We start from the raw sequence: 72,089 nt of genomic DNA on the forward strand, positions 1-72,089 counted from the left end.
TTTTACTTTGATATGATGGGTAATCTCTCCAGCTTCGATCAAATCTTAGATTGGGATGCAACTGTTCTTCATGAATCGTTGGGTGTTGTACTATTGGATGCATCGGAAATACTACGTAAGCATCAACATATTCTTGATGCGGATCATAATAAGGTACGTGTTGATCAGGTTGTTGTTGTTGTTCCTGTTGTTGCTCCTGTTCAGGTTCATATTGCATTTTCGGTTCAGGTTCTGGAGCAGGTTGTCTAGATGATGATGATGCACCATCAGTATTAGTAAATCTCTGCAAAACACATTAAACACAAAATTTGTGCATCCAAATATGCATTAGTGTTAGCAAAATAACAAATTAACACAATTACAATAACATGTTTAATCAAAATTAAACTTATACACATTTTCACAATTTTAACAATTCTACAGTTTTTCAAATAAGCAATATGAAAATGTTTACAAAGTTCAATAACATTCAACTCAAATAACATGTTAAAATAACTATTACTAGCAATTAAACAAGTTTCAAATGGCATTTACATCAATTTAATCGAGTTCATGAATTTTATACCTAAAAAGTCCACTTTAATTCTCAAAAATCATGTTTAGGATTAAAGTTTGGATCATTTAGCTACCTAAACATGTTACACTACTTATTTTAGCAATAATTCATGACATAAATCGGCCATAACCTGTCTATATCAAAAAGCCCCAAATTGCTCAAGAACACAAACCCTAGATTCCTAAAAATTTTGAAGTTTTTGGTTTCAAATCATGTTAAATAGCATCAATCTAGGTTATACATGCATAATATACTAATAATTTAACTCTAATTACACTAGAAATTAACAAAATCAAATTAGGTAAAATATAGCTCAAGAACACTAAAAATCAAATTTAAAGAGGTTTAGGGGTGAAATTGTTACCCTTCTTGATAAACTTCTTATCAAATTCATGATTAGAGAGGATTATAGCAAGAAATTTGGTGAATTTTGGTGAAAAATTGATGAAATTTGAGAGAATTTTGGAGAGTGTTCGTGTGTATGTGTGTGTTGGAGTGGGAAGAGCAGAACTCGACTGCCTTTTTGTTCCTGACCAGTTTTTTGAGTCCATGCGATCGCATGGTAAATGAGGGTAAACCCCATGCGATCGCATGGGGTCCGGGTACTGTTTTTTTTTTTTAATGTTTTTGGCATACTTTAATTCAATAAGATTAAAAATAATGATAATAAAAATTCTCGTCTCTCCCTTGGGTAAAGCAATTTCGGTTCAACGACCTAGTTTTCAACTCACGACGAATTTTAAAAATCATATTTTTAACTTAGTAAAATAAAGTAAATTTTTGTTTTTTTTATTCACACCAAACTTTAATTTAAAATACATAAAATTAAAAATTCATTTTATTAAAATTAAAAATTCACACTAAATTTATATTATATTTTTGTTTTTATACATACAAACTTATCTTAAAAATATTAATTTTTTAAATATTTACAAACTTAAATATATTGATTTTAAAAAATTTATAATATTTATTTTAAAAACAAAGTAAAAATAAAAATTAAAAATCTTTTTGGTCTTTTATCCCACTTTAATCAATTAAATATTATCAAAAATATACGCCCCTCTTTTCGGTAAAGTAATTTCGGTTCAACGACCTAGTTTTACTCCTGACGAATTTCTGAAATATTTTGGGTTGATTGATTAAAGATATACCTTGAGAATAAACGGTAAATTTCGCAGTGATGTAATAAATTTTTGTATGATATCAATAATTTCGGTTACGCATACCTAATTTTATTGAATACCAATTTAATATTTTATACCGAATGATTTAGCGTTTATTATCAAAAGGTTAAAAGCAATAAAAAAAATAAAAACTGTACATACTTACCTGTGAGAAAGAATTCTCAGAGACCTGCTTTAGCCGACTCATAGGAGAGTCGTGTGATTTGGTTCTCCATAGCTACGTAAGCATAACCTCTAATCTTCAATATCTTTTCTTCTAAACATATAAACGGTCCTTCTCTACATAGAGTAACAAATTCGGTATTTGAATATGTTTGATTATTTGAACATTTACCTTCGTGTGACCATTTTCCGCATTTATAACATCTTTCAAGGTGTCATGCTCTTCTTTTTGTTGCGGATTTTGATTTTCCTTTACCAAAATGTATCTTATGATGATCTTTTCTAAGTTCTTTTCTTACTCCGTCCATTTTATCTCTTATGAATGATACCAGTTCACTCGGAAGTGTGTCATTATTACGTTTAGTAATCATAGCATGTAGCATTAGACCATGGTTCAGATCAAAGGAATTCTTCATCTCGTAAAACCTAAAAAAATAAAAATTCAGAATGGGGGGAGAAGACTAGTTCTTTAGGGTCTGCTAGGGAAAGACCATTCGGATTCCATTCTCAGAAACTACACGAAAACAGAATATCTGACTCTAACATAAATACATATTACCCTAAAAAGATTCGAACTCCCCACACTTAGTTAGATGTGGTGTTGAAATTGTGATTAACTTCGTTTTTAATTGGATCATCAACAACTTGTATATCTCTGACTTTTGCTTCAATTCATTTGTTGATTTTCTCCGTAACTTTCACAAATTCAACTAATATCGCCTTTTCTTTAAGCGATAAATTGGATACTAAACGGTTACATAACTTAAAGTTCCCCTTAATCCTAGCATCGTGAATTCGTTTATAAAGTTTCTTCGTTGAACTGTTAAAAACGGGTTCATCTAATTTCGTATCATCAACGGGGTTCTTTGTGATCGGATCATCATTAAGTGTTTCTTCATCTTCCCCGCACTTATGTGTTTTTATTGGTTTAACAGTTTTGGTTGGTGGAGATCTAAACTTTCTGTTCACAAAGGTGATCGATTTATCACCATCCCTAAGTGTCATTCTACCTTCTCTTACATCAATGAACGCCTCGGTGGTTGCTAAAAATGGGCGACCTAAAATTAGAGGAATATCAAGGTTTTCCTCCATATTAATAACTATGAAGTTTGCAACAAAGGTCAAACTTCCCACGTTAACAAGTAAATTATTTGCTATTCCAACCGGGTGTTTCATGGTTAGGTCAAATGATTTAACACCTATTTTGGTTGGTTTTAATTCTCCCATACCTAATCTTTTGTATAAGGAAAGAGGCATAATATTTGCACTTGCTCCTAAATTTGCGAGTCCATCATATATAGTACCATCATTAAGCAAGCAAGAAATGATAAATTTACCCGGGTCTCCTGCTTTAGTAAGTCGAGTTGGTTTGTAAACCTTTTTCGGGTGTTCTTTTCTTGGTTCTTTCACTTCTATTTGAACTTCTTGTTCACATTTTTCTTCGTTTCTTGGAATGGGAGGTTTTTATAAGAATTCTTCTTCATCACTCCAATTTGAATCCTCCCTATTTTCCAATTTTGATTTTTTATATGTTGTTGATAACATATTTATGTTTTCATTTTGAGGGTTTTCTTGAGTGGTGAAATTATGATTGACTTCATTGTCAACTTCCATCGGACCATGTATGTAATGTTTAATTCTGTGACCATTAACTTTAAATTCAATCCCATTTGAATTTATTAACTCTATTGTTCCGTATGGGAAAACTCTTTTGACTATAAATGGTCCAGACCATCTTGATTTCAATTTTCCAGGAAATAGCTTGAATCATGAATTGAAAAGAAGAACTTTATCTCCTTCCTTAAATTCTTTTGAACTTCTGATTCTTTTATCATGCCATTTCTTCATTCTTTCCTTATAGATTAAGGAATTTTCATATGCCTCAAGTCTTAATTCTTCTAATTCGTTTAGTTGACTTAATCGTAGACGGCCGGCTTCATGTAAATCAAGATTACATGTCTTCAAAGCCCAAAATGCTTTGTGTTCAATTTCTACTGGAAGAAGACATGCTTTTCCGTAAACGAGTTTGAAAGGTGTGGTTCCAATTGGAGTTTTGTAGGCTGTTCTAAAAGCTCAGAGTGCATCCTCCAATTTCATGGACCATTCCTTCGGATTTGATCCTACGGTTTTTTCTAGAATACGTTTTAAAGCTCGGTTGGTATTTTCAACTTGTCCACTTGTTTGTGGATGATAAGCGGTTGAGATTTTATGAGTTACTCCATATCTTTTGAGAACTTTCTCAAGTTGATTGTTACAAAAATGAGTACCATGATCACTTATTAAAGCTTTCGGTGTTCCGAACCTTGCAAAAAGACGTTTTAAAAAGTTGACTATAACTCGTGCATCGTTAGTCGGGAGAGCTTGTGCTTCCGCCCATTTAGATACATAATCAATGGCAACTAGAATGTAGAGATTATTATGAGATTTTGGAAATGGACCCATAAAGTCAATACCCCAAATGTCAAATACTTCACATATTTGAATGACATTTTGTGGCATTTCATCACGTTGACTTATTTTTCCAGCCCTTTGACAAGCATCACAGGATTTGCAAAGAAGGTGTGCGTCTTTGAAAATTGTAGGCCAATAGAATCCAGCATCGTAAACTTTTCTTGCCGTGAGCTGAGGCCCATAATTCCCTCATGTTGGTCCTATGTGACAATGGTTTAAGATTTGATTGGCTTCATCTCCAAATACACATCGGCGTATTATTCCATTGGGATAACTTTTAAACAAATGTGGATCTTCCCAGAAATAGTGTTTTATATCACTAAAGAATTTCTTTCGTTTTTTGTACGACAACCCTTTTTCAAGGAATCCACATACTAAGTAGTTTGCATAGTCTACAAACCATGGAATTTCATTATAATCTATCTTCAATAGATATTCATCAGGAAAGTTGTCTTGTATGGCCGATTCATTTAGAACTTCTAATTCAGGATTTTCAAGACGAGAAAGATGATCAGCGGCGAGATTTTCTGCTCCCTTTTTATCTCGGATTTCAATATCGAACTCTTGTAAGAGTAAGATCCAACGGATTAATCGTGATTTGGCATCTTGTTTCGAAAATAGGTATCTAAGAGTAGAATGGTCGGTATAGACCACCGTTTTAGCTAGAACGAGATATGAACGAAATTTGTCAAAAGCAAAGACAATAGCAAGGAGTTCTTTTTCAGTAGTTGTGTAGTTCGTTTGTGCTCCTTGTAAAGTCTTACTAGCATAATAAATAGGTTGAAATCATTTTTCAATCCTATGTCCTAAAACGGCTCCAATTGCAAAATCACTTGCATCGCACATTAGTTCAAACGGTAGATTCCAATTTGGAGTTATCATGATCGGTGCATTAGTGAGTTTTTCTTTAAGAATATTAAAAGATATGATGCATTCATCTGAAAAGATGAATGGTGCATCTTTTTCTAGGAGTTTATTCATAGGAGTGGCAATTTTAGAAAAATCTTTTATGAAACGTCGGTAAAAACCGGCATGCCCTAGAAAACTCCTAACTCCTCTAACATTAGTGGGATGTGGAAGTTTAGCAATTACATCTACTTTAGCTATATCCACTTCAATTCCTTCCTTTGAGATTTTATGACCAAGAACGATGCCTTCTTTAACCATGAAATGGCATTTTTCCCAATTAAGTACTAGATTAGATTGTTCGCATATAATAAGCATTCGTTCAAGATTAACTAGACATGTTTCAAAAGTATCACCAAAGACTGAAAAGTCATCCATGAAAACTTCCATGCATTCTTCTATCATGTCGTGAAAAATCGCCATCATACACCTTTGAAAGGTTGCAGGGGCATTGCAAAGTCCAAATGGCATGCGTTTGTAAGCAAAAGTACCATAAGGGCACGTGATTGTGGTTTTCTCTTGGTCCTCGGGTGCTATTGGAATTTGAAAATATCCGAAAAAACCATCAAGAAAACAATAGTAACTATTTCCTGCTAATCTTTCCAACATTTGATCAATGAAAGGTAAGGAAAAGTGATCTTTTCTGGTGGCTTCATTTAATTTTCTATAATCAATACAAACACGCCATCCTGTTACAGTCCTAGTAGGAATAAGCTCATTTTTCTCATTTGTGATGACAGTCATGCCACCCTTCTTAGGTACGCATTGAACTGGGCTTACCCATGGACTATCAGAGATTGGATAAATTAAACCTGCATCCAGCAGTTTAATAATTTCTTTCTTAACAACATCTTGCATATTAGGATTTAGTCTTCTTTGGCGTTGCACATACGTTTTATGACCTTCTTCCATAAGGATTTTATGTGTGCAATACGAAGGACTTATTCCTTTAATGTCATGAATCTTCCATGCAATAGCTGCTTTATGAGCTTTTAGCACAGTAATGAGTTGAGATTTTTGATTTTCATTAAGAGAAGACGATATTATTACAGGTAATTCAGATTCACCATGTAAATAAGCGTATTCCAAATGGTTTGGAAGTGGCTTTAACTCTAATGTCGGTGGTTCTTCTATCGATGATTTATATCGATATTGTAGCGACCCGACCAAAACATCATTGACGGCGCCGTCTACTTAGGTCTCGTTACGTGGTCATAAGTCTTTAAAATGACGTTTGACCAAAACATGTCGCATTCATTTCAAATGTAAGGATGGTTCAAGTTTACAAAAGTAGTTCTACAACGAGTTACGTTACAAAGTTTACAAGTACAAATGAAACCCACGCGACACAAGTAAAAGTAAGGTCAAAAGATGCTCCATGTATGCATGTATACTCGACATCCAAGCAAGTATCAAAAGTGAGCAGAAGGATGTATCATATATCATTCAAGAACCTGAGAAAACATATAGACTTAACCAAAAACGTTGGTGAAATCATAGGTGTAGTAATAAACGTTGTTTTTGAACCACAAGATTTTGTATTCCCATAACGTAGATTATCCAAAACATTTGCATTCCAAAAGTGTTGTTATACGCGAGCACTAAATTATCAAGACTTAACCAACATTACCCCATCACACAGTGTTAGAACCTACACTAAAACACGAAAATATATTTCATCCGCATAACAGTAGCGAACCGTCCGAATGAGGGTTTGTCAAATCCATATAGATCCATACAACATAAGTTCTCGCTTACACCCGGCAAGTGTAACTAATGATAATCGAATTGAGGCATTTCGTTCTAAACTCGCACGTGGAATGTTTGTTTTCGTACTTGTGTTCAAAGCATAAAAGTATGTAGTATAAAACTGTATATGTTTCTCATCCCATGATTTAAAAGTATAAAAGTTGTTGAAAGATGGGATTATGATCTCACCTCGAGTGCACGAGTAATAAAGGTACTTCACAAAGTAAACGTGTGCATGAAAGTTGTTTAGTCTTAACCTAAACAATTAGGGTTGTATCAATAACGGTAAACACGATCGGTCAAAGATGTTCAATTAGTCATATGGCTCGTTACGACTCGATTATATAGCATGCGAATCAAATTGTCAAGTTTCATGCAAGATACAAGTAAAGAATCATGTTAGAAAGATTGCATAATTATTTGGTTAAGTTTGACAAAAGTCAAACTTGAGTCGGGTCAAAGTCAACGAAAAAGTCAACACGTTCGGGTCGGGTCCCGAACTATTTTTCTGTGCTAGTTATTCATATATAAGCATGTTAGAACAAGTTATATATGAATCGGAGGTCCCTAGCATGCCACACATTTTTCATATAATGTACAATGGAAACAGAAATCTGGAGACGCCTAATGTCGCGCCGCGACATAGGCTGGCCGCGCCGCGGAACTTAACGTGTGCTGGTATCTGGTCAGTCTCAAATGGCTAAGTCCCAAATCAAAACTCAAACAAACACAAAACACAAACCGTAAACACTTAGAACGCGTATCTTATATCGTTGGAAAGCTATTTTGACAAGGGATACAACTAAACATGTCTCATCAAACAAAAACATCATTTTTAATAACTGATTTCTCGTCAAGTGGTCATTAAAAGTCTATTTTCAAAGTTTCAAGTTCTCAAAACTCATTTTAAGATTCGGGAATCCAATTCACACATATGGTATGCAGTTTTGAAGGTAATGAAACATACATTACAACTAAACACTTACTAATAACATTTCATGGCATTCAAAACATCAAAAGTTCGTTTTAGGCTTATCAAACCCTAACCAAAATTCACAAAAATCACTAATCATGTATTTGAAGTTTTCTTAATCAACCTACGCATCAAAAAGAAGCTAGTGATACTAGTAACACAATTAAAACATAAACTTAAACAATTTAACAACATTAACTCATCCAAAATCAAAGATTAAGCAAACCCATTTTCAAGTTCATGCTAGTTACTCCAAAACAACAAATCGAGCATACAAATCATATATTCATGTTAGACTTGCGCCATAGACACTAATTAACAACTTTATAATTCAAAAACATCAAGAACACAAAATCTAATGATTTTAGAAAGTTACCCAAATGAGATGAAATTGGTATCAAGTTGTAGAGGATGAAGAGAGGATTCCAAATATGTAATTTGTTTTATTGCTAGCCTCCTAATCCGAATTTAGATGATGAATTCTTGTTTTGAAGATTGAGAGAAAAATGGTGAAAGTATTTGAGAAAAGGGAAATGAAATGGAAAATGAAAGAAGGAGGTGGGTGTTGACCACTTTGACCTAGTCAAAGGTTTGGTCTTTTGGCAAGTCTAGTCCCTCTAGTTTATAAGCGGGTGCGTGAATTACCTAAACGAGATATTTTAGATACGCACATTAACGGGAGATGTTATAATCCAATAATGAAAATTATTAAGAATGTTAGCTAACGGAGGAAACGAATCTAGTCACGAAGGATATTATTTAAAATAAAAAGATGGGCGTTAAAATAATTTAACGGAAAAAAATGCGGGATGTTACATTACCCACACCTTAAAAGAAATTTTGTACCAAAATTTAGTTGTAAGTAATAGTCGATGTCTCTTACTCGAGACCTAGCGTTGTCAATCCCATGAATGAGTGAAGGTACTTCCTTGGGCGTTTCCACGATTCTGGATAGTCGGGGTTTACATCGTATTAAGGCTTGGTTTTACGATCCACAATTTCAACCGGTCTTTCTACGAAGAGAAGTTTGTCATCGATAGTAAGTTTATCTATAAGAGTAACACGTTCCTGTTCCGCAGGACACGTCTCTAAGTTTGTTACATGGAACGTAGGGTAAACGGAAACTTAATTGAGTCAGAAGTTCTAAACGGTAGGAAGCGGTTCCAATACGCCCCAAGATTTCAAAAGAATCAATATTGCGGATATGACTCTCCTCGATTTCCCGAAACGGATTACACCTTTCCAAGGTGCGGTTTTTCAATATTACACGGTTACTGACTTGGGATCCGAAAGGTTTACGTCTAACATAGGCATAGTCCTTTTGGCGACTACGGGCCGTCTTGAGCCCTTCTCAGACTTGAACTATCTCAACGGTTATTTCTTGGATGAATTTCGGATCTGATGATTTGCTTGTCACCTACTTCGGTCCAACGAATAAGAGAACAACAATTGTGGTGTTGTAAGGTTTCGAAAGGTGCGGCGTTAATATACGAGTGGTAACTACCGTTGTAAGGGGGATCAACTAAAGGCGACAATACAAGTTTGTAACATGTCTTTCCAAGATTTGAATTGTACGTTTGCTTGGTCCATTAGTTTGTCGATGATACACGGTACTCATGTTTAAACGTGTTCCTAAAGCTTCTTGTAACTAGAAATGAAATGAGTATTTCGATCCGAGATAAATGACAATGTTACACCGTGTTGCAAAAGAATCCTCTAAAATATGCTTGAACAAGTTAGTTAGGGCTCGAAAGCGTTTGTTGGAACAAGTTTCTTATCGGCTACTGAAAAAAAAACGTTCGTAAGGGCTAGTCTCCCTCGTGGTGAATACTAGTAATACATGAAGAGTCTCTCTCTTCGTTGAGGATTTAGATAAAAAGGTTTCCTCATACGAAAGTATGAGCGAAAAAGATGCGAGTGACGCGAGAACTTAGGATAGGATGATTTACACCTTGAGGTGGCCATGAGTTGAGGCTTAGAAGGGGGACGAGGTAGTACGCGTAGTTGTATAGTTCGGGGTTGAGTAGTAGTTAGCCGATTATCAGAAACACAAGGACGTTAAGTCAAAGAAGAAGGTGGTATCCTGGGATTGGGTGTTATCTTAAGTTCTAGTAATATCAGATGGAAATGGTGAAATAACAGAGCTATGTAATGTGGCACGTGATGACGAGAGGGTTGATCGGGTCCATAATTAAGTATTCAAATTTTTCGTGCAAAAATAGCGAATTTTAGTTTCGTTGATTTCGAGTCGAGAGAGTATGCCTTTCGAGCGTTTAAGTAGAAATATTTCCATGTTTGAATTCCATTGTGCTAAACGAATTTAGCTGGTAAGGTTTGTGTGAATAGTTACGTTCAAGGTTCAGACACGGAGAGATTTAAGTTTTCCGTTAGTGAGTTAACGAGGTTAAAGGACGAGTAACATGGGGAAAGTGGGGAATGACTTTTCGGTAATAACTGGCGAGATCCAAAATTTTACGAATACATGATAGAGTCGTGAGGGTTTCGCGATTACGTGTGGCTCTGATTGTGAGATTTATCATAATACCTTTACCACTAACAACATGGTCTAGAAATTTGAACTTTGTTTTACCAAAATCCACACTTGGAGAATTTGGCATAGAGTTGCTCTTTTCACAAGAGTTCGGGCGTAAGGCGGAGATGTTGTTCGTTTACTTGAATATATTTGGACATCATTTAAATACGGTAACGGATTTGTCTAGATAAGTTTGCGTACTCGGTTCAGGAGGTCTATGAGTACGGACGGTGCCTTGGATAAACTGAACGGTACTAAAAGAAATTTATAACTATCGTAGCGAGTCCGGAAAGCGGTTTCGGAGATGTCATCTCCCTTAACCCTCAAGTGATGATAACCAGAACGGAGGTCGATTTGGAATACACACGGGGTCCATGTAATTTATCATGAGGTCATTGATACGAGGAAAATGATATTGGTTCTCAACCGGAAATTACTTAGTTCACAATAATCTATACCTAATCGCAGGGAAACGTTTCTTCTTAACGAATAGGTTTTGATCTCTTTAGTTCTATAGGTAAGGTCAAAAGATGCTCCATGTATGCATGTATACTCGACATCCAAGCAAGTATCAAAAGTGAGCGGAAGCATGTATCATATATCATTCAAGAACCTGAGAAAACATATAGAAAACTGTCAACGAAAAACGTTGGTGAAATCATAGGTGTAGTAATAAACGTTGTTTTTGAACCACAAGATTTTGTATTCCCATAACGTAGATTATCCAAAACATTTGCATTCCAAAAGTGTTGTTATACGCGAGCACTCAATTATCAAGACTTAACCAACGTTACCCCATCACATAGTGTTAGAACCTACACTAAAACACAAAAATATATTTCATCTGCATAATGGTAGCGAGCCGTCCGAATGAGGGTTTGTCAAACCCATATGGATCCATACAACATAAGTTCTCGCTTACACCCGCAAGTGTAACTAATGATAATTGAATTGAGGCATTTCATTCTAAACTCGCACGTGGAATGTTTGTTTTCGTACTTGTGTTCAAAGCATAAAAGTATGTAGTATAAAACTGTATATGTTTCTCATCCCATGATTTAAAAGTATAAAAGTTGTTGAAAGATGGGACTATGATCTCACCTCGAGTGCACGAGTAATAAAGGTACTTCACAAAGTAAACGTGTGCATGAAAGTTGTTTAGTCTTGACCTAAAAAATTAGGGTTGTATCAATAACGGTAAACACGATCGGTCAAAGATGTTCAATTAGTCCTATGGCTCGTTACGACTCGATTATATAGCATGCGAATCAAATTGTCAAGTTTCATGCAAGATACAAGTAAAGAATCATGTTAGAAAGATTGCATAATCATTTGGTTAAGTTTGACAAAAAGTCAAACTTGAGTCGGGTCAAAGTCAACGAAAAAGTCAACACGTTCAGGTTGGGTCCCGAACTATTTTTCTGTGCTAGTTATTCATATATAAGCATGTTAGAACAAGTTACATGTGAATCGGATGTCCCTAGCATGCCACACATTTTTCGTATAATGTACAATGGAAACAAAAATCTGGAGACGCCTAATGTCGCGCCGAGACATAGGCTGGCCGCGCCGCGGCACTTAACGTGTGCTGGTACCTGGTCAGTCTCAAATGGCCAAGTCCCAAATCAAAACTCAAACAAACACAAAACACAAACCGTAAACACTTAGAACGCGTATCTTATATCGTTGGAAAGCTCTTTTGATAAGGGATACAACTAAACATGTTTCATCAAACAAAACATCATTTTCAATAACCGATTTCTCGTCAAGTGGTCATTAAAAGTCTATTTTCAAAGTTTCAAGTTCTCAAAACTCATTTTAAGATTCGAGAATCCAATTCACACATATGGTATGCCGTTTTGAAGGTAATGAAACATACATTACAACTAAACACTTACTAATAACAATTCATGGCATTCAAAACATCAAAAGTTCATTTTAGCTTATCAAACCCTAACTAAAATTCACAAAAATCACTAATCATGTATTTGAAGTTTTCTTAATCAACCTACGCATCAAAACGAAGCTAGTGATACTAGTAACACAATTAAAACATGAACTTAAACAATTTAACAATATTAACTCATCCAAAATCAAAGATTAAGCAAACCCATTTTCAAGTTCATGCTAGTTACTCCAAAACAACAAATCGAGCATACAAATCATATATTCATGTTAGACTTGAGCCATAGACACTAATTAACAACTTTATAATTCAAAAATATCAAGAACACAAAATCTAGTGATTTTAGAATCCTGGACGGCGTCCAGCTCAGAAAGGTGGGACGTCGTCTAAACATTCGGGACGGCGTCCAGCTCAAACAACTGGGACGGCGTCCAGGCAATTGGGACGGCGTCCCAATGGTCTTCCAACTACTGATCACGGGTCCAACTCACACGAGCGGAAAACCCGCTTCCCGACCCTTTCAAACGAAAACCTTTTTACCACAAGTCAATATAAGTGAAACTAAGAGATTTTCATCATCAAATCAAGTTTTACATCATCAGGCCCACATCGCCCATTTTACGAGTTTCGTTCAAAAATAAAAGTTTCGACCCAATATAAGTTTAAGTTCCAAACGACACTAGAGCATGGTGTTTGGGGTTAAACTACCCAATCTCGGTCGAACTCCAAAAGCTAACACCCAAAAGCATCCCCTAACAAAACAAGCAGGAGATCACTAATCCAATTGAACGCTCTTACCCTTGTCAACGCCCGAGCCTATAAAAAAAAGTAAACAATGAGAGGGTAAGCAAAGCTTAGTGAATGCAATAATTATACGAATACATATATAATTATACCTACTTGCATACACTTACACAACCGCAAACATGCTAGCAAACTACATTAGCTTATTGTCGCAATAACAAGCTATAATTCGTCAATACCCCCAAGCTAGCATAACAACCGCATATAAATATAACTCGGATAATATAACATGCTTACAACACAAATAACCATGGTTAACCAATAGTACAAGGGAACGGCGCTCGCGAAAACGCCATCGGTGTTCGTAACATCCGTTAGGGCACTTAACACCTCGCACCACTAACCCCTAGGGTGGCACCTTAACACCTCAGCACATCACCCCGAGTGGCATCTTAACACCTCGATGCATCACTCATTATTTTACGGAGTGGTGTCTTAACACCTCGACACTACACTCCTAGGTGGCATCTTAACACCTCGATGCTACACCCGAGTGACATCTTAACACCTCGATGCTACACTCTTCACGTGAAACGTGGTGTCTTAACACCTCGACACTACACCTTTCACGCTACAACAAATAGATACATTATATACATACGCATATAATTATTCCACTCACCTCAAAGTCTTCGTGTAAGATAACCGAACTTGCAACGTCAATGTAACGTACCTATTACATTTTAGCACATAATCAATTCACAACTCAAGTCGGTCAAGTAACTCATTCAACAATCTAGAGTCTTTTGACCATAAGTGCAATCCCGACCCATTTTGCACCTTTAACCCTAATAATGGTTAACTTCACCAAAAACCCTAACTTTAGCCAATTAAGGTATTAACACACTTTTAACCACAAAGTTAACTCGTTTTCATACATGCAAGACAACCTAGGTCATCAAAGACCCATTTGACTCATTTCTAGGTCAACACACCCATTTGGGTCACCCACAACCCAAATCACACCAACTAACATTAACTATAAGTGTATTAGTATTTACTTAGGTCTTTAAGACCCATTTACACCATTTACCCTTTCAAAACCCTAGGTTAGTCACCATTTGGGTCTTCATGACCCAAACTTACCCAAAACCCCAAATTACTCACAAATGGGTTTTATGTGCAATACTAACCCAAACCCTAACCCTTAAACACATTAAACTAAGGTAATCAAGTTTAGGGCTTACCACAACAATCAAAACGAAGCTAACGAGGAGATGAACAACTTTAATGCTCGAGCTAAAACCCGAAACAAGCTTCTTCTTCTCCGATTTGAGCTTTCGCATACTTGAATCACACTCTCTCACTAGGATTAAAGTAGATGATGTTTGGTGGTTGTTGAAAGGACCCGTCCTAATCCACTTGGACGAAGTCATCAACATTTGGTCCCATTGCGATGATCGGCTCCAAGTAATGTCCTTATATTGAGCAAATGCACAGCGGAAGACTTAATTCGTACCTGAGAATAAACATTCTTTAAAGTGTCAACCAAAAGGTTGGTGAGTTCATAGGTTTATCATAACAATCATTTCAATATGTTAATAGACCACAAGATTTCATAATCATAAACATAATACACTCGCAAGTGTATGTAAAGCATTCTAAGTGGTTGAGCACTTGGTAACCATACTTAACATTTAATCAACGTCGCATATTCCCTTTATTATGAAATCTCACTACACCGTACCAAGTGTAGTCACCAAAACGAAGTACTGTGCAACCGTTGAATACTGGTCGTCCAGTCCGGTTGGGGTTGTCAGGCCCGATAGATCTATCAACAGGATTCGCATTTACAATGCCCATGTAAATAGTAGTTACCAAGCTACAGGGAAATATGCCAGTTGTACAACTCAACGTAGAATATATTTTTAAGTACTTGTGTCTATTTTGTAAACATTTATAAAAGCAGCGCATGTATTCTCAGCCCAAAAATATATATTGCAAAAGCAATTAAAAAGGGAGCAAATGAAACTCACTTTTGCCTTGAAGGTATTTAATTCAACTTGGTCTCCGATAGATATCACGAACCTAACCATATATATAATATATCAACATATTTTCTTTTTAAGTAATCGTTACATATATATATACTTTTAATACTTTTAATATTTTTCTTAGTCCGTAGTTAGCAGTCCGATGTTAGTGGTCCACAATTAGTTGCTTAAATAAAATAAATAAAGACCCCATCGTATTCGTGTTGATTAGAATTAATCTCGACCCATGGTACCATGTTGTCAAATGACGTGTTGCGTACATAAAGTACCGTGTTGTCAAATGACGTGTTGCGTACAATCATGAGGTCTTATTATTAATCTTCTCGTGTTGTTTACGGGTGGTCCTGAAATATATAAAATCAAATCATAAGTAATTATATATAAAATATCATATTAATTAGAAAAGATATGATTAATTTACTTTTTCTCCAAATATTTTCGTAGCTAAACTAGCTTCGGATACCCAATCTTCATTTAGTCGTAGTTTCTTCATTACAACTCTATTTTTGTTGGTTCAACTTGCCACTTCCTTGGATCGAGTCAAAATTTAAGAATATGAACTGAAAATACCTTAGTTTGTATTCGAAATCATAGGTTATAGGTCAATCTTTGGTGAAACTTATGAAAGTGATCATTTTCCATCATAAAAACAACATTTAATGATCATTTTTCTAAAAATACTTACACTTTGAGTTAAACCATGAAATTTTTATGTGTTAACATATTCATAAGAAATATCATTTTTCCAGAACATGAACTTCCAATTCAAAGTTCAAGATGGTTTTTAATTATCCAACCCAAAACAGCCCCCGGTTGCACTCCGAAGACGTAGATTCAGTTTTTAAGATGTTCTTTGTAAAACTAAGTTATATCTTGTTAGGTTAGCATATCATTATGATATATTACAGGTCTTGAAGTGTTTTAAAAGTCAAGTTAGAAGGATCTATTTAGTTTGCGAACAAGTTTGAAATCATTCAAACTATGTTCTTGTTGTTAAAATTTTATACCACAAAATAAGATAGCTATATGAATATGAATTGAATAAGATTATGAACAAGGTTACTACCTCAAGTTACTTGGACAAAGTTACTGCAAAAGATAAGAAATAATCTTGGAATCAAAGAGTGGTGAAGTTAGATCAAAAGGTTGGAAGTAAACTTCTTCAAATGGGTGGTTATTTTGATATGTTCTTGAAAGAGTTTTCTTATGGTGTTTAAGGCTTGTAATTGAAGCTAAATGATGGGGAAAATGCTTGGAGATGATCAAGTATGAAGTTAGGAGTATTTTGAGAGAGAAATGAGGGTGTAGGTATGAGAAAATGGAGTGAAGAAATGGTGTTCATTTATAAAAACGTTTTTAGTTTATAAAGAAAGAAAACGATTCCTAATTTTGTTTTCTTACTAATAATTCATACTACTTGACAAATTCTAGTTACCTCATATCTAGGGCAGTAATAATGTTGATTAGGATGTTGATTTGATGTGTATATACTAATAGTAAATACGTATAGAAGCTGGGTATGATACGGGTACATATACCCTAGATATACGTATAGAAATCTTGAGGAAACGGAACGAGAATTCAAATATAGCTATCTTTTGTGAATATACTTATATTGTTTTATGTATTTAAGTCCTTAAAAAGTGATTAAATACATTATATATACGATACATGTATAAGCATTATAGATTATAAGTATATATATCAAAGAATGTTACGTATAGTTATCGTTTTGAAAACTTAAGTTAGTAGTTTCAAAATATACTTATAACTCATTGTCATTAGTACACAATGAGATGTTAAACCATCCTTAGATCATGTTAAATATATATAAATACATATATATACACAAACGTATAATTATCGTATGTTATATAGGTCGTGATATCATCGGTCATATTGGACGGTCAAACGTTGTGTAAAACTCTTTTCAAAAACACAACTCTCAACAATTTGGATTGCTTATCATGTTGTTATGGTTTAATTTATGTAAATATTAATCTCATAAGTATAATTTGGTCAGAAAATTCCGGGTCATTACAGTACCTACCCGTTAAAGAAATTTCGTCCCCGAAATTTGATAGAGGTTGTTATGGATAACAATAAGAAGGTTTTCATGACAAATATAAGGTGATAATGGAGTTTTATCATCATTGAGTAATGTAGATAAAACGATTCGATTATGCGAAGAATATAAATGAGACTATCGTAAAAGAGTGAGATTAGTAAAATATATTCGTCTTAACCGATGACATAGTTATGATTGATTTCCGGGATTTAAGGGATTTAAAGAGAATCTTACGTAATAAGATTTGGTTCTTTGGTGATTAAGAAAATCAGGATCTTCTTTGATTATATGCAATAATCTGTTTCGATTGCTCTGTCGGATATTTCACTATAAATTCACCCCTTCGTTTCCTTATTTTCCACGACTCACACCTTCTATTCTTTCTCCCTTAATTCTTACTTTATAGCATTCATCAATATGCTCCATCCAGTCCTGATTCTTGATATACTCCTAACTTTTATATCTGTCATTCTTCTTTTTCATCTACCACCAGAAGAATCTATTTACTTCTACTATACTCTTGTGTTTATATTCTTCATTATTTTTCGGAGCTTCATGCTTTCGTTTTCTCTTCCCGACTTCGAGTCAAGCGAGTAATGGTCCGGAATTCGTAGATATGAAATTCAGAATGAACATAGCTAATGCTCTAAGAAGAAAATGGTAATAGAACGATTTTGATTTGTTAAATTACCAGAATACCCTGGAGAAGACCGAGTCATCCAGAAAAATATTCTATTGATATGTTTAGAGATTAGATAGAATGTAAGAGTCATGTAAATGGCACATGATGATGGTACTGTGAATCATCAAGCTTCATTAGAAACTCAGCATGTCTTACTGTAATATAATGACGTTGATCAAGTGTCATTATATTATACTAATCCATGCTTCAGTTCCCAACACTACTTCAAAACATTCATATTTTAAACTCGAAGGTTTCAGAATTTAGAAACTAACACAGTTTCTTTTATGTTGCAGATATTACGGAGAAATAAATGATCTCAGATAAGAATAGTTGTGAAAATATTGCCAGAAATATGGAGGATATTTATAATAGAACATACGAGAATATCTTAGAATTTCTAATATCAATGGATGATGAAGAAGATTTGTCTGTGAAGGTTTAGAATGAGAAATAAGATGTTTGCTAACGATTTCAGCAGGCACATAATCATTTGGATTCTTTGAAGGCAAACTTATTCTTTGTGATTTGTCCACGGCTTTCTTCATAGTTTCACATAATCCGCTTTTCGATACTAAATTTTCTATCGAGCGTTCCTAACACTCCTTTATTTATCATCAAACTTTTGGCCATTAAGATCATCTACAATATGCTGCTTCGTCAGCATTTTCAAAGTTAGCTGATCTGGGTCATCGGTTATCAAACCGAGGTAGTTTCAGGAGAATTGTGTGTTTAGAATGATTAATCGCTGATGGTAATATTGTGGAATATAAAAGGTTCCCCAGTAACAATAAAGAGTACGCATATATATCGCGGTTATAATAAAGTTGTTTCGGATGAAAAGTCGGAGTTGAATTGCTGGAGCTGTGACAAAATTAGCTACTTTGGAAAGGGATTGTAAAACGATCTTCGGTAATAACAATGTCAAAGGAACTAGAACAGATACGTGTCAAACGTTTACTCAGTTTTCGAGGGTTTTTCAGGTGCATAACTATATGCATCAATCTTTTCTTCCGTAGATGAAGTGCGGTTGGTTTATCATCTCGATTGAGGTGTTTTTAAGATTCATGATAGATTTGAACGCTGATTGTAATCGTCGAGATACAATGAGGTTTAAGATGAAATCAAGTGGCAATCTTGAAGAAATGTTTAGTTTCATATGTTATAATCAATATTTTAATTCATTTTAATTGTCCAATGTTATTAGTCCACAGTAATAGTCCAATAATTCATATATAGTTTAATATATAATATACGAATTAATTAATACGTGTCGTGACCCGTATACCTCTCAGACTCGATCACAACTCAAACTATATATATTATTGTAGAATCAACCTCAACCCTGTATAGAGAACTCGATCATTACTGCATATAGAGTGTCTATGGTGATTCCAAATAATATATATAGATGCGTCGATATGATATGTCAAAACATTGTATACGTGTCCCGATATTTAAAGTGAGTAAAATAATTACAGAAATTAAATGACGATAAATAAAAGTGCGATAATTAAATTGCGATAAATAAATGATGTCAAAGCAGAGGGGTATAAAATACTATTAAATTTTTACAAGGAAAAACTATTAAATACGATACAATTTTACACAAGATATTTATTTATTTATAGAATGGATATACTTAAACCTTGCTACAACACTTATAGGCAGTGTACCTAATCGTACAGTAGTGTAGTTTTTAGTAAGTCCGGTTCGTTCCACAGGGAAATCTTTAAACAAAGCTCAACGCTATATTAGTTTACTTTTATAAAAATACAAACATATATATAAGTAATATTATTATTATAAAGGGGGTTTTTTACCGTTTAATGACCGGTTTGTCGATTTTAAGACTTTAGTCGCAGTTAAAACCTAATGTAAAATATAAAATAAATACAAGACTTAAATTAAAGCGTAAAGTAAATAACGATAATGAAATTGCGAATAATAAAAGTGCGATAAAATAAACTTGCGATAATTAAAAAGTACGATTAAATAACAATAAATAAAAGTGCGATAATTAGAAGTGCAATTAAATATAAAATAAAGGAAATTAAATATGAAATAAAAGAATTATGCTTATTTAAACTTCCGTAATCATGATGTTTGACGTGTTGATTTTAGTTTTATGCCCATGGGTTAATTGTCCTTTGTCCTGGATTATTTAATCTGTCCGTCTGGTTTTTGTCCATAACAGTCCATCAGTCATAAATATAAAGTTCGAGTGTCCTCATCAAATTATTCTTATACCCGAAGTTAAATATTCCAACTAATTGGGGATTCGAATTGTAACAAGGTTTTAATACTTTGTTTAATGAATACACCAGGTTATCAACTGCGTGTAAACCAATGTTTTACTACTTTGTTAGCAATTACACCAATTACCCTTGAATGTAATTTCACCCCTGTTTTAATTATTCTAGTGGCTATTAATCCATTCCCGTGTCCGGTTTAAATGAACGATTATTCGTACATATAAATACCCCTCCCATCGTGTCCGATTGAGTGTATATGGTAATTTATAGGGACACCCAATTGTAAATCTTTATATTAACATTAACAAAATATCATTTAGTTAAACAAATATAAAGCCCATTAATAGCCCATAGTCTAATTTCCACAAGTGTCGTTCTTTTGTCCAAACCCCAATTATGGTACAAAGCCCAATTACCCAATTTTAGTAATTAGCCCAACATCATGATTACTTCATTTTAAATAAGCATAATAATAACTTAGCTACGAGACATTAATGTAAAAAGGTTGAACATAACTTACAATGATTAAAAATAGCGTAGCGTTACACGGACAGAATTTCGACTTACACCCTTACAACATTCGCTAACATACCCTTATTATTAGAATTAAAATTAAAATTAAAATATAAATTATATATATATATATATCGTATATATGAGAGAAGAGAGAAAAAGATTATTAATTGTGATCAGAATTCGGTTAAGAGTTGACTCTGGTCCCGGTTCCGGATTTTCGAACGTCCTTGCGTACAATTTAATATCTTGTACTTTGCGTTTTGAATCTTGTACTCTTGTAATTTCGAGACGTTTCTTATCAATAATTGGAACCCTTTTGATTGTCTTTTGTACTTTTGAGCTTTTTGGTCGTTTGCGTCTTCAATTCGTCGAATATGTCTTTTGTCTTCACCTTTTATTATTTAAACGAATATCACTTGTAAATAGAACAATTGCAACTAAAAGCTTGTCTTTCTTGAGGAATAATACTATGAAATATATGTTCGTTTTTAGCATTATCAAATATTCCCACATTTGAGCGTTGCTTGTCCTCAAGCAATATCGTCTTGAAATACTAGAATCACTTCTTTATTCTTCACACTTTGTACATCAGTGATTTCTATACGGCGGTATAAACAATGGTAGTAACGATATGGTTTACAGTCCCACATGACTATAAAAATTTAGATCCATTAAGGAAATTGGATCTTTATGAAAACATTTGATCTTTTGAAAATTAAATCTAGTTTTTACCCTAGATAAGTTTTCCGGAATAACCCTTTACCGGTGTTTGCAAAATATTTTTGTGGGTTTGGTGGGTTTCAGATTTGAAAATTTTAGCTCAAAACTTGCGGTTTTGTGTCACCCACTTGCTAACCTTGTATTTGGAAAGCAACATGTCCAGTTTACTTGTCCCGTATATTACCTTTCAATAAACTACCGTCCGGTTGTAAAGGAAAGCGTTGTTAAGGCAATGTCCCCTGACATGCTTTTAATTATGGTCTATAACGTGTCGGACGCAATTACTATCCTTGGTAGGAGCAATAGTAAAGCTCACCCTTATAATTTTTCGGTCTGGCACAAGGTCCTGTCTTTGACCATGCTATGCAACTACCGTTCTTACGGTTGACACCCGATTTAGTTCAGGTGACCTAATGAATTCCAGGTGAATTCCTAGGATTTTACGTTCAATGGTAATGAACGCATTGAAAATAGGGTTTTCAGAAAACAAATCGGTTTATAATTTTGATCAAAATATTTTCTCGTTCAAGCTCGAGTTTAGATATCATTGAATTCCATGAGTTTGAATTCTCAATCTTTAAGGTCAATCTCTAGGATTGAGTAATATCAGTCTTAAAAGCTGATTCTTAATCTTTAAGGAGATTATCCTTTCTGGGGATCTGATTCATTAGTCTTATCCAGCTAATTTGCATGGTGCCCCCTCCATTGTACGAGATAAATCCTTCTCATGGTTAGGATAAATCTGACCACTTGGCAACCCTGTTTAATGCTGAGGTCCGTGGATTTCCTGCTGATTTTAGTGATGACTTTTCTAGATTTTTCGTCAACCTACAGCTGGTCTGGACGACAACTTCATGACCTAAATCAAGAAGCGCGTGTCTTTTTCGGAAGAATTTACTTCCTTTAAATGATGGAATTGATTCATCATGTAGATCCATCTCTTCTTTTCTTTCATCGGGTAAAAACAGTTTAGTTTAGTCCAAAGCAAAAGTATTTTCAGTTATTTGTTATAGATATATGTGACATATGTTTAAGATAACTTGGTAAATTTTCCCACACTTGGCTTTTATTTTCCTTTTTATCGTCCTCTATTCCATTTTAAATGAATTTTAACATTTTAGTTTGTTTCTTAATTTATGTCCTTTCCGAGGTAACAATAATTTCGGTGTTAAAACCTAGTTTTATCGTTCATAAATATGTATAAACATGATTTTGAATTCATTTAATTGAAAATTTTGAAAAATTTTACTAGAATTGGGTAGTCAGTATATAAGACTAGGGCTGTTCTTTTTTATCAGAGAGCACTAGATTCTAATACAACTACTGCTTTACTAGTATTTTTAATGGTAACCAAGTGTATAAAGTAAAAAATTTTAAAATCCGAAAGAATTTAACCCCTTCCCACACTTAAGATCTTGCAATGCCCTCATTTGCAAGAAATCAGTAACACTTTAAATTATTGAGGGTGATTTGTGTGAAAATGATTAAATTTTTACCAAAGTTTCCAATTATATTGGCGTTTGTTTGCTGAATGATAAATGGTGCACATCATTTGTTCATTCCGTCTTGTTGTTATTTCACATATATTTTGCATCTTGTCGTCAAAATTAGTTGCTTTTGCTGAACTTAATGCCAGTCTTTGAAAATGCGTTGTTTTACCCTGTTGTGTACATAAGATAAACTGCAAACATATATACATATTTTTGAAGTTTGGTATATTACCCCACATTCAAAAATTATTAAAATCTAAGAATAAAAGTTAGACAATTATAAAAATGATTACAATATTAACAAAAGTATTAAATGTATCAATAATTACAAATTACAAAATAAAAAAAATAATAAGTAAACTAAGGATGATATTGGTACCAATAGGGGTTCCAGGAATAACCATAAGTGCTATAGAATGCTTCGGCAGGGTCATACGTAGGATACGGTGGCTGCATCTCTATAGACCAAGGAGGGAAGATGGGTTTCGGTGTAGGAATATAGTTTCTACCTATATGTTGGCAATGAGCTATGATTTGGTTCTGATGAACTTGCCAATCTTCAAATGCTCTCTGTCTAGCATTTTCGTATTCCTGAGAAGCTATAAACCTATGCATTTCTTGCATCTCATTTCCCCCTCCTACATTACCTTGCTGCTGGTTTCTCTCCACCTGTGGATGTCTACCATGGTATCGTACTGCGGCGTTATTTCGCCTCTTCAAAACTTTCGCACCATGGTATACATTTAATCCTATAGTATCGCGGGGTTCTGGTTCTTCTACTAATAATCCCCCCCCCGACTTATATCCACACCGAGATATTCACCAATCAAAGTAATAAAAATACCACCTCCTATTATGCTATGTGGTCGCATCCCCCGAACCATAGCTGATAAATAATAACCCACACAATATGGTATACTTACAGCGCTTTGTGGGTCTCGAATACACATATGGTAAAACAAATCCTGTTCATTTACTTTTTCCTTGTTTTTACCCCTTTGTGTAATCGAATTAGCTAAAAACCTATGTATCACTCTTAATTCGGCTCTATCTATATCCAAATAAGAGTAATTTCCCCCTTTGAAATGGTGATGGCTTGTCATTTGACTCCACACACCGTGTGTATCAAAATTCTCATCTATCTTTCTACCGTTTAGTATCAATCCTCTACAATCGGCAGACGCTAACTCCTCAGGCGTATATATACGTAAAGCCTGAGCCATGTCCAGTAAAGACATGTGGCGCATCGAACCGCCTAACAAAAATCTAATAAAAGAACGATTGGTTAAACTAGCTACCCGATCATTCAACTCTATACTACATAACAATTCTTCACACCATACTTTATATACAGGTCTACGTATGGTGAATAAACATACCCAGTCATTAAAAGAAGAATTACCATACCTCTGTACAAGTAATTCCCTAATTGGCCCGGCCAATTCTACAGCTTCTAAGGGTCCCCATTCTATGACCCTCGGTACCTCAACAACCTTGGAATGAAGAGTATGCAAACCCCTTTGATATTTTGGATAATCTATCCAAAGTCTGTCAAATCTCAGGTTCGGGTGCAACTCTTCCAAGTGCATATCAGAAAAGGTCATGACTGGATGAGGTATATCCTGCTTGTAGTAGTTATCCACCTCCTGTTGTTCCAAATTCTCAGCAGGAGCATTGCGGGCTTGGGATGAAGATTCACCCCTTTCATTCTGCAAATCACATCAAACACAATTTTTGTGCATCCAAATATGCATTAGTGTCAGCAAAATCATCAATCAAAATAATTACAATGACATTATCAATTTATATCAAACTTAAGCTCATTTTCACATTTTTATCAAATCTACACTTTTTCAAATAAGCATATACGAAAATGTTCGCCAAGTTCATAAACATTCAACTCAAATAACATGTCAAAATAATCATTACTAGCAATTAAACAAGTCTCAAGTGGCATTATCTTTCAAAAATCAAGTTCATGAATTTTAGACTTGAAAAAGTCCACTTTAATTCTCAAAATCATGTTTAGGCTCAAAGTTTGGATCATTTAACTACCTAGACATGTTACACTACTCAATTTAGCAACAATTCATGACAAAAATCGGCCATAACCTGTTTATATCAAAAAGCCCCAAATTTGCTCAAGAACACAAACCCTAGATTATTCAAAATTTGAAGTTTAAGGCTTCTAATCATGTTAAACAGCATCAATCTAGGTTATACAAGCATAATACAGAAACAATTTAAGCCTAATTACACTAAAAAGCATCAAAATCAAATTGGGGAAAAAAATTGCTCAAGAACATCAAATTTCGAATTAAATGGTGTTTAGGTGTAGAAATTTACCGTTTTTCTTGAGTAATTCTTAGATAGCATCCTTCTCAACATGATTTTAGCAAAAAATTTGGTGATTAACGGTTAAAAATTGGGATTTTTGGGGGTGTTTTTCGGGTTTTTCGCGTGCAGAATTCGCTGTGTTTTTTTTGCTGTTGTTTGAGTTGTGTGGTGCACTGATCTGTGTTTTTACGTTTTATTTTTTTCTGTAAATTGGTCCCTCCGCGAGTCGCGGAGATTTAGGCTCCAAACTCCGCGAGTCGCGGAGTTTGATATTTTTTTTTTTTTATAATCATTAACTTATTAAAACAATTAAGTAATTAATTTTAAAATTTTGTTTCCCTTGTTATTTAGGACGAGGTCGTTTCGGATCGATGTCCTAGTCCGTCCTTCGACAAAATTTTAAAATTTGTCTTTTTGTAGCGATTGTTTTAAAAGCTAAGATTTTTGGGTTTTTTCAATGTTTTTGGCATACTCTAATTCAATAAGATTAAAAATAATGATAATAAAAGTTCTCGTCCCTCCCTCGGGTAAAGCAATTTCAGTTCAAAGACCTAGTCTTCAACTTACGACGAATTTTAAAAATCATATTCTTAACTTAATGAGATAAAGTAAATTTTTGTTTTTAAATTCACACAACTTAAATATAAAATTCAAAATTATTATTAAAAATTCACACCAAACTTAAAATTTGAAATGCATAAAATTAAAAATTAATATTTTAAAAATTAAAAATTCACACCAAACTTAATTTAAAAATTTATAAATTCATACTAAACTTATATTAATTTTTCAAATATTTACAATTTTAAATATATTGTTTTTATAAAGTTTACAATATTAATTTAAGATTTAAATATTAATTTTAAAAACATGGTAAAAATAAAATTAAAAATCTTTTTGTCTTTTTATCCCACTTTAATCAATCAAATATTATCAAAAATATGCGCCCCTCTTTTCGGTAAAGTAATTTCGGTTCCAAGACCTAATTTAACTCATGACGAATTTTTGAAATATTTTGGGTTGATCGATTAAAGATATTTATACCTTAAGAATAAACGTTAAATTTCGCAGTGATGTAATAAATTTTTGAATGATATCAATAATTTCGGTCGCCAAACCTAATTTTATTTAATACCAATTTAATACTTTTTAGCGAACAAATTAGCGTTTATTATCAAAAGATTAAAAATAAAAATAAAAATAAAAACTGTACAGACATACCTGTGAAATAGATTTATAAGTTATATGATCTATCCCATTCATAAGATAGTCGGTTTAATTGATTTTCCATGGCTACATAGGCGTAACCTCGAGCATTCAGTGTCTTTTCTTCTAAACATATGAACGGTCCGTCTCTGCATAAAGTAACAAATTCGGTATTTGAATAGGTTTGATTATTTGAACATTTACCTCCATGTGACCATTTTCCGCATTTGTGACATCGTTCTAGGTGTCGTGCTCTTCTTTTCGCTGCGGATTTTGATTTTCCTTTACCAAATTGTAACTTATTATCTTCGCATCTGGATTCTTTTCTAACTCCGTCCATTCTTTCTCTGATTACTGATACTATTTCACTCGGTAGTATGTCATTATTACGTTTAGTGATCAAAGCGTGTAGCATTAGACCATGGTTTAGTTCACAGGCAGTCTTCATTTTGTAAAAACCTAAAAAAAATAAAAATTCAGAATGGGGGGAGAAGACTAGTTCTTTAGGGTCTGCTAGGGAAAGACCATTCGGGTTCCATTTTCGAGAACTACACGAAAACAGACAATCTAACTCTAACAAAAATACATATTATCCTTTAAAGACTTGATTCTCCCTACACTTAGTTAGCTGTGGTGTCGAAATTGTGATTAACTTCGTTGTCGACTTACATCGGACCATGTATGTAATGTTTAACTCTGTGACCATTAACTTTAAATTCAATCCCATTTGAATTTATTAATTTTATCGTTCCGTATGGGAAAACTCTTTTGACTATGAATGGTCCAGACCATCTTGATTTCAATTTTCCAGGAAATAGCTTGAATCGTGAATTGAAAAGAAGAACTCTGTCTCCTTCTTTAAATTCTTTTGAACTTCTGATTCTTTTATCATGCCATTTCTTCGTTCTTTCTTTATAGATTAACAAATTTTCGTATGCTTCATGTCTTAATTCTTCTAATTCATTTAGTTGACTTAATCGTAGACGTCCGGCTTCATGTAAATCAAGATTACATGTCTTCAAAGCCCAAAATGCTTTGTGTTCAATTTCTACTGGAAGATGACATGCTTTTCCATAAACAAGTCTAAAAGGTGTGGTTCCAATTGGAGTTTTGTAGGCTGTTCTAAAAGCCCAGAGTGCATCCTCCAATTTAATGGACCATTCCTTCGGATTTGATCCTACGGTTTTCTCTAGAATACGTTTTAAAGCTCGGTTGGTATTTTCAACTTGTCCACTTGTTTGTGGATGATATGCGGTGGAGATTTTATGAGTTACTCCATATCTTTTAAGAACTTTCTCAAGTTGATTATTACAGAAATGAGTACCCCGATCACTTATTAAAGCTTTCGGTGTTCCAAACCTTGCAAAAAGACTTTTTAAAAAGTTGACTACAACTCGTGCATCATTAGTTGGGAGAGCTTGTGCTTCCGCCCATTTAGATACATAATCAATGGCTACGAGTATATATAGATTATTATTAGATTTTGGAAATGGACCTATAAAGTCAATACCCCAAATGTCAAATACTTCACATACTTGGATGACATTTTGTGGCATTTCATCACGTTGACTTATTTTTCCGGCCCTTTGACATGCATCACAGGATTTGCAAAGAAGGTGTGTGTCTTTGTAAATTGTAGGCCAATAGAATCCAGCTTCATAAACTTTTCTTGCTGTTAGTTGAGGCCCATAATGCCCTCCTGTTGGTCCTGTGTGACAATGGTTTAAAATTTTACTAGCTTCATCTCCAAATACACATCGGCGTATTATTCCATCGGGACAACTTTTAAACAGATGTGGATCTTCCCAGAAATAGTGTTTTATATCACTGAAGAATTTCTTTCGTCTTTGGTACGATAATCCTTTTTCAAGGAATCCACAAACTAAGTAGTTTGCATAGTCTGCAAACCATGGGATTTCTTTATAATCTATCTTCAATAGATATTCATCAGGAAAGTTGTCTTGTATGGCTGATTCATTTAGAACTTCTAATTCGGGATTTTCAAGACGAGAAAGATGATCAGCGGCGAGATTTTCTGCTCCTCTTTTATCTCGGATTTCAATATCAAACTCTTGTAAGAGTAAGATCCAACGGATTAATCTTAGTTTAGCATCTTGTTTTGAAAATAGGTATCTAAGAGCAGAATAGTCGGTATAGACCACCGTTTTTGCTAGAACGAGATATGATCGAAATTTGTCAAAAGCAAAGACAATAGCAAGGAGTTCTTTTTCAGTAGTTGTATAGTTTGTTTGTGCTCCTTGTAATGTCTTACTAGTATAATATATAGGTTGAAATCGTTTTTCAATCCTTTGTCCTAAAACGGCTCCCATTGCAAAATCACTTGCATCGCACATTAGTTCAAATGGTAGATTCCAATTTGGTGTTATCATGATTGGTGCATTAGTGAGTTTTTCTTTAAGAATATTAAAAGATTTGATACACTCATCTGAAAAGATGAATGGCGCATCCTTTTCTAGGAGTTTATTCATAGGAGTGGCAATTTTAGAAAAATCTTTTATGAAACGTCGGTAAAAACCGGCATGCCCTAGAAAACTCCTAACTCCTCTAACATTTGTGGGATGTGGAAGTTTAGCAATTACATCTACTTTAGCTCTATCCACTTCAATTCCTTCTTTTGAAATTTTATGTCCAAGAACGATGCCTTCTTTAACCATGAAATGGCATTTCTCCCAATTAAGTACTAGATTTGATTGTTCGCATCTAATTAGCATTCGTTCCAGATTAACTAGACATGATTTAAATGTATCACCGAAGACTGAAAAGTCATCCATGAATACTTCCATGCATTCTTCTATCATGTCGTGAAAAATCGCCATCATGCACCTTTGAAAGGTTGCAGGGGCGTTACAAAGTCCAAATGGCATGCGTTTGTAAGCAAAAGTACCATAAGGGCACGTGAATGTGGTTTTCTCTTGGTCCTCGGGTGCTATTGGAATTTGAAAATATCCGGAAAATCCATCTAGAAAACAATAGTAACTATTTCCGGCTAATCTTTCCAACATTTGATCTATGAAAGGTAAGGGAAAGTGATCTTTTCTGGTGGCGTCATTTAATTTTCTATAATCAATACATACACGCCATCCTGTTACAGTCCTAGTAGGAATAAGCTCATTTTTCTCATTTGTAATGACAGTCATGCCACCCTTCTTAGGTACGCATTGAACTGGGCTTACCCATGGACTATCAGAAATTGGATATATCAAACCTGCATCTAGCAGTTTAATAATCTCTTTCTTAACTACATCTTGCATATTAGGATTTAGTCTTCATTGGCGTTGCACATACGTTTTATGACCTTCTTCCATAAGGATTTTATGTGTGGAATACGAAGGACTTATTCCTTTAATATCATGAATCTTCCATGCAATGGCTGATTTATGAGCTTTCAACACAGAAATGAGTTGTGATTTCTCATTTTCAGTAAGATAAGACGATATTATTACAGGTAATTCAGATTCACCATGTAAATAAGCGTATTCCAAATGGTTTGGAAGTGGCTTTAACTCTAATTTCGGAGGTTCTTCTATCGATGATTTATATCGATATCTGTCTTCTTCTTTTAGCATTTGAATTTCTTCTGTTGTTGGTTCATATCCATTAGCTATAAGTGTAGCTAACATTTCTGCTTCATCAATTGATTCATTACCTTCTCCTAAAGAACATTCTCCTGTTCCTTGGAATTCTGGAAATTCTTCTAATAATTCTGCATGTGCATCTATAGTTTGAATATAATAACATGTATCATCTGCAGATTGTGGTTGTTGCATTGCTCTATCAACTGAAAAGGTAACACTCTCATCCTCTATACTTAGGGTCAGTTTCTTACCGAACACGTCTATCATTGCTTTAGCCGTGTTTAAGAATGGTCTTCCTAATATGAGAGGAACTTGAGAATCTTCTTCCATGTCCAAAACAACAAAATCTACTGGAAATACTAAAGTACCAACTTTAACTAGCATGTTCTCCATTATCCCTCTAGGATATTTTATTGATCTATCGGCTAGTTGTATGCTTATTCTGGTTGGTTTTAATTCTCCAAGGTCTAGTTTAGCGTATAGTGAATACGGTATTAGATTTATACTAGCACCTAAGTCTGCCAATGCTTCTATTGAACTAAGACTACCCAGAAAACATGGAATTGTGAAACTTCCTGGATCAGATAGTTTTTCTGGTATCTTATTCAACAGCACTGCTGAACAATTAGCATTCATAGTAACAACCGAGAGTTCTTCCATTTTCTTTCTATTTGAGATTAGATCTTTCAAGAATTTAGCATATCTTGGCATTCCTGAAATCACATCAATGAAAGGAAGATTTACATTTATCTGTTTAAACATATCCAAGAATTTGGATTGCTCGGCTTCAAGTTTCTCTTTCTTCATTTTACTCGGGTAAGGAAGTGGTGGTTGGTATGGTTTAACATAAGGTTTATCCTTAACTGTGTTATCTTCATTAACCTTCTCAACTACCGGTTCTTTTTCCTTATCTTGATCAGGTTGTGGTTCTTGTAGAGTAGGAATAGTTTCATCAGAAGTTACAGGTATTTCAGGTGGTTTAAGTGTTGTACCACTTCTTGTGGTAATGGCTTTAGCTGTTTCATTCCGGAGGTTAGCATTTGTATCGCTTGGTAAACTTCCCGGTTTTCTTTCACCTATTAACCTTGCTAGGTTACTTACTTCTTGTTCCAGATTTTGAATAGAAGCTTGTTGATTTCTAAATGTTTGAGCATTTTGTTCATTGGTTTGTTTCTGAGATGTGAAAAACTGTGTTTGAGTTTCAACTAGCTTTGTCATCATATCTTCTAAATTCGGCTTTTTATCATCGGTTTGTTGTGGTGGTTTGTTTTGAAAATTAGGTCTTTGCTGATTATAAGTATTATTGGATACTTGTTGATTGCTAGGACCTTGTTGGTTGTTGTATGGAATATTTCGGTTATAATTCTGGTTTTGATTGTAAATCGGTCTTGGCGGTTGATAATTATTCTGATAATTATTTCCAGGCCTTTGGTTTATGTATGAAATATTCTCTCTTTGTTCCATTGTTAATTCAATATGAGACAATCTTTTGTCAAATGTGGTCCTCCACACTGCTCACAACTAATTCGTATTGAGTGAATATCCTTAGTCATCTTTTCCATTCGTCTCTCCACAGCATCTGTCTTTGCGGAAATGGAATCTAAGTCATGGCTAGAATCGGCTCTAGCTGCTTTAGATGATCTAATGATATCTTTTTCTTGGTGCCACTCATGTGAGTGGGAAGCAGTGTTATCAATAATTTTGTAAGCATCAGTTTCGGTTTTCTTCATAATAGAACCACCAGCTGCTATATCTATGTCTTTCCTTGTAGTGATGTCGCATCCTTGGTAGAATATTTGTACTATTTGACAGGTGTCTAAACCATGTTGCGGACATCCTCTTAATAACTTTCCATATCTTGTCCACGCCTCATATAGAGTTTCATTTGGTTTCTGTGTGAACGTAACAATTTCTGCTTGAAGTCTTACGGCTTTAGATGCAGGAAAGAATTGTTTAAGAAATTTGTCAACTAAAACGTCCCATGTATCGATCGCCCCTTCAGGTAACGATTCCAACCAATCTTTGGCTTCTCTCTTTAAAGTCCAGGGAAATAACATGAGATATATCTGTTCATCCTCCACTTCTCGGATTTTAAATAGTGTGCAGATCCTATTAAAGGTACGTAGATGTTCATTTGGATCTTCCTTCGGCGCACCACTAAATTGGCATTGATTAGTTACCATGTGTAGAATTTGTCCTTTGATTTCATAATCTGGCGCATTAATGTCTGGATGAGTAATTGCGTGACCTTGGCCAGTGTGTTTAGCTCTCATTCGGTCTTCCATACTTAAAGGTTCCAGATTCTCCATAATTGAATTTGTTGAATCGGTATCACTAGATGATTCTGATTTAATGGTTCGTTCCTCAATAATCTCTGTTTGAATGATTGGTGGCTCCGGAGGAAAGTTTAATGGTTCAGGATCTACGAACCGTTCCTGAATATTTTCTGGATTCTCAATTGTGAGGTCGGGTTCAAAAAATGGATTATCGGAAATTTGAACTAAAGTACTTGGTCGACTGGATGACGATTCTAAAAAATCAACGGCAGTTATATTTGCTAAATGTCTTGATCGAGTTACAGGTGGTGAACGTACAAAAGGTGATGAACGTCTTGCTCGGTGCATTCACTAAATATCCTATTAGTTTTTAAAAGGAAAGAAAAATTATAATAAGTTATCCAACCAATAGAATTTTCTGATTTTGCCCACGTTTTGAATAGCCAAAAGATGCAGCAGAGGGGCAGGATTCGTTTGGTCTCAATATAATTGAGGACTGTTTGGCTCCAATAACCCGGTCCACGTACAAATCCAACTATTACTACGAACCAGAAAATTTTGATGTCTATCAATTTAACCACTCAAAATAAATTTTCATAATTTTAAGAAATTTAGATAAGAAGTAGAATAAAAATCTATGTCTTAAAAACTAGAATGGCGAGAAATGAGAAAGAAAAAGAGTTCGTCGAAAAAGATCGAAAAAGAAAAAATGGTTGAAAAATAAAAGGTGACGGAAAAATTAAAGAAACTTATAAAAAATTAAAAATACTTGACTAATCTAACCTTATTACTACAACTATCTTAAAATTATAATCGCAAATTGAAATTACTAATTGGAATGATAATTGATACATAGTAAAAGGTGTCTAAAAATATTAAAGCTTACAGGAAAAACTGAATCCCAAATGGAAATAACTTAAAAAAGAAACTAAAACTTAAAAAGGCGTCGCAAAATTCTAAAGCACCTAAATCTTAGTCTAAAGAAAAAGCACTTAAGGAATTCTACGGCAAAGCCTAAAAATCTAGGAGTAAAAATAACTATAGCAAAAACTAAGTTTAAAATTAAATATGAGAGAAAAATACAAATATTATGCTACAACGATTAAAAAGGGACAAAATATAAAAATATACAAAAAGTTGTAAAAATTACAATTTTTATAAAAATATTATTTTTATATTATTTATTTAATAAAACTACTAATTTTACAATTTAATTAAACTTATTAATACTAAATACATAAATTAAATAAAAAGTAAAAGTTAAAGTAAAATTAATTATAATAATAATAATAATTAGGGTTTAATAATAATTAATTAATAATAATCCGTAATAAATGCTGAATTAGGGCTTCTGTCGGCGTGTCAGAAAGTCTCCGCGAGTCGCGGTAATTAATGCTTCAAACCCCGCGAGTCGCGGGGTTCCAGAATTCAGCTGACAGGTTTAAATATTCGACGCGTTTTTTCTTTATTTATTTTTTTTTTATTTTCTGTTTTCTGTTTTTTTCTATATATAAAAGATATTTAATAAAACTTATATTTTTATAAATTAAAATAAAAATAAAGAAACTTATAAAACTTAAATATTTAACAAAATCTTAAAAATACTTATATTTTTGTTTTTCTTTTTATATTTTCGAATATATAAAACGTATTTTTACAAAAACGAATTTTTAATAGAAGTAAGCTAAAAATCTTTTTTTTTTTTTATATATTAGCGTTGCGCTTCCGGCTTTTAAGATAGTTCCCCGGCAGCGGCGCCAAAAATACTTGATGTCAAAGCAGAGGGGTATAAAATACTATTAAATTTTTACAAGGAAAAACTATTAAATACGATACAATTTTACACAAGATATTTATTTATTTATAGAATGGATATACTTAAACCTTGCTACAACACTTATAGGCAGTGTACCTAATCGTACAGTAGTGTAGTTTTTAGTAAGTCCGGTTCGTTCCACAGGGAAATCTTTAAACAAAGCTCAACGCTATATTAGTTTACTTTCATAAAAATACAAACATATATATAAGTAATATTATTATTATAAAGGGGGTTTTTTACCGTTTAATGACCGGTTTGTCGATTTTAAGACTTTAGTCGCAGTTAAAACCTAATGTAAAATATAAAATAAATACAAGACTTAAATTAAAGCGTAAAGTAAATAACGATAATGAAATTGCGAATAATAAAAGTGCGATAAAATAAACTTGCGATAATTAAAAAGTACGATTAAATAACAATAAATAAAAGTGCGATAATTAGAAGTGCAATTAAATATAAAATAAAGGAAATTAAATATGAAATAAAAGAATTATGCTTATTTAAACTTCCGTAATCATGATGTTTGACGTGTTGATTTTAGTTTTATGCCCATGGGTTAATTATCCTTTGTCCTGGATTATTTAATCTGTCCGTCTGGTTTTTGTCCATAACAGTCCATCAGTCATAAATATAAAGTGCGAGTGTCCTCATCAAATTATTCTTATACCCGAAGTTAAATATTCCAACTAATTGGGGATTCGAATTGTAACAAGGTTTTAATACTTTGTTTAATGAATACACCAGGTTATCAACTACGTGTAAACCAAGGTTTTACTACTTTGTTAGCAATTACACCAATTACCCTTGAATGTAATTTCACCCCTGTTTTAATTATTCTAGTGGCTATTAATCCATTCCCGTATCCGGTTTAAATGAACGATTATTCGTACATATAAATACCCCGCCCATCGTGTCCGATTGAGTGTATATGGTAATTTATAGGGACGCCCAATTGTAAATCTTTATATTAACATTAACAAACTATCATTTAGTTAAACAAATATAAAGCCCATTAATAGCCGATAGTCTAATTTCCACAAGTGTCGTTCTTTTGTCCAAACCCCAATTATGGTACAAAGCCCAATTACCTAATTTTAGTAATTAGCCCAACATCATGATTACTTCATTTTAAATAAGCATAATAATAACTTAGCTACGAGACATTAATGTAAAAAGGTTGAACATAACTTACAATGATTAAAAATAGCGTAGCGTTACACGGACAGAATTTCGACTTACACCCTTACAACATTCGCTAACATACCCTTATTATTAGAATTAAAATTAAAATTAAAATATAAATTATATATATATATATCGTATATATGAGAGAAGAGAGAAAAAGATTATTAATTGTGATCAGAATTCGGTTGGCTTTATAGGGATTTTCGATTTTTGGGGCTCCGCGACTCGCGGTGAATTTTGCCTTCAAACTCCGCGAGTCGCGGAGGTTACTTTTACAGCTCAGAGGAGTTTGGCTCTTTGTTTACCGACGGTTTATAATATATATATAATATATATATAATTAATATAATTAATTATATATTATATTATATTTATATACATAGTTAACTTGTAATTTTTAGTCCGTTGCGTCGAGCGTTAAGAGTTGACTCTGGTCCCGGTTCCGGATTTTCGAACGTCCTTGCGTACAATTTAATATCTTGTACTTTGCGTTTTGAATCTTGTACTCTTGTAATTTCGAGACGTTTCTTATCAATAATTGGAACCTTTTTGATTGTCTTTTGTACTTTTGAGCTTTTTGGTAGTTTGCGTCTTCAATTCGTCGAATCTGTCTTTTGTCTTCACCTTTTATTATTTAAACGAATATCACTTGTAAATAGAACAATTGCAACTAAAAGCTTGTCTTTCTTGAGGAATAATGCTATGAAATATATGTTCGTTTTTAGCATTATCAATAAACTACGATAAATAAAATGTAATCAGTTAGCTAGGAACAGTTAGCTGGAACAGTTAGCGTGGATTCTTAACAAAATTTTTCATAGTTAATTTGTTTGTTTCTAATAGATTTTATTTTGTCATATGTTTTCTTCATATGCCACTTGTTGGATTCTGAGAAGTCAAATTCCAAATATGAAATTGAATGAAAATGGTTATTCTGAAGTGAACGGATACGTATATCGGTGGTTGTAAGTAGGATTGTAAATGACTGTTGAATCAGCTTCGACGAATGTACAATGTAACTTATTAAGATGAAATCTAATTAATCCTCGGGTATTACCTACCCGTTAAAAAAAAATTTCACCATTAATATTTTGTACAAAAGAACTTTTAATTACAATCTTTATGAAAACATATATACATATATATTTTCTTCAGATGAAATCATGAATTTAATGAGTTAATATGATATTAATCTCATTTGCTTTTCGGTTTGAGCTACAATAAGAAATCTCTAAAACTTTTTGAAACCACATATTCTTCGCAGAATATCAATGAAGTTATGGATCAATACTTCATCGTTCATTATTGTTGGTACTCCTTGGTATCTATGGTGCGTATGATGTTGATGTTTGTGGGACAGATTATGATGTCGAGACGTGTGATGCGGATGTTGTTTGTTAGTGGTGATGATGGTATTGTTGATGTTATTGATGGTGGTGCTGATTATGCTGCTGGTGCTGCTGCTGGTGTTTGCAACCTTCGCACCATGTTCTCCAAAGTCGTCACGCGAGCGCGAAGTTCGTTAACTTCTGCTAGTACACCGGGATGATTGGCGGTTGGAGCGAGCGAATGAACAAGATTTGTAATATGGGATAGTATATAATCGTGACAAGATACTCTAGAAATGAGAGAGAAAATGGTGTTTCGAATAGGTTCGCCGGTAAGTGCTTCAGGTTCATCGCCAAGAGGGCAATTTGATGGATGGAATGGATCACCTTCTTCTTGTCTCCAGTGATTTAGTATATTACGAACCCATCCCCAATTCATCCAGAATAGATGATGGGAAATTGGTTGATCCATTCCGGTGACGCTGCTTTCGGAGCCATAATGGAAATCCATATCGGCATAACTGTCGGAATCTGAAGAATTCGAACTAGATGCAGAATCCATCTTGTATAATGGGGAAAATGAATTTTTGGTATGGAATAGATTATAGGAGTTAGATTTGGTACTCTTCAATACATAATTTACATATGTATATATAATACCAAAATCCCGTAAATTACGGAGAATCTTTAAAAAGATATCAGTCAAAGTTCGCAATAACAGATATGCTAAGATAAGAATTCGTCTATACACTATCAATGCAGTAAATGCAGTAAAACGTGTCTAGACTTATGAATGATAAGCAGGTAATTTCCTAAGGATGATAAGCAGATGATTTCCAACTAGAAATGATAAGCAAAACTTTTGACATGTAGACACGGTTGAAGTCCAGACTCATTAATGCATCCTAACAACTACTAGTTAGACACACTAATGCAAGACCTGGTTCGCTACGACCACCGCTCTGATACCAACTGAAAGGACCCGTCCTAATCCACTTGGACGAAGTCATCAACATTTGGTCCCATTGCGATGATCGGCTCCAAGTAATGTCCTTATATTGAGCAAATGCATAGCGGAAGACTTAATTCGTACCTGAGAATAAACATGCTTTAAAGTGTCAACCAAAAGGTTGGTGAGTTCATAGGTTTATCATAACAATCATTTCAATATGTTAATAGACCACAAGATTTCATAATCATAAACATAATACACTCGCAAGTGTATGTAAAGCATTCTAAGTGGTTGAGCACTTGGTAACCATACTTAACATTTAATCAACGTTGCATATTCCCTTTATTATGAAATCTCACTACACCGTACCAAGTGTAGTCACCAAAACGAAGTACTGTGCAACCGTTGAATACTGGTCGTCCAGTCCTGTTGGGGTTGTCAGGCCCGATAGATCTATCAACAGGATTCGCGTTTACAATGCCCATGTAAATAGTAGTTACCAAGCTACAGGGAAATATGCCAGTTGTACAACTCAACGTAGAATATATTTTTAAGTACTTGTGTCTATTTTGTAAACATTTATAAAAGCAGCGCATGTATTCTCAGCCCAAAAATATATATTGCAAAAGCAATTAAAAAGGGAGCAAATGAAACTCACTTTTGCCTTGTAGGTATTTAATTCGACTTGGTCTCCGATAGATATCACGAACCTAACCATATATATAATATATCAACATATTTTCTTTTTAAGTAATCGTTACATATATATATACTTTTAATACTTTTAATATTTTTCTTAGTCCGTAGTTAGGAGTCTGATGTTAGTGGTCCACAATTAGTTGCTTAAATAAAATAAATAAAGACCCCATCGTATTCGTGTTGATTAGAATTAATCTCAACCCATGGTACCATGTTGTCAAATGACGTGTTGCGTACATAAAGTACCGTGTTGTCAAATGACGTGTTGCGTACAATCATGAGGTCTTATTATTAATCTTCTCGTGTTGTTTACGGGTGGTCCTGAAATATATAAAATCAAATCATAAGTAATTATATATAAAATATCATATTAATTAGAAAAGATATGATTAATTTACTTTTTCTCCAAATATTTTCGTAGCTAAACTAGCTTCGGATACCCAATCTTCTTTTAGTCGTAGTTTCTTCATTACAACTCTATTTTTGTTGGTTCAACTTGCCACTTCCTTGGATCGAGTCAAAATTTAAGAATATGAACTGAAAATACCTTAGTTTGTATTCGAAATCATAGGTTATAGGTCAAACTTTGGTGAAACTTATGAAAGTGATCATTTTCCATCATAAAAACAACATTTAATGATCATTTTTCTAAAAATACTTACACTTTGAGTTAAATCATGAAATTTTTATGTGTTAACATATTCATAAGAAATATCATTTTTCCAGAACATGAACTTCCAATTCAAAGTTCAAGATGGTTTTTAATTATCCAACCCAAAACAGCCCCCGGTTGCACTCCGAAGACGTAGATTCAGTTTTTAAGATGTTCTTTGTAAAACTAAGTTATATCTTGTTAGGTTAGCATATCATTATGATATATTACAGGTCTTGAAGTGTTTTAAAAGTCAAGTTAGAAGGATCTATTTAGTTTGCGAACAAGTTTGAAATCATTCAAACTATGTTCTTGTTGTTAAAATTTTATACCACAAAATAAGATAGCTATATGAATATGAATTGAATAAGATTATGAACAAGGTTACTACCTCAAGTTACTTGGACAAAGTTACTGCAAAAGATAAGAAATAATCTTGGAATCAAAGAGTGGTGAAGTTAGATCAAAAGGTTGGAAGTAAACTTCTTTAAATGGGTGGTTATTTTGATATGTTCTTGAAAGAGTTTTCTTATGGTGTTTAAGGCTTGTAATTGAAGCTAAATGATGGGGAAAATGCTTGGAGATGATCAAGTATGAAGTTAGGAGTATTTTGAGAGAGAAATGAGGGTGTAGGTATGAGAAAATGGAGTGAAGAAATGGTGTTCATTTATAAAAACGTTTTTAGTTTATAAAGAAAGAAAAGGATTCCTAATTTTGTTTTCTTACTAATAATTCATACTACTTGACAAATTCTAGTTACCTCATATCTAGGGCAGTAATAATGTTGATTAGGATGTTGATTTGATGTGTATATACCAATAGTAAATACGTATAGAAGCTGGGTATGATACGGGTACATATACCCTAGATATACGTATAGAAATCTTGAGGAAACGGAACGAGAATTCAAATATAGCTATCTTTTGTGAATATACTTATATTGTTTTATGTATTTAAGTCCTTAAAAAGTGATTAAATACATTATATATACGATACATGTATAAGCATTATAGATTATAAGTATATATATCAAAGAATGTTACGTATAGTTATCGTTTTGAAAACTTAAGTTAGTAGTTTCAAAATATACTTATAACTCATTGTCATTAGTACATAATGAGATGTTAAACCATCCTTAGATCATGTTAAATATATATAAATACATATATATACACAAACGTATAATTATCGTATGTTATATAGTTCGTGATATCATCGGTCATATTGGACGGTCAAACGTTGTGTAAAACTCTTTTCAAAAACACAACTCTCAACAATTTGGATTGCTTATCATGTTGTTATAGTTTAATTTATGTAAATATTAATCTCATAAGTATAATTTGGTCGGAAAATTCCGGGTCATTACAGTACCTACCCGTTAAAGAAATTTCGTCCCCGAAATTTGATAGAGGTTGTTATGGATAACAATAAGAAGGTTTTCATGACAAATATAAGGTGATAATGGAGTTTTATCATCATTGAGTAATGTAGATAAAACGATTCGATTATGCGAAGAATATAAATGAGACTATCGTAAAAGAGTGAGATTAGTAAAATATATTCGTCTTAACCGATGACATAGTTATGATTGATTTCCGGGATTTAAGGGATTTAAAGAGAATCTTACGTAATAAGATTTGGTTCTTTGGTGATTAAGGAAATCAGGATCTTCTTTGATTATATGCAATAATCTGTTTCGATTGCTCTGTCGGATATTTCACTATAAATTCACCCCTTCGTTTCCTTATTTTCCACGACTCACACCTTCTATTCTTTCTCCCTTAATTCTTACTTTAAAGCATTCATCAATATGCTCCATCCAGTCCTGATTCTTGATATACTCCTAACTTTTATATCTGTCATTCTTCTTTTTCATCTACCACCAGAAGAATCTATTTACTTCTACTATACTCTTGTGTTTATAGTGTTTCTAATTCTCCCGTGTCTCTATATTGCTATCTGCATCGATATTCATGGTTTGTAATTTCAGGGTTATTATCGAAGTTTATATTCTTCATTATTTTTCGGAGCTTCATGCTTTCGTTTTCTATTCCCGACTTCGAGTCAAGCGAGTAATGGTCCGGAATTCGTAGATATGAAATTCAGAATGAACATAGCTAATGCTCTAAGAAGAAAATGGTAATAGAACGATTTTGATTTGTTAAATTACCAGAATACCCTGGAGAAGACCGAGTCATCCAGAAAAATATTCTCTTGATATGTTTAGAGATTAGATAGAATGTAAGAGTCGTGTAAATGGCACATGATGATGGTACTGTGAATCATCAAGCTTCATTAGAAACTCAGCATGTCTTACTGTAATATAATGACGTTGATCAAGTGTCATTATATTATACTAATCCATGCTTCAGTTCCCAACACTACTTCAAAACATTCATATTTTAAACTCGAAGGTTTCAGAATTTAGAAACTAACACAGTTTCTTTTATGTTGCAGATATTACGGAGAAATAAATGATCTCAGATAAGAATAGTTGTGAAAATATTGCCAGAAATATGGAGGATATTTATAATAGAACATACGAGAATATCTTAGAATTTCTAATATCAATGGATGATGAAGAAGATTTGTCTGTGAAGGTTTAGAATGAGAAATAAGATGTTTGCTAACGATTTCAGCAGGCACATAATCATTTGGATTCTTTGAAGGCAAACTTATTCTTTGTGATTTGTCCACGGCTTTCTTCATAGTTTCACATAATTCGCTTTTCGATACTAAATTTTCTATCGAGCGTTCCTAACACTCCTTTATTTATCATCAAACTTTTGGCCATTAAGATCATCTACAATATGCTGCTTCATCAGCATTTTCAAAGTTAGCTGATCTGGGTCATCGGTTATCAAACCGAGGTAGTTTCAGGAGAATTGTGTGTTTAGAATGATTAATCGCTGATGGTAATATTGTGGAATATAAAAGGTTCCCCAGTAACAATAAAGAGTACGCATATATATATCGCGGTTATAATAAAGTTGTTTCGGATGAAAAGTCGGAGTTGACTTGCTGGAGCTGTGACAAAATTAGCTACTTTGGAAAGGGATTGTAAAACGATCTTCGGTAATAACAATGTCAAAGGAACTAGAACAGATACGTGTCAAACGTTTACTCAGTTTTTGAGGGTTTTTCAGGTGCATAACTATATGCATCAATCTTTTCTTCCGTAGATGAAGTGCGGTTGGTTTATCCTCTCGATTGAGGTGTTTTTAAGATTCATGATAGATTTGAACGCTGATTGTAATCGTCGAGATACAATGAGGTTTAAGATGAAATCAAGTGGCAATCTTGAAGAAATGTTTAGTTTCATATGTTATAATCAATATTTTAATTCATTTTAATTGTCCAATGTTATTAGTCCACAGTAATAGTCCAATAATTCATATATAATTTAATATATAATATACGAATTAATTAATACGTGTCGTGACCCGTATACCTCTCAGACTCGATCACAACTCAAACTATATATATTATTGTAGAATCAACCTCAACCCTGTATAGAGAACTCGATCATTACTGCATATAGAGTGTCTATGGTGATTCCAAATAATATATATAGATGCGTCGATATGATATGTCAAAACATTGTATACGTGTCCCGATATTTAAAGTGAGTAAAATAATTACAGAAATTAAATGACGATAAATAAAAGTGCGATAATTAAATTGCGATAAATAAACTACGATAAATAAAATGTAATCAGTTAGCTAGGAACAGTTAGCTGGAACAGTTAGCGTGGATTCTTAACAAAATTTTTCATAGTTAATTTGTTTGTTTCTAATAGATTTTATTTTGTCATATGTTTTCTTCATATGCCACTTGTTGGATTCTGAGAAGTCAAAATCCAAATATGAAATTGAATGAAAATGGTTATTCTGCGATGAACGGATACGTATATCGGTGGTTGTAAGTAGGATTGTAAATGACTGTTGAATCAGCTTCGACGAATGTACAATGTAACTTATTAAGATGAAATCTAATTAATCCTCGGGTATTACCTACCCGTTAAAAAAAAATTTCACTATTAATATATTGTACAAAAGAACTTTTAATTACAATCTTTATGAAAACATATATACATATATATTTTCTTCAGATGAAATCATGAATTAAATGAGTTAATATGATATTAATCTCATTTGCTTTTCGGTTTGAGCTAGAATAAGAAATCTCTAAAACTTTTTGAAACCACATATTCTTCACAGAATATCAATGAAGTTATGGATCAATACTTCATCGTTCATTATTGTTGGTACTCCTTGGTATCTATGGTGCGTATGATGTTGATGTTTGTGGGACAGATTATGATGTCGAGACGTGTGATGCGGATGTTGTTTGTTAGTGGTGATGATGGTATTGTTGATGTTATTGATGGTGGTGCTGATTATGCTGCTGGTGCTGCTGCTGGTATTTGCAACCTTCGCACCATGTTCTCCAAAGTCGTCACGCGAGCGCGAAGTTCGTTAACTTCTGCTAGTACACCGGGATGATTGGCGGTTGGAGCGAGCGAATGAACAAGATTTGTAATATGGGATAGTATATAATCGTGACAAGATACTCTAGAAATGAGAGAGAAAATGGTGTTTCGAATAGGTTCGCCGGTAAGTGCTTCAGGTTCATCGCCAAGAGGGCAATTTGATGGATGGAATGGATCACCTTCTTCTTGTCTCCAGTGATTTAGTATATTACGAACCCATCCCCAATTCATCCAGAATAGATGATGGGAAATTGGTTGATCCATTCTGGTGACGCTGCTTTCGGAGCCATAATGGAAATCCATATCGGCATAACTGTCGGAATCTGAAGAATTCGAACTAGATGCGGAATCCATCTTGTATAATGGGGAAAAAGAATTTTTGGTATGGAATAGATTATAGGAGTTAGATTTGGTACTCTTCAATACATAATTTACATATGTATATATAATACCAAAATCCCGTAAATTACGGAGAATCTTTGAAAAGATATCAGTCAAAGTTCACAATAACAGATATGCTAAGATAAGAATTCGTCTATACACTATCAATGCAGTAAATGCAGTAAAACATGTCTAGACTTATGAATGATAAGCAGGTAATTTCCTAAGGATGATAAGCAGATGATTTCCAACTAGAAATGATAAGCAAAACTTTTGACATGTAGACACGGTCGAAGTCCAGACTCATTAATGCATCCTAACAACTACTAGTTAGACACACTAATGCAAGACCTGGTTCGCTACGACCACCGCTCTGATACCAACTGAAAGGACCCGTCCTAATCCACTTGGACGAAGTCATCAACATTTGGTCCCATTGCGATGATCGGCTCCAAGTAATGTCCTTATATTGAGCAAATGCACAGCGGAAGACTTAATTCGTACCTGAGAATAAACATGCTTTAAAGTGTCAACCAAAAGGTTGGTGAGTTCATAGGTTTATCATAACAATCATTTCAATATGTTAATAGACCACAAGATTTCATAATCATAAACATAATACACTCGCAAGTGTATGTAAAGCATTCTAAGTGGTTGAGCACTTGGTAACCATACTTAACATTTAATCAACATCGCATATTCCCTTTATTATGAAATCTCACTACACCGTACCAAGTGTAGTCACCAAAACGAAGTACTGTGCAACCGTTGAATACTGGTCGTCCAGTCCGGTTGGGGTTGTCAGGCCCGATAGATCTATCAACAGGATTCGCGTTTACAATGCCCATGTAAATAGTAGTTACCAAGCTACAGGAAAATATGCCAGTTGTACAACTCAACATAGAATATATTTTTAAGTACTTGTGTCTATTTTGTAAACATTTATAAAAGCAGCGCATGTATTCTCAGCCCAAAAATATATATTGCAAAAGCAATTAAAAAGGGAGCAAATGAAACTCACTTTTGCCTTGAAGGTATTTAATTCGACTTGGTCTCCGATAGATATCACGAACCTAACCATATATATAATATATCAACATATTTTCTTTTTAAGTAATCGTTACATATATATATACTTTTAATACTTTTAATATTTTTCTTAGTCCGTAGTTAGCAGTCTGATGTTAGTGGTCCACAATTAGTTGCTTAAATAAAATAAATAAAGACCCCATCGTATTCGTGTTGATTAGAATTAATCTCAACCCATGGTACCATGTTGTCAAATGACGTGTTGCGTACATAAAGTACCGTGTTGTCAAATGACGTGTTGCGTACAATCATGAGGTCTTATTATTAATCTTCTCGTGTTGTTTACGGGTGGTCCTGAAATATATAAAATCAAATCATAAGTAATTATATATAAAATATCATATTAATTAGAAAAGATATGATTAATTTACTTTTTCTCCAAATATTTTCGTAGCTAAACTAGCTTCGGATACCCAATCTTCTTTTAGTCGTAGTTTCTTCATTACAACTCTATTTTTGTTGGTTCAACTTGCCACTTCCTTGGATCGAGTCAAACTTTAAGAATATGAACTGAAAATACCTTAGTTTGTATTCGAAATCATAGGTTATAGGTCAAACTTTGGTGAAACTTATGAAAGTGATCATTTTCCATCATAAAAACAACATTTAATGATCATTTTTCTAAAAATACTTACACTTTGAGTTAAACCATGAAATTTTTATGTGTTAACATATTCATAAGAAATATCATTTTTCCAGAACATGAACTTCCAATTCAAAGTTCAAGATGGTTTTTAATTATCCAACCCAAAACAGCCCCCGGTTGCACTCCGAAGACGTAGATTCAGTTTTTAAGATGTTCTTTGTAAAACTAAGTTATATCTTGTTAGGTTAGCATATCATTATGATATATTACAGGTCTTGAAGTGTTTTAAAAGTCAAGTTAGAAGGATCTATTTAGTTTGCGAACAAGTTTGAAATCATTCAAACTATGTTCTTGTTGTTAAAATTTTATACCACAAAATAAGATAGCTATATGAATATGAATTGAATAAGATTATGAACAAGGTTACTACCTCAAGTTACTTGGACAAAGTTACTGCAAAAGATAAGAAATAATCTTGAAATCAAAGAGTGGTGAAGTTAGATCAAAAGGTTGGAAGTAAACTTCTTCAAATGGGTGGTTATTTTGATATGTTCTTGAAAGAGTTTTCCTATGGTGTTTAAGGCTTGTAATTGAAGCTAAATGATGGGGAAAATGCTTGGAGATGATCAAGTATGAAGTTAGGAGTATTTTGAGAGAGAAATGAGGGTGTAGGTATGAGAAAATGGAGTGAAGAAATGGTGTTCATTTATAAAAACATTTTTAGTTTATAAAGAAAGAAAAGGATTCCTAATTTTGTTTTCTTACTAATAATTCATACTACTTGACAAATTCTAGTTACCTCATGTAACATCCCGCCTTTTTCCATTTACTTTTCCGTTTAACTATTTAAGTTCCGTTATATGTTTATAACACATCCCGTTAATATGCGTTGAATTATCTCGTTTAGGTAATTTCCGCACCCGGTTTAAAGTTGAGGGACCAAACTTGCCAAAGGTTGAAACATTTGACTAGGTCAAAGAGTCAACCCTTATTCTCATCCATTCATTCATCTCTTTCATTTTACTACTTCACCTTTTCTCTCAAAACCCTCAAACCTTCAATCATCATCCAAATTCGTTCAAGAAGGATTCGATCAAAACAAATTGCATATTTGAACTCCTCGTGATCTCCTCTTCGTTTCCATACCGATTTCATCAATTTTGCGTAACTTTCTAAAATCACTAATTCTTGTGTTCTTGAGATTTTTAAGTTATAAGGTTGTTAATTAGTGTCTATGGCTCGAGTCTAGTTTGTTTATGTGATTTGTATGCTCGTTTTTGATATTTTGATGTAACTAGTTCATATTGAAAGATGACATGCTTAATCTTGAAATTTGAGTGTTCATATGTTGTTTGATGCTAAGAGCTCATGTTTTAATTGTGTTTCTAGTGTTACTAGCTTCATTATGATGTATAGTTTGATTAATGAAACCTCCTAAACTTGATTATGAAATTTGGTGAATTTAGGTTAAGGTTTCATGAACTTAAAATGGACTTTTAATGATTTGAATGACATGGAATGTTAGTTGTAAGTGTTAGGTTGTGTTGTATGCTTAATTACCTTCGAAACGGCATATTGTTCAGGTAATTTGGTTACCGAATCATTAAATGGCATTTATGACTTGTATGCATTGAATGAGGAACATTGATGGCGGTTTTTGGTAGATGTAAGTGGAATTTTGATTAATGAAAAGTGCTTAGTTATGTTCCTTGTCAAATTACCTTTCCGATGATATAAGATACATATCTTGATTGTTTGCGGGTCATGAAATGTGTTGGTTTGTGTTTTGGTTCGTGCACTTAGGAAATACAGCAAACAGGGCCTGGAAACCGATCAGGACGCCGTCCAGATACTGGGGACGCCGTCCCACCTTTTGAACCTGGACGCCGTCTAGCTTCTCAGGACGCCGTCCCACCCTTAAAACCTGGACGCCGTCCAGCTATGTGGGACGCCGTCCCGTTTGCCTAAAACTGGCTGTTTGCTTGACCTTTTGACGAAAAATGTTTGGCATGTTCTAGACCTCCAATTTACATGTAACTTGTTTTAAAATGCTTATATATGAATAACTAGCATAGAAAATTTGTCCGAGACCCGACCCGAACGTGTTGACTTTTTGTTGACTTTGACCGACCAAAGTTTGACTTTTTGTCAAACTTAACCAAATGATTATGCAACCCTCCTAACTTGTTTATATACTTGTACCTTGCATGAAACTTGACAATTTGATTTCACATGCTACATAATCGAGTCGTAACGAGCCATAGGACTAATTGAACATCTTTGACCCTTCGTGACTATCGTTATTGATACAACCTATTTGTTTAGGTCAAGACTAGCATTGTTCTTTGCACACGTTACTTGTCGAAGTACTTTTTGGTTCGTGCATACAAGGTGAGATCATAGTCCCACTTTTACTCTTTTTGAACTTACTTTTGGGATGAGAAAACATAAACGTTCTTTTAAACTACGTGAACACAAGTACAGGGAAAACAAACATTCTACATACGAGTTTGAACACAAATCCTCAATTCGATTATCATTAGTTACATCAGATGGTGTAAGCGAGAACTTATGTTATATGGCCATATGGGTTTGACAAACCCTCACTTCGGACGGTTCGCTACCGTCTACGGGTGAAATATATTTTCGGGAAACAGTGTATGTTCTAACACTATTATTACGGGGTTCAACGGACGGAATGTTAAGCTTTGATAATTGAGTGCTCGTGAATATTAACTTTTAGAATGTACTATGACTTTATCGATGTTGCAAATCTTGTGGTTCAACTTACTTTTACTCACTTACTTATTTAAACCTATGATTTCACCAATGTTTTTGTTGACAGATTCACTATGTTTTTCTCAGGTCCTTGAACTTAGGTGATATATGCTTCCGCTCATACTTTTTGATACTTGCATTGGATGTCGAGTATACTTGCATACGTGGAGCGTCTTTTTGACTACTTTTAATCGTGTCGCACGTGTTTCATACAAACTTTAAACATTGTTATGTACTTGTTATGGAAACTACTTTTGTAAACTTTGAAACACCTTTATTTATGAAATGAATGCGACATACTTTTCGGTCAAACTTTGTTATAAAGACTTACGACCATGTAATGGGACCATACGTAGATGACGCCGTCATTTGACGATTTGTCGGGGTCGCTACAAGTGGTATCAGAGCTTTGGTTGTAGGGATTTAGAGTTCATTGGTGTCAACCCCGAGTCATAGGGTACATTGGTGAGTCTAGACTACAACCGGCATATAGACTTGACATAGGAATTACTTGACAAATTGTGCATTTATACTCTAACTCTTCTACTCATATCTACTCTTATTCTATCTAAATCTTGCGTTATATAATTTAATTGACACGCCACCTTGACTATATGATGTAATGTCGAATGCACATATGAATTAGGGTAATATAATTCCCGGAAATTATATTACGGTGACTCATATGAACATTCCGACATCATGACATAAAGAATTTAAGGCGGGTCAAGGATAATTTTCTCTCTATCTTTATTCCATATCACGGTTAGTATTATTTAGAATACTAACCAACGGTATTCTTTTGTTTTGAAGGAACAATGGCTCCTCGTCGTGTACGCCGCAATGAAACTCCCGAACAAGCTCTCGAACGGATGATAGCTACCGCCGTAGATGCGGCCATGGCCGGTCACTCTTCCAACAACAATAACAATAACAACAACCACAACAACAACAACAATGGGGCCGGTAACTCAAACGAGGGATGCTCCTATAAAGCTTTCATGGGGTGCAAACCTCACACTTTCGATGGGACCGGGGGACCGGTCGTGCTCACCCGATGGTTTAAGCAAACGGAAGCCGTCTTTAGCATAAGCGGTTGTCGGGATCAAGACAAGGTCAAATACTCCACCCACACTTTCTCCGGAATTGCTCTAACATGGTGGAACACCTATGTTCAATCGGTGGGTACCGATGAAGCTCATGCCCTCTCTTGGGCCGATCTAAGGGAAAAGATGATTGTTGAATATTTTCCGCGCGAAGAAACCCGAAAGCTTGAGGAAGAACTAAGAGCTTTGAAAGCGGTCGGAAACGATCTTAAAGCTTATAATCAACGCTTCGCCGAACTATCCTTGATGTGTCCTAATCTTGTTAACCCCGAATCTCAAAGGATTGAGCTCTACATGCTCGGTCTTCCAAAAAGCATCAAACAAGGGGTGATGTCATCCAAACCCACTACTCATCAAGCCGCTATGAACATGGCTCGCCAACTAATTGAAACGGTTGACGAAATCGTAGTGCCGACTCCTAAGGCCGAGGACAAGTCGGGTGGAAACAAAAGGAAATAGGAAGCTACTCCATCAACCAACTACAACAACACCTTCACCAAAAAGCCTTTCAACAACGACGGCAAGAAGGGTTATGTCGGAAACTTACCTTTTTGCAACAAATGCCACAAGCATCATCATGGCGAATGTAACAAGCTAGTTTGTCACCGTTGCCAAGGTGTTGGTCATAGGGCCAACAATTGCACAAGCGCCGCCCCCGTTGCTCGAAAGGGGCCCAATCCTCTAAAAACGGTCACTTGTTACGAATGTGGCCAAACGGGCCATTATAAGAACGAATGCCCGAAAAAGAAAGCCAACCCCAAAAACCGAGGCCGAGCCTTTAACATCAACACCGAGGAAGCCCGAGATGACAATGAACTAGTCACGGGTACGTTTCTTCTCAACAACTCTTATGTTACTTGCTTATTCGATTCGGGTGCCGATAAATGTTTTGTGTCTAAGACTTTGGCTCCTACCCTTTGCACTCCACCACACCCTTTAGATACTACTTATTCCATCGAAGTGGCCGACGGAAAACTCTTAAGTGCCGACACATATTACCGGGGGTGTACTTTAAACATTTTGGGTAAGGAATTTGAAATTGACTTGATACCCATGGAATTAGGGAGTTTTGATGTAATAATCGGTATGAATTGGATGGTCAAAAATAAATCTCACATTCTTTGCGATCTTCACGCAATCCGAATTCCTATCGAGAATGGTGAACCATTGATTGTCTATGGCGACAAAAATTGCACCGGACTCAATCTCGTTTCGTGCCTTAAAGTTCGAAAGCTACTTCGCAAGGGTTGTTTCGCGATTCTTGCTCACGTTAAGAAAGTCGAGGCCGACGAAAAGCGCATCGAAGATGTGCCAATTGTTAGTGACTTTTCCGATGTATTTCCCGACGAATTACCGGGTCTTCCACCTCATCGACCGGTTGAATTTCAAATCGATCTTATTCCAGGAGCCGCACCCGTAGCGCGTGCACCGTATAGACTTGCTCCATCCGAATTACAAGAATTACAAAGTCAAATCCAAGAGTTACTTGACCGTGGTTTCATTCAACCTAGCCATTCACCATGGGGCGCTCCGATTTTGTTCGTAAAGAAGAAAGACGGATCCCTACGAATGTGCATTGATTATCGTGAACTAAACAAATTGACGGTTAAGAACCGATATCCTCTTCCTCGCATTAATGACCTTTTTGATCAACTACAAGGTTCTCGTGTATACTCAAAAATCGATCTCCGTTCGGGTTATCATCAACTAAGGGTTAAAGGGGAAGATGTCTCCAAAACCGCCTTCCGGACTCGTTATGGTAGTTATGAGTTCCTTGTCATGCCTTTCGGTCTCACTAACGCACCGGCGGTGTTCATGGATCTCATGAACCGCGTGTACAAACCTTACCTCGACAAATTCGTTATCGTGTTCATCGATGATATTTTGATCTATTCTAAAAACGAAGAGAAACACAAGGAACATCTCCGACTCGTGCTCGAGCTCTTGAGAAAAGAGCAACTATATGCCAAGTTCTCCAAGTGTGAATTTTGGTTAAAGGAAGTTCAATTTCTTGGTCATGTTGTAAGTGATCAAGGCATTAAAGTCGATCCCGCAAAAATCGAAGCCATTAGTAAATGGGAGACTCCTACTACTCCTACTCAAATTCGTCAATTCTTGGGTCTCGCCGGATACTATCGTAAATTCATCAAGGATTTCTCCCTAATCGCTCGTCCTTTAACCGCGTTAACTCACAAGGAACGAAAATTCGTTTGGACATCCGAACAAGAAACCGCTTTCCAAATCTTGAAAACTAAGCTAACCACCGCTCCTATCTTGTCACTTCCCGAAGGCAATGATGATTTTGTTGTATATTGTGATGCCTCGAAAAACGGTTATGGATGCGTATTAATGCAACGAAAGAAAGTCATTGCTTATGCCTCTCGACAACTCAAAGTCCACGAACGAAACTACACGACACATGATCTTGAACTCGGTGCCGTCATCTTTGCACTTAAGTTATGGAGACATCATCTTCTTGGTACCAAGAGTACTATCTTTACTGATCACAAAAGTCTCCAACATATCTTCGATCAAAAGCAACTAAACATGAGACAACGACGGTGGATTGAAACCTTGAACGATTACAATTGTGAACTTCGTTACCACCCCGGAAAGGCAAATGTAGTGGCCGATGCCTTAAGTCGAAAGGAAAGAACGGTACCTCTTCGTGTCCGAGCATTAAACATCACCATCCACTCCAACCTTAATAGCCAAATTCGTGTAGCTCAAGAGGAGGCTCTTAAGGACAACCACATCGGACGTGAACTTTTAAACATCCTCGTCTCTCGATTCGAAGTTAAGGAGAACGGACTTCGATATTACGCCGGAAGGATTTGGGTGCCTAGATATGGCGATTTACGAAACCTCATCTTAGACGAAGCCCACAAATCACGATACTCGATTCATCCCGGCGCCAATAAGATGTACCATGACCTTAAAGAACAGTATTGGTGGCCGAACATCAAAAAGGAGGTTGCTAGATACGTCGCCAATTGTTTGACTTGCGCTAAATTCGAAGCCGAACACCAAAGACCGTCCGGGTTACTTCAACAACCCGAGATCCCGCAATGGAAGTGGGAAAGGATCACGATGGATTTTATCACCAAACTACCAAAAACGTCGGGCGGTTATGATACTATTTGGGTCATTGTCGATCGCCTCACCAAATCCACGCACTTTCTCGCCATGAAAGAGACCGACAAAATGGAGAAACTTGCACGACTATACATTAAGGAGATTGTAGCCCGACACGGTGTACCTTTATCGATTATCTCTGACCGTGATGGTCGTTTCGTTTCTAGATTTTGGCGTACGTTACAAGAAGCGTTGGGAACGCGTTTGGACATGAGCACCGCATATCATCCCCAAACCGATGGGCAAAGTGAACGTACAATACAAACCTTAGAGGATATGTTACGAGCCTGCGTTGTTGATTTTGTAAAAGCTTGGGACAATCACTTACCCCTCGCCGAATTCTCTTACAATAATAGTTATCACGCGAGTATTAAGGCCGCACCTTTTGAAGCGTTATATGGTCGAAAATGTCGCTCTCCTCTTTGTTGGGCCGAAGTGGGTGACGTGCAAATTTCCAGGCCCGAACTCATTCACGAAACAACCGAAAAGATTCTTCAAATCCGAGATAGGCTTCGGACGGCCCGGAGTCGTCAAAAATGCTATACCGACAAAAGACGCAAAGACCTCGAATTTCAATTCGGTGACCGCGTCATGTTAAAAGTCGCACCTTGGAAAGGTGTCATTCGTTTTGGGAAACGTGGGAAACTAAATCCGCGGTACGTTGGTCCTTTCGAAATCTTAGAGCGTATTGGAACTGTTGCTTATCGTTTAAACCTTCCGCCTCAACTAAGCTCCGTCCATCCTACTTTTCATGTATCTAACTTGAAGAAGTGTCTCGCCGAGCCCGATATCGTCGTCCCTCTCGAGGAACTTACTATTAATGACAAACTCCATTTTGTGGAGGAACCGGTTGAAATTGTGGACTACGTCGAGAAGGAATTAAAACAAAGCCGGATCCCGATTGTTAAGGTCCGTTGGAACGCCAAAAGGGGACACGAGTTTACTTGGGAAAGAGAAGATCAAATGCAAAAGAAACACCCTCATCTATTCCCGGTCCCGGAAACGTCAGATTCCGAGGAAGAAACAACGACTACTACGCCTACCTAAATTTCGGGACGAAATTTCTTTTAAGGTGTAGGTAATGTAACATCCCGCCTTTTTCCGTTTACTTTTCTGTTTAACTATTTAAGTTCCGTTATATGTTTATAACACATCCCGTTAATATGCGTTGAATTATCTCGTTTAGGTAATTTCCGCACCCGGTTTAAAGTTGAGGGACCAAACTTGCCAAAGGTTGAAACATTTGACTAGGTCAAAGAGTCAACCCTTATTCTCATCCATTCATTCATCTCTTTCATTTTACTACTTCACCTTTTCTCTCAAAACCCTCAAACCTTCAATCATCATCCAAATTCGTTCAAGAAGGATTCGATCAAAACAAATTGCATATTTGAACTCCTCGTGATCTCCTCTTCGTTTCCATACCGATTTCATCAATTTTGGGTAACTTTCTAAAATCACTAATTCTTGTGTTCTTGAGATTTTTAAGTTATAAGGTTGTTAATTAGTGTCTATGGCTCGAGTCTAGTTTGTTTATGTGATTTGTATGCTCGTTTTTGATATTTTGATGTAACTAGTTCATATTGAAAGATGACATGCTTAATCTTGAAATTTGAGTGTTCATATGTTGTTTGATGCTAAGAGCTCATGTTTTAATTGTGTTTCTAGTGTTACTAGCTTCATTATGATGTATAGTTTGATTAATGAAACCTCCTAAACTTGATTATGAAATTTGGTGAATTTAGGTTAAGGTTTCATAAACTTAAAATGGACTTTTAATGATTTGAATGACATGGAATGTTAGTTGTAAGTGTTAGGTTGTGTTGTATGCTTAATTACCTTCGAAACGACATATTGTTCATGTAATTTGGTTACCGAATCATTAAATGGCATTTATGACTTGTATGCATTGAATGAGGAACATTGATGGCGGTTTTTGGTAGATGTAAGTGGAATTTTGATTAATGAAAAGTGCTTAGTTATGTTCCTTGTCAAATTACCTTTCCGATGATATAAGATACATATCTTGATTGTTTGCGGGTCATGAAATGTGTTGGTTTGTGTTTTGGTTCGTGCACTTAGGAAATACAGCAAACAGGGCCTGGAAACCGATCAGGACGCCGTCCAGATACTGGCGACGCTGTCCCACCTTTTGAACCTGGACGCCGTCTAGCTTCTCAGGACGCCATCCCACCCTTAAAACCTGGACGCCGTCCAGCTATGTGGGACGCCGTCCCGTTTGCCTAAAACTGGCTGTTTGCTTGACCTTTTGACGAAAAATGTTTGGCATGTTCTAGACCTCCAATTTACATGTAACTTGTTTTAAAATGCTTATATATGAATAACTAGCATAGAAAATTTGTCCGAGACCCGACCCGAACGTGTTGACTTTTTGTTGACTTTGACCGACCAAAGTTTGACTTTTTGTCAAACTTAACCAAATGATTATGCAACCCTCCTAACTTGTTTATATACTTGTACCTTGCATGAAACTTGACAATTAGATTTCACATGCTACATAATCGAGTCGTAACGAGCCATAGGACTAATTGAACATCTTTGACCCTTCGTGACTATCGTTATTGATACAACCTATTTGTTTAGGTCAAGACTAGCATTGTTCTTTGCACACGTTACTTGTCGAAGTACTTTTTGGTTCGTGCATACAAGGTGAGATCATAGTCCCACTTTTACTCTTTTTGAACTTACTTTTGGGATGAGAAAACATAAACGTTCTTTTAAACTACGTGAACACAAGTACAGGGAAAACAAACATTCTACATACGAGTTTGAACACAAATCCTCAATTCGATTATCATTAGTTACATCAGATGGTGTAAGCGAGAACTTATGTTATATGGCCATATGGGTTTGACAAACCCTCACTTCAGACGGTTCGCTACCGTCTACGGGTGAAATATATTTTCGGGAAACAGTGTATGTTCTAACACTATTATTACGGGGTTCAACGGACGGAATGTTAAGCTTTGATAATTGAGTGCTCGTGAATATTAACTTTTAGAATGTACTATGACTTTATCGATGTTGCAAATCTTGTGGTTCAACTTACTTTTACTCACTTACTTATTTAAACCTATGATTTCACCAACGTTTTTGTTGACAGATTCACTATGTTTTTCTCAGGTCCTTGAACTTAGGTGATATATGCTTCCGCTCATACTTTTTGATACTTGCATTGGATGTCGAGTATACTTGCATACGTGGAGCGTCTTTTTGACTACTTTTAATCGTGTCGCACGTGTTTCATACAAACTTTAAACATTGTTATGTACTTGTTATGGAAACTACTTTTGTAAACTTTGAAACACCTTTATTTATGAAATGAATGCGACATACTTTTCGGTCAAACTTTGTTATAAAGACTTACGACCATGTAATGGGACCATACGTAGATGACGCCGTCATTTGACGATTTGTCGGGGTCGCTACACCTCATATCTAGGGCAGTAATAATGTTGATTAGGATGTTGATTTGATGTGTATATACCAATAGTAAATACGTATAAAAGCTGGGTATGATACGGGTACATATACCCTAGATATACGTATAGAAATCTTGAGGAAACGGAACGAGAATTCAAATATAGCTATCTTTTGTCAATATACTTATATTGTTTTATGTATTTAAGTCCTTAAAAAGTGATTAAATACATTATATATACGATACATGTGTAAGCATTATAGATTATAAGTATATATATCAAAGAATGTTACGTATAGTTATCGTTTTGAAAACTTAAGTTAGTAGTTTCAAAATATACTTATAACTCATTGTCATTAGTACACAATGAGATGTTAAACCATCCTTAGATCATGTTAAATATATATAAATACATATATATACACAAACATATAATTATCGTATGTTATATAGTTCGTGATATCATCGGTCATATTGGACGGTCAAACATTGTGTAAAACTCTTTTCAAAAACACAACTCTCAACAATTTGGATTGCTTATCATGTTGTTATGGTTTAATTTATGTAAATATTAATCTCATAAGTATAATTTGGTCGGAAAATTCCGGGTCATTACAGTTGTGAATGGAGTAATGAGACTCCCAAAACTGATCTAGGGCTTTAGAATTCGTCCAAGAAGTGAAATTACCAAAATACCCATCTAAAATAATTAATAGCAAAAAGACATGCCTGCCAGCCATTCTGGACGGCGTCCTAAAATGTTGGACGGCATCCAGGTCTTCGATCTAGGACGGCGTCCCAAATTGTTGGACGGCGTCCAGGTATTCAAACTGGGACGGCGTCCCAAATGTTTGGACGGCGTCCAAACCCAAAAAGAAAACAGGATCTTACAACTCTCCCCCACTTGAACCGGATTGCGACCTCGCAATCCAAGCCGCATGACACGAGGGAAGATAAACTAACACGAACTCTTCGGGCTCCCAAGTGAACTCGGAACCTTTACTTCGCCACCATTGAACCTTGAAAGTTCTCACCTCTTTATTCCTCAACATTTTCACCTTCTCGTCAAGGATAGCAATCGGTTCCTCGACATATTCTAACTTGTTGTTTAGCTCGATCTCGTCTAAAGGCATCCATGAGGAATCATCCGCAAGACACTTACGGAGGTGGGAAACATGAAATGTATTATGGATCCCCGCAAGTCCTTCGGGTAATTCCAAACGATAAGCAACTTCGCCAACACGAGCTAAAACTTTGAATGGCCCAATAAACCGAGGAGCTAACTTTCCCCTTTTTCGAAATCGAATAATACCCTTCCATGGCGAATCATTCGTCTATGTTTATCGGCATACGACTTTTGCCTTTCTTGAGCCTTCTTCAAATGTTCCCGAATCAAATCGATCTTGCTATTTGTCTCTAAAACCAAATCGGTACTCCCGATCTCTCTTTGACCCACTTCTCCCCAACAAACGGGAGTTCGACACCTACGCCCATAAAGCATTTCGTAAGGTGGCATCCCGATACTAGTATGATAACTATTATTGTACGAGAATTCCACCAAAGGCAAATGCTCATCCCAACTACCACCAAAGTCAATGATGCACGCCCGTAACATATCTTCCAAAGTTTGATTCGTACGTTCGGTTTGACCGTCCGTTTGAGGATGATACGCCGTGCTCAACTTCAATTGCGTACCCATATCTTCATGAAACTTTTCCCAAAACCGAGATGTAACACGGGTATCTCGATCCGAAATAATAGATATAGGAACCCCATGTCGCGAGACCACTTCCTTGATAAACAACTTAGCCAAGGCCTCCGACGATATCGCTTCTTTAATGGGAAGAAACAAAGCGCTTTTTGTCAATCGGTCAACTATAACCCGAATCGAATCGAATTGGGTTCTCGCCGTTTTAGATAACTTTGTAATGAAATCCATGGTAATGTGCTCCCATTTCCATTTCGGAATTTCTAACGGTTACAATTTACCATACGGATTTTGGTGTTCGGGTTTTACTTGCAAACACGTGATGCATTGCTCAACATACTTCACAACATCACGCTTCATGCCCGGCCACCAATAATCTTTCTTCAAGTCAAGATACATTTTCGTCGCGCCCGGATGAATGGAGTATTTTGACTTATGTGCTTCATCAAGTAGCACTCGTCGGAAATCACCCATCTTAGGCACCCACACCCTTCCTTGAAAAGACAACAAACCACGCGGACCCATAGTAATAAACTCCGATTGGCCCACGATTCGCTCCGTATGCTTGTTGTGAACATAAGCCTCTATTTGAATCTCACCAAGCTTTTCAAGAAAATCGTTGGTAATAATCAAACGTAACGACCCTACTTTTATCGCCGGATGTTGACTCTTTCGACTCAACGCATCCGCGACCACATTCGCCTTACCCGGATGATAAAGTATTTCACAATCGTAGTCTTTCACCACATCCATCCACCTACGTTGGCGATAATTCAAATCTCGTTGATTAAAGAGATGTTTCAAAATCTTATGATCCGAATAAATCGTACACTTGACACCATACAAGTAATGGCGCCAAATTTTCAACGCATGCACAACCGCCGCCAACTCAAGATCATGAGTCGGATACCTCGTTTCATGTTCCTTTAATTGTCGAGAGGCATAAGCGATGACTTTACCTCTTTGCATTAGAACACACCCGAGACCATTTAAGGAAGCATCACAATAAACCACCATGTCTTCAACACCTTCCGGTAACACTAACACCGGAGCTTGACACAACTTCTCTTTTAACAATTGAAAAGCTATTTCTTGCTCGTTCTCCCAAACAAATCTCGCATTCTTCCTTGTCAATTTCGTCAACGAAGAAGCGATCTTAGAAAAATCTTGGATAAACCGACGATAATAACTGGCCAATCCTAGAAAACTTCGGATTTCCGTAGGCGTAGTCGGTCGTCCCCAACTCTTCACCGTTTCGATCTTCCCCGGATCTACTTGAATACCGTTCTCATTCACAATATGACCAAGGAATTGAACTTCCCTTAGCCAAAATTCACATTTGGAGAACTTTGCATACAACTTCTCCTTTCGTAGCGTCTTCAATACTTCACGCAAATGATGTTCATGTTCGTTCATACTTTTCGAGTAGACTAGTATGTCGTCAATGAACACTATTACCGACTTGTCCAACACAGGTTGGCACACCCGGTTCATAAGATCCATGAATGCCGCCGGTGCATTCGTAAGACCAAAGGGCATAACTACAAACTCATAATGCCCGTAACGCGTTCGAAAAGCCGTTTTCTCTATGTCTTCCTCACGGACCCGCATTTGGTGATACCCGGACCGTAGGTCGATCTTAGAGAAATACGTTGCACCTTGAAGTTGATCAAATAAATCGTCAATCCTAGGTAATGGATAACGATTATTGATCGTCACTTTATTCAACTCACGGTAATCAATGCACATACGCATACTACCATCTTTCTTCTTCACAAATAACACCGGAGCGCCCCATGGTGAAGCACTCGGTCGAATAAAACCCTTCTCGAACAACTCTTGGGTTTGATTTAACAACTCTTGCATTTCCGTTGGTGCTAAACGATAAGGAGTTTTAGCAATGGGAGTAGCTCCCGGAACCAACTCAATACGAAACTCAACTTGTCTTTTCGCCAGAACACCCGGTAATTCGTCCGGAAAAACGTCTTCGAATTCACTAACAACCGGAATTTCACGAATAGGTGGTGGCTCATTACGAGTATCAACAACATGAGCAAGGAAAGCCATGCCACCACTAACAACAAAACGACGTGCCCGTGCAAAAGTGCATATCGGCACCGGTCTCCTTCGCTTATCACCATGAATAATTAACTCTCCCCCACTTAGGGTCTTCACACGAATAAACTTATCATGGCATGCAATATCGGCTCTATCACGATCGAGCCAATCCATACCAACGACAATATCAAAGTCGCCCAAGGTCATTGGAATAAGATCAATTTTAAAGGTTTCGGCACCAAAAACAACATTACAATTTTCACACACATCAACCACTAGCACCGTCTTGCCATCCGCTATTTCGACTTCTATCAGACGACTTAACTTAGCTAACGGTCTATTAAGTTTAGGCACAAATTTAGGAGACACAAACGACAAATTTGCACCGCTATCGAAAAGAATCCTTGCCGGATTTGAATTAACCATGTAAGTACCTGAGACAACTTCGTGCGATTGTTTGGCTTCATCATTGGTCATCAAATAGTTGCAACCCCTAGCCGTACCCGCTACCTTCTCTAACCGTTTCACATTGTCATTTCGCAAATCGGGACACTCCGGCTTCTTATGCCCCTCTTTGCCGCAATTAAAACAAGTGATTTTGTTTTCGGAACGTGGTTTCGGACACTCACGAGCCATATGACCCGGTTGCCCACAATTGTAGCACGTATAAGATAACCCACCAGTAGTGCCCTTCTTTGCACTATTGACACTTTCGGCCCCCCTCTTGCTCTTGCTCTTCTTGCTTGAGGCGTTAGAGTAACTAAAACCTTCAAACTTTCTTTTGGAAAACATGAAATCACTCTTTCTTGGAACCTCCGGTTCAAAACCCCGAGCCAACTCAAAAAATTCATCAAAAGTCTTAGCCATACCCCGACTAATCTTCCCCTTGTACTCATCATTCAAAGTACGGTAGAAATCCTTCATGAGCTTATGATCATCACCCACATATTCCGGGCAAAAACGAGTCTTTGCCAAGAATGTAGACTTGAGGGTAACCAAATCCATGGAACCTTGTTGCAAATGGTGCAACTCGTCCCGGATTCTATCGAGATCGGAAGAAGTTCGGTATTCTTTGAAAAACTCTTTCTTGAAGTCTTCCCAAGTCAAACCCATACATTGTTCTTCACCAAACAAGTTGATTTTATCGTCCCACCACAACTTAGCTTCTTCGCGTAACATGCTAGAACCATACCTCGTCTTCTTTTCGGGAGGACATTCCGCGGTACAGAAAGCTCCCTCAATATCGGAGATCCAACATGTACTTTTTAAAGGATCCCGCACCCCATTAAACATCGGGGGTTAAGCATCCTTGAAGTTCTTGTAGTGGAAGTCCCGCCTTCCTTCACCTCCTTCACCGCGAGGGTAGATATTCCTAGCGTCAAGGGCCTCTTCGATAGTGGCCTTCATTCGTTCATTAATTAGATCGGTTATTTGCTCATCAACCGAATCTTGAAAAACGTTTCGAACGTCCGCAAGAAAATCCGCTTTTAACTTCTTAAAGACGGCCTCGACCTTGGTTGAGAACTCGGCGTCCTCGCTTGTACTTCCGTTATCATGATCGGGACCGTTTCTCGTCTTCATTCAATAAAACGAATTAGGTTAAACCACAAAACGGAAGGACAGATTACATATATACATACATATACGCCACACTACTCCATCTCGCTCAACAATCGTCGTACATTACTTGTTTGACACGATTTGCACTCGTAGTGATGGTAGCTAGTCATTACTACGCGAGCACGTCGCGTTAACTCGCTAGTACAACGTCCATCTCGCTTGATGATTGCTAAACACAACACAACAATTAGCGCATGATTAGTTCACAAAAACCTATGCACTAACCATCCCGATCCGACCCAAAGTCCTACAACTCCCGCATAAACGCGCACACAAAAAGTCTAAGTCTAGGAACCTATCTCAAGTCACCTAAATCCCTTAGACCATGCTCTGATACCACTTGTAACAACCCGACTTCATAAACTCAAAACGCGTACCAAAAAAAAAAAATTTGTATGTCAGTGCATCTGGACGGCGTCCAGAATCCTGGACGGCGTCCAGCTCAGAAAGGTGGGACGGCGTCCAAACATTCGAGACGGCGTCCAGCTTAAACAACTTGGACGGCGTCCAGGCAATTGGGACGGCGTCCCAATGGTCTTCCAGCTACTGATCACGGGTTCAACTCACACGAGCGGAAAACCCGCTTCCCAACCCTTTCAAACGAAAACCTTTTTACCATAAGTCAATATAAGTGAAACTAAGAGATTTTCATCATCAAATCAAGTTTTACATCATCGGGCCCACATCACCCATTTTACGAGTTTCGTTCAAAAATAAAAGTTTCGACCCAATATAAGTTTAAGTTCCAAACGACACTAGAGCATGGTGTTTGGAGTTAAACTACCCAATCTCGGTCGAACTCCAAAAGCTAACACCCAAAAGCATCCCCTAACAAAACAAGCGGGAGATCACTAATCCAATTGAACGCTCTTACCCTTGTCAACGCCCGAGCCTATAAAAAAAAGTAAACAACGAGAGGGTAAGCAAAGCTTAGTGAATGCAATAATTATACGAATACATATATAATTATACCTACTTGCATACACTTACACAACCGCAAACATTCTAGCAAACTACATTAGCTTATTGTCTCAATAATAAGCTATAATTCATCAATACCCCCAAGCTAGCATAACAACCGCATATAAATATAACTCGGATAATATAACATGCTTACAACACAAATAACCATGGTTAACCAATAGTACAAGGGAACTGCGCTCGCGAAAACACCATCGGTGTTCGTAACATCCGTTAGGGCACTTAACACCTCGCACCACTAACCCCTAGGGTGGTACCTTAACACCTCGGCACATCACCCCGAGTGGCATCTTAACACCTCGATGCATCACTCATTATTTTACGGAGTGGTGTCTTAACACCTCGACACTACACTCCTAGGTGGCATCTTAACACCTCGATGCTACACCCGAGTGGCATCTTAACACCTCGATGCTACACTCTTCACGTGAAACGTGGTGTCTTAACACCTCGACACTACACCTTTCACGCTACAACAAATAGATACATTATATACATACGCATATAATTATTCCACTCACCTCAAAGTCTTCGTGTAAGATAACCGAACTTGCAACGTCAATGTAACGTACCTATTACATTTTAGCACATAATCAATTCACAACTCAAGTCGGTCAAGTAACTCATTCAACAATCTAGAGTCTTTTGACCATAAGTGCAATCCCGACCCATTTTGCACCTTTAACCCTAATAATGGTTAACTTCACCAAAAACCCTAACTTTAGCCAATTAAGGTATTAACACACTTTTAACCACAAAGTTAACTCGTTTTCATACATGCAAGACAACCTAGGTCATCAAAGACCCATTTGACCCATTTCTAGATCAACACACCCATTTGGGTCACCCACAACCCAAATCACACCCACTAACATTAACTATAAGTGTATTAGTATTTACTTAGGTCTTTAAGACCCATTTACACCATTTACCCTTTCAAAACCCTAGGTTAGTCACCATTTGGGTCTTCATGACCCAAACTTACCCAAAACCCCAAATTACTCACAAATGGGTTTTATGTGCAATACTAACCCAAACCCTAACCCTTAAACACATTAAACTAAGGTAATCAAGTTTAGGGCTTACCACAACAATCAAAACGAAGCTAACGAGGAGATGAACAACTTTAATGCTAGAGCTAAAACCCGAAACAAGCTTCTTCTTCTCCGATTTGAGCTTTCTCACACTTGAATCACACTCTCTCACTAGGATTAAAGTAGATGATGTTTGGTGGTTGTGAATGGAGTAATGAGACTCCCAAAACTGATCTAGGGCTTTAGAATTCGTCCAAGAAGTGAAATTACCAAAATACCCATCTAAAATAATTAATAGCAAAAAGACATGCCTGCCAGCCATTCTGGACGGCGTCCCAAAATGTTGGACGGCGTCCAGGTCTTCGATCTGGGACGGCGTCCCAAATTGTTGGACGGCGTCCAGGTATTCAAACTGGGATGGCGTCCCAAATGTTTGGACGGCGTCCAAACCCAAAAAGAAAACAGGATCTTACAGAAATGAAATGGAAAATGAAAGAAGGAGGTGGGTGTTAACCACTTTGACCTAGTCAAAGGTTTGGTCTTTTGGCAAGTTTAGTCCCTCTAGTTTATAAGCGGGTGCGTGAATTACCTAAACGAGATATTTTAGATACGCACATTAACGGGAGATGTTATAATCCAATAATGAAAATTATTAAGAATGTTAGCTAACAGAGGATACGAATCTAGTCACGAAGGATATTATTTAAAATAAAAAGACGGGCATTAAAATAATTTAACGGAAAAAAATGCGGGATGTTACAGATATCTGTCTTCTTCTTTTAGCATTTTAATTTCTTCTGTTGTTGGTTCATATCCATTAGCCATAAGTGTAGCTAATATTTCAGTTTCATCAATTGGTTCAGTTCCTTCTCCTAAAGAACATTCTCCCGTTCCTTGTAATTCTGAAAATTCTTCTAACAATTCTGCATGTGAATCTATAGTTTGAATATAATAGCATGTATCATCTGCAGATTGTGGTTGTTACATGGCTCTATCAACTGAAAAGGTAACACTCTCGTCCTCTATACTTAGGGTTAGTTTCTTACCGAACACGTCTATTATTGCTTTAGCCGTGTTTAAGAATTGTCTTCCTAATATGAGAGGAACTCGAGAATCTTCTTCCATGTCCAGAATAACAAAATCTACTGGAAATACTAAAGTACCAACTTTAACTAGCATGTTCTCCATTATCCGTCTAGGATATTTTACTGATCGATCGGCTAGTTGTATGCTTATTCGTGTTGGTTTCAATTCTCCAAGGTTTAGTTTAGCGTATAGTGAATATGGCATTAAATTTATACTAGCACATAAATCTGGCAATGCTTCTATTGAACTAAGACTACCCAGAAAATATGGAATTGTGAAACTTCCTGGATCTGATAATTTTTCTGGTATCTTATTCAACAGCACTGCAGAACAATTAACATTCATAGTAACAGCCGAGAGTTCTTGATGTGTGCGAGGTGTACTAGTAAATAGTATTATTTTTACAACGAAATACTATAAAATACGATACAATTTTACACAAGATATTTATTTATTTATATAATGGATATACCTAAACCTTGCTACAACACTTATAGGCAGTGTACCTAATCGTACAGTAGTGTAGTTTTTAGTAAGTCCGGTTCGTTCCACAGGGAGACTTTTAAATAAGCTTAACGCTATATATTTAAAAACTATATTTGTAAAAATACAAAAATATATAAGTAATATTATTATTATAAAAAGAGGGTTTTTTACCGTTTAATGACCAGTTTTTCGATTTTAAAACTTTTGTCGCAGTTAAAACCTAATGTAAAATATAAATATAACTTAATTTAAAGCATAAAGTAAATAACGATAATGAAATTGCGTTAAATAAAATTGCGATAAAATAAAATTGCGATAATTAAAGAGTACGATAATTAAAAGTGCAATTAAATACAATGATAATAAATAAAAGTGCGATAATAAAAAGTGCAATTAAATATGAAATAAAAGAATTATGCTTATTTAAACTTCCATAATCATGATGTTTGACGTGTTGATTTTAGTTTATTCCCATGGGTTAATTGTCCTTTGTCCTGGATTATTCAATATGTCCATACGGATTTGTCCATAATAGTCTATCAGTCATAATCATAAAATGCGGAAGTCTTCGCCAAATTATTCTTATTCCCGAAGTCAAATATTCCAACTAATTGGGGATTCGAATTGTAACAAGGTCTTAATACTTTGTTTAATGAATACACCAAGTTATCGACTGTGTGTAAACCAAGGTTTTACTACTTTGTTAACAATTACACCAATTACCCTTGAATGTAATCCACCCCTGTTCCAACAAGTCTATTAACTATTAATCCAGTTCCGTATCCGGTAAGATGAACAATTATTGGTATTTATAGATATCCCGCCCACCGTACCCAGTCAAGCGTATGTGGTTATATATAAATACGTCAAATTATAAGTCTATATATTAATTTAACGAGGTATCGTTTAGTTAATATAAAACCCATTAATAGCCCATGGTCTAATTTCCACAAGTGTCGTTCTTTTGTCCAAACCCCAATTATGGTACAAAGCCCAATTACCCAATATTAATATTTTTAGCCCAACATCATGATTACTTCGTCTTAAATAAGCATAATAATAACTTCTACGAGACATTAAATTAAAAATAACATTAACCATAACTTACAGTGATTAAAAATAGTGTAGCGTTACACGGACAGAATTTCGACTTACACCCTTACAACATTCGCTAACATACCCTTATAATTAGAATTTAAAATTAAAATTAAAATTAAAATATAAATATAAATATAAATATATTTACGTATATATAGAGAGATGGATGGATATATATTCAAAAAACTGAGCCAAAACACGCGAATTTATAGGACCAGCCCTGATACTGCTCACCATGCGATCGCATGGCTTTTTGCCTTCCAGGCCATGCGATCGCATGGCTCCTTTTTCCAGCCCACATGTTGTTGTTTGCATTCTGCCGACGGTTTATATAATAATATATAATATATAAATAATTTATATAATTATTTAAGTATTATATTTTATTCTTGTGCATAGTAGACTTGTAATTTTTAGTCCGTTACGTCGAGCGTTGAGAGTTGGCTTTGTTCCCGGTTCCGGATTTTCGAACGTCCTTGCGTACAATTTAATATCTTGTATTTTGTGTTTCGTGTCTTGTACTCTTGTAATTTTGAGACGTTTCTTATCAATAATTGGAACCTCTTTGATTGTATTTTGTACTTTTGAGCTTTTTGGTCGTTTGCGTCTTCAATTCGTCGAATCTGTCTTTTATCTTCACCTTTTATTATTTAAACGAATTTCACTTGTAAATATAACAATTGAAACTAAAAGCTTGTCTTTCTTGAGGGATAATGCTATGAAATATATGTTCGTTTTTAGCATTATCAAATATTGCCACACTTGAGCGTTGCTTGTCCTCAAGCAATATAGTCTTGAAATGAAAATACAAGAATCACTTCTTTATTCTTCACACTTTATACATCAGTGATTTCTATACGGCGATATAAACAATGGTAGTAACGATGTGGTTTAAAGTCCCACATGACTATAAAAATTTAGATCTTTTAAGGAAATTGGATCTTTATGAAAACATTTGATCTTTTGAAAATTAAATCTAGTTTTTACCCTAGATAAGTTTTCCAGAATAACCCTTCACCGGTGTTTACGAAATTGTTTTTGTGGGTTTGGTGGGTTTCAGATTTGAAAATTTTAGCTCAAAACTTGCAGTTTTGTGTCACTCACTTGCTAACCTTGTATTGGGAAAGCAACACGTCCAGTATACTTGCTCCGTATATTACCTTTCGGTAAACTACCATCCGGTTGTAAAGAAAAGCGTTGAACAAGCAACTGTTAAGGCAATGTCCCCTGACATGCTTTTAATTATGGTCTATAACGTGTCGGATGCAATTACTATCCTTGGTAGGAGCAATAGTAAAGCTCACCCTTATAATTTTTCGGTCTGGCATAGAGTCCTGTCTTTAACCATACTATGCAACCACCGTTCTTACGGTTGACACCCGATTTGGTTCAGGTGACCTAATGAATTCCAGGTGAATTCCTAGGATTTTACGTTCAATAGTAATGAACGCATTGAAAATAGGGTTTTCAGAAAACAAATAGGTTTTAATTTGATCAAAATATTTTCTCGTTCAAGCTCGAGTTTAGATATCATCGAATTCCATGAGTTTGTAATTCTCAATCTTTAAGGTCAATCTCTAGGATTGAGTAATATCAGGCTTAAAAGCTGATTTTTGATCGTTAAGGAGATTATCCTTTCTGGGGATCTGATTCATTAGTCTTATTCAGCTAATTTGCACGGTGTCCTCCCCATTTTACAAGACAGATCCTTTCATGGTTAGAATAAGTCTGACCACTTGGTGACCCTGTTTGATGCTGAGGTCCGTGGATTTCCTGCTGATTTTAGTGATGACTTTTCTAGATTTTTCGTCAACCTACTGCTGGTCTGGACGACAACTTCATGACCTAAATCAAGAAGCACGTGTCTTTTTCGGAAGACTTTACTTCCTTTTAACGATGGAATTGATTCATCGTGTAGATCCATCTTTCTTTCAAATATTTTACAATTTACTGGGTAAAACGGTTAATTTTATCCAAAACAAAAGTATCTTCAATTATTTGTACAAAAAAATATGTGATATATGTTTTTAAATAACTTGGTAAATTTTTCCCACACTTGGCTTTTATTTTCCTTTTTATTGTCCTCTATTCCATTTTAAATGAATTTTAACATTTTAGTTTGTTTCTCAATTTATGTCGTTTCCGAGGTAACAATAATTTCGGTGTTTAATACCTAGTTTTATCGTTCATAAATATGTATAAACATGATTTTGACTTCATTTAATTGAAAATTTTGAAAATTTTTTACTAGAATTGGGTAGTCAGTATATAAGATTTGGGCTGTTCTTTATTATCAGAGAGCACTAGATTCTAATACAACTACTGCGTTACTAGTACTTTTAATGGTAACCAAGTGTTAAATTTAAAATTTTAAAAATCCGAAAGAATTTAACCCCTTCCCACACTTAAGATCTTGCAATGCCCTCATTTGCAAGAAATCAGTAACAATTTAAATTATTGAAGGTGATTAGCGTAGAAAAATGATTAAATTTTACCAAAGTTTCCAAACATATTGGCGTTTGTTTGCTGAATGATAAATGGTGCACATCATTTGTTCATTCCGTCTTGTTGTTACATCATATTTGTTTTTCGTTTTGTCGTCAAAATTAGTAGCTTTTGCTGAACTTAATGTCAGTCTTTGAAAATGCGCTGTTTTACCCTGTTGTGTACAATTGACAATATACATACATACAAATATAAACAAGCATTGTAATTTGAAATGGGACTTAAAATCCCACTTTCAAATCAAATATGAAATATTAGTACAACAATTAAAAATATTAAACATTACAATAAAAGTATCACAATATATTATGTTTAACATAATAAAAATAATTAAAAGATAACAATCATAAAAATCACCAACAGGAACTATGTCAATCTGGATAGGGATTCCAGTTCATGTCGTCGTCCGGGTTCCATGGTTGGTGATAGGTGTACTGGTATGCCTGGTTAGGGTCGTAGAGAGTATAAGGTGGTCTCATCTCGGGCTGGTGTTGAGGATAGTAAGCGGGTCGGGTCGGAACGTAGTATTCCTGAGGTGATAGCCAGCTCATAATCTGACGCTGATGATAGTCCCATCTATCATTCTGTCGTTGCCTGGAATGCTCGTAATCATTCCGGGCTTGCCACTGCTCCATCCGACGAAATCTCTCCGCGTTTATCATATCTACCTCATCTACACGATGGTAGACATCAGTCATAGCCTCCCGAATGACATCCCTAATGTCATCTGCTTCCTCCATCTCCTCATCTGAGCCTCTCTCTACCTGAGGATGACTACCTTCATAGGGTATTGCCTGGTTGCGTCTACTCTTTAATACCTTAGCACCCGCATAAACCCTCAATCCTAAAAGCTCAACCTGCTCCCTATATTCCAAAAGTGGACCCCCTTGGTCCTTATCTACACCTAAATACTCTCCAATGAGAGTAACAAAAATACCTCCTCCAATTATCCCCCCTTCCTGTATTCCTTCCACCATCTTAGACAAATAAAAACCAACACAGTAGAGGATATTAACAAAGCCTCTTGGGTCTCGAATACACTTTAGGTAAAATAAATCATGTAAGGTCAATTTTTCCTTGTTGTAACCTCTCTGTGTAATCGAGTTAGCCAAAAATCTATGAATTATATGAAGCTCGACTTTGTTAATATGTAAGTAGGTATGTGTTCCTCCCCGCCCAAAAACATTATAATCTGACATACGCCTCCAGACGGCGTTCGCATCAAAATTCCTATCTACCCTTTCACCACGATAAATCAAATTCATACAATTGGGTAGTAGCAATTCACTAGAAGTGTAAATCTCTAATGCCCTGGCCATGTCCAGCATGGACATCCTGTACATCCTACCGCCAAGTATAAATCTAAGAAAACTTCTATCATCTAATCTATCTACATCTACATTTAATGCTATAGTACTCATCAGCTCAACACACCATTCCTTATATACAGGTCTACGAATGGTGAATAAGCGTTCCTAATCAGTAAAAGAAGAACTACCATACCTTTGGATCAAATGCTCCATAACACGGTCAGCAAGTTGGACCCTTTCCAAAGGATCCCAATCAATTACCCTAGGCACCTCTACATCTTTCGTTACTAATTTGAATTTATTACTTTGATATGCCAGGTAATCTCTCCATCGTCTATCGAATCTCAGATTAGGATGCAACGTGTGTTCAGGAATCGTTGGGTATTCTACAGGCGGATGCATCAGAAATACTATGAATTCATTAACAAACTGTAGCGGATCATAATAAGGTACATGTTGATCAGGCTGATGTTGTGGTTCCTGTTATGGTTCTTGTTCGGGTTCATATTGCATTTCTGGTTCAGGTTCTGGAGCAGGTCGTCTAGATGATGATTGTAATGACCCGCACTTTTTTGATCGTTCTATACTTATAAGATTAATATTTACATAAATTAAACCTTACCAACATGATAAGCAATCCAAATTGTTGAGACTTATGTTTTTGAAATGAGTTTTACACAACGTTTGACCGTCTAGTTTGACCGATGATATCATGAACTATACAATATATGATAATTATACGTTTGTGTATATATATGCATATATACATATTTAACATGATCCAAGAATGTTTTAATATCTCATTTTGTATTAATAACAATAAGTTATAAGTATATTTTGAAACTACTAACTTAAGTTTTCAAAACGATAATCATACGTAACGTTATTTGACATAAATACTTATGACCTATAATGTTTATACATATATCGTATAAGTAATGTATTTAATCACTTTTTAAGGACTTAAATACATAAAACAATATAAGTGTATTCACAAAAGATAGCTATATTTGAATTCTCATTCCATTTTTCACAAAATTTCTATACGTATATCTAGAGTACATGTACTCGTATCATACCTAGCTTCTATACGTATTTACTATTGGTATATACACATCAAATCACCACCAACCAGCCCTTGTTCAATGCCTTATGTATAAGGTAACTACTTTTGTTATCTAGTATGACAATTTCACATGATTAAAAGATTTTTTCACAAAATTACAAACTTATACACCTTTTACATCACCATTTATACTCCATCCATTTTCAATTTTTGATTCATTTTTACCTCAAACCTCTAGCTAAAAACACACACACTTTTAAGAGTCTTAAACTCCATAACCATTCAGCTAATATCCATGAAGATCTAGCCATAAAAACATCACTTAATCACCATAAGAAAACTCTTACAAAAACACTTCAAGAATCCTTCCAAGAACACAAACTTACTTCCAATCTTTCATCCAATTCCATCACCCTTTTGGTTCTAGGTTCTTACTCCTCTTTTACAGCAATCTTGTCCAAGTAACTTGAGGTTCGTGATATCAATCGGAGACCAAGTCAAAATTTCATATCTTCAAGACGAAAGTGATAATTAGAAGCTTCCGCTGCAACATGTTGAATTTAAACAAGATCTTGAGTATGCATATTTGTGTCAAAAATAAAACTGCATATCGGAGGATTTGTAATGTAAAATATGCTAGAAATCGTATTGTTATCATCACATGTAAAGTTTGTAAGTCTAAGATTATCGCTAAACGATAATCATCTTTTTATTGTCTAAAGCTTGTATTAAAATAAGAGTTATGGTTTGTAATGTAAAATAAATGCAGTTGTTCTTTTAAAAATGTCGCATATAGAGGTCAATACCTCGCAATGAAATCATACGTTATCTAACTCGTTCTTATGGTTAAGGACGGGTTATGACATGTGGTATCAGAGCGGTGGTCTTAGCGAACCAGGTTTGTGTTAGTGTGTCTAACTGATAAGTCGTTAGGATACATTAGTAAGTCTGGACTTTGACCGGGTCTGATTTAAAAACCATTGCTTATCATTGTTGGTTAAAATTTATATGTAAATATTATGTAGTACTAATGGGTTAGTTGTTGTGTGATAGATGTCGGGCTCAAAACTTGTCATCACGTTCAGCGACTCCGAACCAGAATCTTCAGATGGTGTTCCAGTCATT

This window comes from Rutidosis leptorrhynchoides, chromosome 8, assembly GCF_046630445.1.
Source record: "Rutidosis leptorrhynchoides isolate AG116_Rl617_1_P2 chromosome 8, CSIRO_AGI_Rlap_v1, whole genome shotgun sequence".
NCBI classification, from domain to species: domain Eukaryota; kingdom Viridiplantae; phylum Streptophyta; class Magnoliopsida; order Asterales; family Asteraceae; genus Rutidosis; species Rutidosis leptorrhynchoides.